The sequence below is a fragment of the Lissotriton helveticus genome, chromosome 1_1, assembly GCF_964261635.1.
Source record: "Lissotriton helveticus chromosome 1_1, aLisHel1.1, whole genome shotgun sequence".
In the NCBI taxonomy this organism is placed as follows: domain Eukaryota; kingdom Metazoa; phylum Chordata; class Amphibia; order Caudata; family Salamandridae; genus Lissotriton; species Lissotriton helveticus.
Window position 1 is genome coordinate 58,035,843 of NC_136057.1, and position 72,089 is coordinate 58,107,931.

The 72,089-nt window shown below is 47.9% G+C and overlaps 1 protein-coding gene across 1 annotated transcript; it reads left to right on the forward strand.

Moving 5' to 3' along the window:
- Positions 1–7,062: 7,062 nt before the first annotated feature.
- On the forward strand, positions 7,063–51,185 carry LOC144823231 (uncharacterized). The gene is made up of 2 exons (XM_078681611.1): positions 7,063–7,154; positions 46,709–51,185. Exon 2 carries the CDS (start codon positions 47,645–47,647, stop codon positions 48,752–48,754), a length of 1,110 nt encoding a protein of 369 aa, XP_078537737.1. The 5' UTR covers positions 7,063–7,154; positions 46,709–47,644; the 3' UTR covers positions 48,755–51,185.
- The last annotated feature ends 20,904 nt before the right edge of the window (positions 51,186–72,089 follow it).

Here is a 72,089-nt window from a genome sequence, read left to right on the forward strand (position 1 = left end):
AACACTCAGGAAAAAGCTTTTACCATCACCAAAATCCATTTCAATCAAATGCTCCCACTAATGCTGCGCAAGAAAATCTCACTCACCGAGTTTCACCGAGCAAATCGCGAGAATTAGCGAGGTGTTGGTAGTGACCCTCTATAGTCAAACTCTATAAGGAGATAAAGCATATACATAATGTTGTTATAAATAGGCGTTGGACTTGGCCCTTTTGGCAGGTTCACCCCTAAACTTTTTGCTTTTAAATGTGACCTGGTACTAGTTGTTTTTGGCTTCTGCACACTTTAACACTGTGTCCCAGTGTAAAGTGCGGGCGCCATCTGAGTGCGTGTGGTGAGATTGGCCTGCCCTCCCATAGGAATGCATTGGGTTATGTGTGTCCATGGTAGTTCTTGATGTGAGAGGAGAGCAGGGGCGAGTTGGTATGTGCGAACTCGTGAGAATAAATGCTGCGCAATGGTGTGCGCAGATTTATTGTGTCTAGTGGAGAAGTGCCACTTTTAGAAGTTGGCACATCTGTGTGCCACCGCACCCTAGTCCAGCGCCTCAGCAACATCGGTATCCAAGAGAAGGCACTGGAGTGGATCATCTCGTTCCCCGCCGGAAGAACACAAAGAGTCCGCCTCCCCCCGTTTCGCTCCGAGGCCACCAAAGTCATCTGCGGCGTCCCGCAAGGATCTTCACTCAGCCCCACCCTCTTCAACATCTACATGAAACCTCTCGCAGCCATCGCACGCCAGCACAACCTCAACATCATCTCTTACGCCGACGACACCCAGCTGATCCTCTCCCTCACCAGAGACCCCGACACTGCCAGAACCTGCCTACACGAAGGGATGAAAGACGTCGCCGAGTGGATGAAGGACAGCCGCCTGAAACTGAACTGGGACAAGACGGAAGCCCTTATCCTGGGATCTTCGCCCTCCGCCTGGGACGACTCCTGGTGGCCCCCAGCCCTGGGCACCGCACCCAAGCCAACCAACCACGCACGCAACCTGGGCTTCATCCTGGACCCCTCCCTCTCGATGACCAGACAAGTCAACGCAGTCTCCTCATCGTGCTTCAACACCCTGCGTATGCTTCGCAAGATCTTCCGCTGGATCCCGACCGAGACCAGGAAGACTGTCACCCAGGCACTCGTCACCAGCCGACTGGACTACGGAAACGCCCTCTACGCCGGAACCACAGCCAAGCTACAGAAAAGACTCCAGCGCATCCAGAACGCTTCCGCCCGACTCATCCTGGATGTCCCCCGACGCAGCCACATCTCCAGCCACCTGAGGAACCTGCACTGGCTCCCCGTCGACAAGAGGATCACGTTCCGGCTCCTCACCCACGCACACAAGTCTCTCCACGACCTGGGCCCCAAGTACCTCAACGACCGCCTGACCTTCTACACGCCCACCCGCCAGCTACGGTCAACCAGCCTCGCCCTCGCAGCCGTACCACGCATCCGAAGAGCCGCCGCCGGAGGAAGATCCTTCTCTTACCTGGCTGCCAAGACTTGGAACTCCCTCCCCATCCACCTTCGGCTGACCCAGGACAATCTCGCCTTCAGGAAACAACTCAAGACCTGGCTGTTCGAGCAGTAGCATACCCCTCCCCCCAAGCGCCTTGAGACCCTCCCGGGTGAGTAGTGCGCTATACAAATGGCATGATTGATTGATTGTGTGCAGTGAATGTGGCTTGACAGGAGCTGGCTGGTGTACCTGGCTCCAGGAGTCAGGATGGGTCTGCCCGGTGGTGAATAGGGAGATCTGCATGTTGATGGGAGGGACCTGAATAGGGCTGTGCCTTCCCTCCACAATTCTAGCTCCAACTCCTGTGGTGCGTCTGATGTCCCTAGCCTGTCCTGTAAATAGGGAGAGGGGCTGAGCACCACAAAGTGCTCCAGAACGAGTTGCATCTGGTTTTCCCCCTGCCCTGCACCCTTGAGACAAAGGGAAGTTGTGTATAAGAAGGGGCTGTGACCCCATGTATGTGTTCTCTCTGATCCTGAGGGGAGCCTGCTGCCGCTGCTGGGCGCCAGGAGGAACCGCCACTGGGGACTGCCTCCCTGCTGGAGGGCCCTGTGAGCTGGCCCCTGGGCCCAGCCTTTGCCCCACCCTTTCTACCAGACTTTACAGGACTTTGCCGTCATCTGGAAGAAGCGATTTATTCTTCATTTACTGAGTAGAGCGCTCCATCTCTTGCCTTGGACTTTTCCTCCCTGGGAGTGCATCTGTGCCTGATTGGCAGCCCTTCCCTTGTCCTGGGGTTGGTGCTCGAGACTTTGCTCGGGCGCTTCCATTTTTATAATTGCAGCACTGAACTGCACCTCCCTGTGAGGGAATTCCTCGGCGTAGGGATTCCCCCATACTCTGTGAGAGACCGGAGCCCACCCCGCATCTGCGCCGGTTCTTGAGCGTACTTGCCTCGCAGGTGCCTACCCCGTGTTTTTGCAAAACCAAGTGGGTGCCTACCCCGCAATCTGCTGATTTCAGCGCGCGTGCCCACCCTGCATATTTGCCTTTGTAATATCCCTAGCAGGTGCCCATCCCACCAGGGACTGTGTCTTGAAGAACCGGAGCCTACCCCGTACTGCCGCCAGAAAGAGCCGCTGAACCCTGAGGGCCGCCGCGTTGCCCGTGGCGACCCAGAAGTTGTATTTTGCAGCCTTAGTCGCGCGGGGGGGAGAGGGGCTTGGGAGCGACCCGGAAGAGGAGCGCCTGTCGGAACACAGGCGGAGCCGTGCCTGTGTTCCCGGAAGCTCTGCGCTCCAAGACCCAGGCAGGAGCCCACCCCACACTGGGATGTGTTGTTGTGTAGGTCTGGAGCTCGGCAGGCTGCACAACCAAGTCCCGGGTCCCAGGAGAGGGCCCAGGGGAAGAGAGCCCCGCGTCATCCGCTCCGTGCTGTGGGAGTCCGCCCGGGAGGCAGAGGAGCAAAGTGCCGGTGGCCCTGTGTCCCGCTGAGACCAGAGGAGCCGATCCCAGCCCGGATGAGTAGGGCCAAGGCCGTCCTTTCTCTGTATTGGAGGGGGTGCCGTACAGAGCACAGAGTCCTGACCTATGGGCTGAGCATCCCTGCCTGCTAGGGGGCTGCTCCAACGTTGGGAAAAGTTGGGATTCTCCTTTTTTTGAGCCCCAGAGCGGACTCCAACGTTGGAGGCCATTTCTTGACCGAGTCCCTGAGTGGGGCTCATGAGCCACGTAGTGCCAGGCCTCGTTCTTTGATACCCAGCTGCCCCACCAGAAAGAGGGCAGCTGCAACATTTCAGGTCCAATCGTTTTCAGGGCACGGTGGTGCCAGTGCTCCCACGTTGGCATTTGTTCTTAGGGTGCATTGAGAGCCCGTGCTCATCATTTGGATTCTACAGCTGCCCAGCAAGTAGTGGGCAGCTGCCACGTTTAGGCCTAAACTCCTGCGCACCTTTGCTTTCGCTGCCTAGGCAGTGCGCCCTGACTATTTGGACAGAGTGCAGTTGAGCCCCCTGGAAGGCCAGTTGGCCTGGGATAAGTACCTACTGTGATTCTTGCGCAAGGTGATTGGTGACTTGTGTTTGTGTTGGTAATTACCTGATGCCTAATGTGATTTTTGCGTAATGTGCAATGCCTTTATGCCTGTTCTATACCTCTAAATGTGTTTTATGGTTAGGAGGTTCTTTTGCCTAGTGTAATTTATGCTAGTCAGTTTATGTGTCCCTGCATAGTCTATGCCTAAAGGGGATTAGTATTGCGTAGTGTGTACCTACCTTACACCAGTGGTTACTGGTTGTGTCCTACAATTGTTATTTTGTGTTACAATTCTACTAAGTGCTATTTCTACTAAGTGCTGATTCTGACAGTGGCCCATGTGGCCCTGTCATGTGTATATAATCCCCTGTAAATACTACCCAGTGCCAGTTGACACAGTGTAATTGTGTGATTCTGATCTAATGTGTTTATGGTAACACAAAGGCTATTTTTATATATAACCTTGTGTGGAGTTCCTTTTTGTGGTGTGCCTCGTGTGTTGCTGCTGTGTGTGTGTGTTGCGCAAACGCTAAACACATTGCCTCCGGGATAAGCCTGACTGCTTGTGCCAAGCTACCAAGGGGGTGAGCAGGAGTTATCTTTGGTGTGTAACTCCCAAGCCCTGACTAGAGTGGTGGTCTCTGCCTGGCTTTGGCGCAAGCCTTAACCAACCAGAGATCCCATGTCTAACAATAGGCATGATTATTTGATGTATAAATGGGGAAAATCAATAAATCTGGAAGCAACTCATAGTGCAACTTCACACAGTCATAAGGGTCATGACCACTGAAAGAATGCTTGGATTACAGTGGAAATGCTCCAGTTCATTATATACTTGCGTATACCACCACACATGGTTATTATTAAAGTAAGCGATCACGTATTTACTTTGTTGGTGTAATTGTACACCCAGTACTGTAATCTATGTCCACATCTTTTAGATGTTCCATCCCAGATCCCCACCCCTAGCGCCTTACTTCGTCGAGGTGGGTACACTTCCTGGACATTCTCCAACTCTCGCCATGTAGGTGGCGAGTTGCGGTCCTCCTCCTACCCTAAGACAGGAGAAGTTCAGGTCACGCGGGGGGATGTAGGAGTCACATGATCTCAACGTCTACGGCATCATGTGTTCGATGTTCAGATCTATACTGTGATTTTTTTTTTACAGGTTATTGGAATGATAATTTTATTGAATGCTTGTCTATTCCTCTAGTTAGCAAGGGAGCCACTAATCAAAACTGGAGTCTATATAGTGGTCAACTTTATATATTCAGGGTGTTCCAAGGAATATCATCAGTCAATCCCAACACGTGGCTTTTTATTCTGTACACCCACTTCTGTTCCCTCATCAGGAGTAATCTATTTTTATCTCCTGTAGATGGTCTGATTCTGGGTTAGTTCCGCACCGTCCAGGATAGGTCATTTACTGTGTGGGGTTCCTCTAGGTAGTGTGTAGTAAACTTTGTATTCGATTTCTGGTTTCTAATGGTACTTCAGTGTTCTAACTCCTAAGGTTCGCATTATCTTGTGTCTCTCCTACGTTTTCCTTCATCAAGTTTTTTCTATAGCTACATAATTGGTTGTATTTCTCGTATATTATTTAGTTTTATTCACAGATAGATGCTCATCGGGCAAGGTGGCATCATGGAACACAGGGTTGTTAGTAAGCAAGCCCAATGATGAAGCATGTCACAATTTTGTGAGTGAGGGCAGTTTTTTCTCACTGAGCATGTGCCAACTTTTATTATCCACTTTCCTACTCCTTTGTGTGTGTTGCGGTGAGAGTACTCATTCTGGCAGGGGGGACAGGCTGCTGACTCGGACTGGCATCAGCTCTATTGCCAGCGCTGGTGGGCTCAGCCTGTGTGTCACATGGTAACTCACGGAATCCATACCGCTGGGCTGGTGAGCATATGGCAATTCTGACCAGCTTCACCAAAATGGCAAGTCAGGCGTGGCCTACTCTAGGTCCGGGAATCGATCCTCATCCACAGTGCCGTGCTGGGAGCGGTGAAGAGGATCTGAGCTACCATTAATTTGCCCAACACACTGACAAGTGTCAGTGAACACTTCCTGAAATACCACGCACTCGCACCGCTGTGGGTAGCGTGGGCCGGCAGCACTGCAATGTTACCCCGTGACTCAACCCCCACTTATTAAAGTGTCTCAAGGCTTCACAATTATATTTTAAGTATCTAAGTAGCCAAGCCATTGGGCAGGGACTCCTCAGTGATGCCTGCGGTGTGTCCAGTCCAAATACATTGTGACAAAGTAGAGAGCTGCGAGGAGCAGATCATGAGCACGCCCCTGAAACCTAACAGGAAAAGCGAGCAACATACATTGCCACTCAGCCATGGTGCATTATAGCAGCTGAGGAGGCGCTATAATGTGTGACTTCGGATTTCAGTGCAGTGATGGGGACCACCACACTGAAATGTGTTAGTCTAACGCCTGATGCATAGTACGTGGCAGGGCTGGCCATACTGATGCAATTAAATTGAAGTCGTGGGCAGGTGGGGTGCCGTCTCACGTAGCAGTCAGAATCTCAGCTATAATGAATGATTTTTATTTTGCTACTGTGAGTTGTCAGTGAGTGTGTTTTGATATACAGCAGCCTGCCAGGGGGTGACCTAGACTACTATTAGCTGACTAGGTGATATTTTAAATAGTTGCAGTAGTTAACAGTAGTGTTGTGTCTCTGACTGTACAAGGGCACTAGGTCCTTTCCCTTTCATTTCTGGTGCTTTGCTGCACTTAACGTTTTAGTTTTTTGTTGCTCAGATGGGTGTAATTTCTGATATTTATATGCTTTCCTCTTCTTCGCTTAATTATGCTGGCCAGAAAGTGTCACTCATAGTCCTTGAAATGTCACTCATAGCAATCTGAAACCTTGGCAGCTATGATAAGGGATAACCTAAAAACACAGGGAGATTAGAAAAAATCTGTTCATTTAATTTTCGCTTTGACATATGACTTATGCCACACTGGAATGGTGTATGAAATTGCATGGCATTTTTCACTATTTACTTAGCTGTGTACCATGATGTGCATCTGAAAAACCCGATAAATAAAGGGTTACAAATATTTAGATGAAAAATGAATAAACTATCCAATTTAATTGCACCACTAACACATATTCTCATATATTTAATGAAATATAAACTGTCACTTCCAGTTGAAAACTTTCTGTAAATACTCTTTAGTCCTCTGCATCAGTGTTTTGAAGATGCTCATGTGAAGTGAAGCTGTAAATACTTACTGATACATCTAAAAATCCAGCATTTCCTGCCACAAAATGCTTGTGTATATTCACTCGAGACTAGATGTGATGGTTCTTTAAATGGCCAGCAGAGGGCGAGCCTCGCCTGCTGAGATGATTCCACTGAGCACATTGAATGAAAGGGAGAAGGGTTTCCTATTCCAGGTCAGCGGTGGCAGAGACAGTACAAGCAGCAGATGGTAACATCACTTCCGGCCTCTCCCTCTGTGTCCAGCCTGCAACAGATTAGGAAGGACGCCCTGTCTGTCTGTGCAGTTGTCTTCATCTTCAGACCCTCACATCCCCCCACCACCTCTCCCAGACCCCAAATCAGCACCTGCCCCACCCCAGCCATAGGACGAGGAGAGAGCCTGGAAATGTCTGCACAGGTTTCTGCTGAGGTAGGAGATTGTCAGCACCTTGTGCTGTGTTTGTAGAAATAGACTGAATAATCCTGGAGGAAATCTTCAGGAGCCGGGCTCTTCTATCCTGGGACCTCTGTGGGTCTTTCCGTCCGGCCCTGGGGGTGTTTGTGGTCATTTGTTTTAAAGAGAGGAACTGTGCACTGCTCTGCATCTTAATTAAGGCTCCCTGTTTTCTGTTTTTACTGATTTTAACAGATAAATGCAGGCAGTAAACCATTTATTTTCTTGTCTGTGTTTATTTTTAAATGTGGAGAAAAACGGAAATTGGGTGCTTTTTGAGTGATTCTAAATACACTTTGCCATGACTGCCAGGCCAATAACTGTGTGAATTGATGGTTAAGGGGGGTAAAAAAGAAAGGAATTTTAGTAAAGAGGCTTAAACAGCAGTACAAGGCTGATACTGAAATGTGCATATTTTCATATAAGTGCATTGATTTATCTTCTGCGGGTGTTTAGATCACCGAAAGCTGGCAGGCATTCAAGCATGACTTCATATTTATTGGTTAAATAAATGTGGAAATATATCCGTTTCAGCTTTAGTTTTTTCACAAAATTCATAATAAATGTGGATAAATACAGATAAAGTTGACAAAAAATAAATATGGATAAATACAGAAGGAAATGTCACAAAAATAAATACCATAAAACCGGGAGCCCTAATCTTAATGCACTGTGAGAAATATGTGCACACTGCACTGCATCTTACTGCACTGTCAGGAATCTGTGCACTGCAACTTACTGCACTATGAGTAATCTGTGCACGCTGCACTGCATCTTAATGCACTGTGACAGATTGTTGCACATTGCACTTTACAGCACTATAAGGAATCTGTGTCACTACATCTTACTTTACTGAGGAATTTGTCCCACTGCATTGCATCTTACTACACTGCGTAAAATGTGTTCACATTGCACTGCATCTTAGCGCTCTATGAGAAATCTGTGCACACTCTTTGCGCGACTCTCGCTGTTAGTTTGTTGACTTGCCCATCTGTACCACTGTGTCAGAAGCATGTCCCTCAGGTAGCTGACCGTCAAGGCTCCCTTGCTGCCCCATGCCCCTTTGCCCCTGTTTTCATATCTCAGTCTAGGTAAAACCACAGTCATTTCAATATTTTCCAGCGACATAGGTTGGCTTATAGTATTATCTGCTGCAGAGGTTGTGTGTGTGCTGCAGGGATTGTGTGTGTGTGCACTGACCTTGGGTCTGCCAGGTAGGAGGCCTTTCAAGTGTGTCTGTTTTAGCAGATGTTGGCGTGACTGTCAGCCATTCTTCTTGGCCTTTCCTCTCTGTACAGGAATCTTTAAGATCACTTGCTGTAAGAAGGTCTGCTCTGTGCAGAATAGTCAGGTACTACTCGGCACACTGTAGACGTCTGAGCAAAGGCACATGTGAAGTTCTAGTTATTCCCCATAGTTTGGAAGAATTAGCCAGCTTTGAGTGAGACTTCAGCACGACTTTCAATTATGTGACTGCCAACAAGCAACCAGGGCTACTTGTATGACAATGCTACAAGGGGTTGCTGCACTCTCTCATCAACGGTGTGTTGATGAGGATTGTGCTATGATATGAAGCCTACATGAAGGATTCCAAGAGACTCTTGAAGTCATTCTGCTCTAGTTGTCACTTCAGCAGGAAGGAGAGAACAAGATGAGCGAGCAGAAAAAGCAAGAAGAGGCCAGAGAAGAGAAATAAGAGGGATACAGAGAGAAATTTCACAAATGGTGGAGAAAAGTCATTAATAGATATCGGCCAAAATGTAAAAGAAAGAAATGTGTAAGGGAGGGAACGAGAGTTCTAAAAGATGGCCAGGAAAAAAAATCGAATGAACATTATTTATAAATTGCCAAAAGTTGAATTATATGTTAGGAGCTAAAAATGTAATTTAAGTGTGACGTGAATGTGAGTCTTCAAGTGTTATAGGTGTAATGTGCTGTTTAGTGGTACCAATACTTGAACCAACTTTATAGCTTTGGATCTGGGATTTAATCCCAATCACCAAACGGTGTAAATGAACCAAAGGGAGGGATCAATGTATTTTCGGGTTACCAATTTCAGCTCAAGTGAGATAGTTAAGAGGTCCCAGGTTCCAACCGTCCTCCTTTATAAATGTGTTTATGCACATACTGCACAGATGTGTGTTACCTTTGTATCAAACATACCAATCCTAATAAATTCTGTTGGAGATGGCCCTTTCTAGGGTGCTTTTATCTTTTTTTTGCTTTTGTCCCTTCTGGTTTTCCGCTGATCTATGTACTGGCCTAAGGACTTTTGTCGCTTTTTACACTGCCACTTAGTGCCAAAGTGATGTGCTTGTCATATACATACTGGTGATTAGTGTATACATGATTGGCTAAATTGAGTTTGCAGTTAGTCCATTGTCTAGAGGTAAGACATATACCTAGGGCATGTAACTCAACACCTCCTCCGACGGCCTGCAGAACTGGTTGTGCCACCCACGGAGGTAGTTCTTCAAATGTGCCACAGATTTTCCATGACTGGGCCTGTGTGTGTAGGTTACTGTTACTAGGTTTGGCATTTAAGAAGATGCTTGCCAAGGTTCTGCATGTCTCTTGCTATATCTGAGTACTCCCTGGGGACAGGGTGCCGTGTCGGTAAAGGGTAGGTCATGTGCGTGTGTCTGCTACATGCACTAGTAGTGAATGGCAATGAGTAGTGTATTGGGTACAGTAGAGCCTTCTCCTCGTATTGGATTGGCTTGAGGGAACTGTGGAAAGGCTATTGAGCTGGATTTCCTGCATGCATATAGTGTTTGATATCGATGAGTTTGTAATGGCGATCCTGCTCCGGTCGTGTGAGTGAATTCGACATTATGACGGTGGAAATACCACTTTGGGAAATTGGTAATGTCTGTACTCATGGCTCTGTATGCCTATCCACCTGTCTCCAATTCACAGCTGGCTGCTGGGGGGGATGGCTACATCTGTGTATTTCTGATAAGACAGCCATAAACTAAGGGCTCAAGGTATACTGTAGACCTCTCACTCTGAGGGGCCTTCCTGTGTTGGTTAAGAGGGGGTGGAATTGGCACCTGCATTCTAAGTGGCAGGGTTGGGGCCCCACTAAAGATACTGATCAAGCCTCCTAGGGTAGGATGTCAGACATGACAACATTTAGAGAGGGCCCGTGCATTTCAAAGTTGGCCTTTTGAGCTGATCTCATCTTCATAGGTCTTTGTGGGTATAACGACTGGGGCTCTGCCTTTAGGAGTTAGAGACGCTTTGGGGATTGGAAACATGCTACGCTGGTTCGATAATGGGTCATCAACAAGAAGAACTATTGGGGTTTGGGGGGGCTGTAACTGGATTATCTGCAGACTAGTGGTGGCCTGGGGCTTGTTATGCTCTAGGAAGAAGACTATCACTTGGTGGATTTTGCCTGGATGTTGCTGGCCTGCAGCTAATTGGCAACTGTTGTGGCCCAGGTCCCCAAGCACTCTCCAAGGGCTGATTGCCTGGCCTCCTGTCCTCGAGTCCCCAAGGACAGAAAAGATCTCCCTGTTTCCACAAGATCGTAAGGACCTCGCAGGGTGAGGCGTAAACATGTGGAAGTGATCGTCGGTTGGGGCGAGGACCATCCCGATGTGTGCAGTCATCAGACTGTGCCGAGGAGTGAGCTGGTAAAGTTCAGTGGCTCACCTGGAGAGGCTATAGCGTCACAAGTTCGACGAGTGCAGGGGACATTTAATGAGTCCGAGAGGCTCGAGCTTACAGCCGGAAACCTCTGCTAGTTAGTATTCCTTAGAGTATGGTTTCTGAGTAGTGTTGAGAGAAGTTTGCAGCGTCTGCGATAGCCAAGCTGGCTGCATAGACTGTGTCCGACCTCCAGATTGGGAGGACAACAGTGCCTGACATTGCAGCCTCAGTCTGAGGTCACTCGTTCCCTCTCCCCAGGCCTATGCCACAAGGTACGATGTTGTTAAGGATAGCGTGACTGAAAGGTCTTGTCATGCCTTGTGTGCACCCACGACTTGCTCCCTGGAGCAACTGTAGCTCCCACCTCTGCCAGAGGCGAAATCATTCTCCAAATTGGGAGCGGGCCAGCTTCTGCTGTTGCAGTCTTTTTCCTGCGGGAAGGATAGTGATCCTGTACTCGTGAAGGTGTCACTGGGTACTTGAGGGGCTATCTGTATCGTTGGCTGGTGTAGTTTGAGTGACTGAGGAGCTAAGTCACAAGATGTAGAGAGAACCTGTGATTTCTTGACCATTACAAGTATACAGAGTACACAATAATGTGAATGTTGTTGTTTATGCAAATGTGTTAGCGGAAAAGTGGAATACCTCTGAACAGCCTGGATATATGTTTCTGTTGCTTTTAGTGTGGAAGGGATTGCTTGTATTGTATGTATGTTGCTTACAAGGCTGAAGGGATAATGGTGCAATTATATATATGTTAATGCCGTTCTCCTGCTAATGGAAGAGTTTGAAAATTTCGTGTAACTGTAAAGCATATACGCAATGTGAATGTCGTTTTGATTTCAATGTGTGTGCAATACAAAGCCCAGTGTTGTATACTTACCGTGTGGGGTCTTTTTGTACCATCCTCAGGGTGTTGCGAGGTTGAGGATTGTACCAACACTTTGACTCTGAGGATCAGCCTGACTGCTCTGTGCCAAGCTATCCAAGGGTGAGCGTAGGTTATCAGACAAGTGTTTCGTACTCATCCTATCTACGACAGTGGATTCTGCCTGGCTTCGATGCATCCCAGCCAGAAACCGCTGGGTCTAACACATTCCTAATAATAAATTAATTGAGAAAAAATTTAGGCTTCACCAATTTTGCACCCAAGATCACCTCAATCTGTCCCAACTCTAGACATGTTTTGAAGAGCCATGTCTTCAGCTTCTTGCTTATCTCAAGAAGTGAGGAGGAGGCTCTGATGTGTTGAGGGAAGTTGTTCCACACTTTAGGAGTGATGTATGAGAAGGGTTGGCCTCTCGATCTGTTTCTGTGTATGCATGAGATGTGTCTGTGTATGAGTCTGGCTGCACGGAGGTGCATAGGGGGTTGATGGAAGGAGATGCAGTGGTTAATGTAGGCAGGGACTTGTTGGGTAGTGCCTTGAATGTGTGGGTGAGGAGTTTTAACTGTGGGCGCTTATGTATCTAGAGCCAGGAAGCTGTTATATGTGTTCTGAGTGGGAAGTTGAGGATACGCCTGACTGCTGCGTTTTGGGTGGTTTGCAGCCCTCTGGTGAGCTGTTTGATGATTCCTGCATAGAGAGAGTTCCCGTAGTCCAAACTACCGTTGATGAGTGTGTGGATGACGGTCTTATGATGACTCTCTGGAGCCATTTGAAAATGTTCTTTAGGGTGTGTAAGCAGTGACGGCATTGACCTGGGTGAACCTGTCCATCTTTTTGTTGATGATGATTCCTGGGTTACTGGTGTGCAAGCTGGAGGTGGGAGTAGGTCGTAGGTTGGACGACCATCCGATGGAGTCCCATGGACAGGGGATGTTTCCAAAGATCAACACTTCTATCTTGTCAGTATCGAGTTTGAGACAGTTAAACTTCATCCTAGTGGCTACTTCCAACATGCAGTAGTGAATTTGTTCCTTTTGTTGTGGATTTTGTCCGAGAGTGACATTATTTGCTGTGTGTCATCAGTGTAGGAAAGGATGTTGATGTAGTGGGTATGGATGCATTGGCCGGTGGGGTTATTTAAGTGTTGAATACTGTTCTGATGAGGAGTGAACCTTGAGGTGCTCTGCAAATGAGATTTCCAGTTTCCAAGGAAAATTATGTCAGGTTAATTGTCAGAGTTCTTTTTATCTGGAAGGAGCAGATCAATTGCATGCAGGTTCTTGAATCTCGATAATGTGATGGCGCCTGATGATAATGGGATGTGGTACCATGTAAAACCAAAGGAAATGATGGACGGAGCGTTTACAATACAAGCACTCACCCCCAGTCAACTGATCTGTGTTTAATCCATCACCATTCTTTAGCCCACTCTGCCACCCCAGTTCAGACATGGCCATATGCAAATCAGTCTGACCATGTGCTTCATGGGAACAGTCCAGCCCGAACTGCCAAGCCATGCCTTCCCTGGACCGGAAAAAAGCTTCCCAGGACCGGTTTCTGGCATTGCAGCCGTATTCAGCCTGGCTTGCTTGAATCCAGTGGCAAAGTGAGCAAGGGACTCACGTCTGAGCATACCCTGCCAACTTATGGCGAACAAAGCAAAACCAAAGGAAATGATGGACAGAGCGTTGACAATACAAGCACTCACCGCCAGTCAACTGATCTGGGTTTAAAACATCACCATTCTTTAGCCCACTCTGCCACCCCAGTTCAGGCATCGCCATATGCAAATTAGTCTGACCCTGTGCCTCATGGGAACAGTCCAGCCCCAACTGCCAAGCCATGCCTTCCCTGGACCGGAAACAAGCTTCCCAGGACCGGTTTCTGGCATTGCAGCCGTCTTCAGCCGGGCTTGCTTGAATCCAGTGGCAAAGTGAGCAAGGGACTCACGTCTGAGCATACCCTGCCAACTTATGGCGAACAAAGCAAAACCAAAGGAAATTATGGACGTAGCGTTGACAATACAAGCACTCACCCCCAGTCAACTGATCTGGGTTTATTCCATCACCATTCTTTAGCTCACTCTGCCACCCCAGTTCAGACATGGCCATATGCAAATCAGTCTGACCCTGTGCCTCATGGGAACACACACACTGCCAAGAGGTTCAATAGGATGATGGTGTGAGAAGTTAGCCTGGCATATGATGTCACTAGTTTTAGTGGCACCTTGCACCTGTCTAAATCGACCGTTATTGATGGTGGTTGTAAAGTCAACCTTCTAGACAAGCTATCCTAGTGGTAGCATGGACCAGCAGTCTTAGGCTAAGACTCCAAAGAGCACGTGAAGCTGTTTGTTTTACCAATTATAATCCCTTGAATACCAAATGAAAGGACACCATACAAGGTATATATCAAATATATATGTATTTATTCTAAACACAACCCCTCTGGACTCTTTATGAGGTCAGAGGTAAAAGTACATCACAAGTTACTCAATTAGCATACGATAAGTTGCACAAATACAGTTTTGCCCTAGGGGCCTCACAAACCATATACTAAAATAGTGGTATAAGAGCCACTACAGGAATAGTGAATAGGCCTAGAGCCTAGGTCTTCGCTGGGGCTACACTAAACAACCAAAGGTTAGGAAGTAGGAGACCCATGGGAGACGCATGCAGTGTGGAAACACAGTCGCGAGTTACCATTGACTTCTAATGGAGAACGAAGAAGTGACAAAGTTACTGTTTAAGGGCACTTCCGGATGGACTACGACAAAATCCCTTTAGACTTGGACACTTCGAGAGTCAAGACCCACGGGAGCACCGGAGTACTTGTGTTACATCACCCAGGGAAGCCTGGTGCATAGGTGCCTTTTGGTGGCAGGTTTCGTCGATGTTTTCTATGGAGATCTTCAAAGAAGTGCTGCAGGCGACCAGAGTAAAAGTGTCCAGGTGGTTCCAAGGGTGGATCGGAGATCTGAAGAACCTGAAAGCAGAGGGGACAGGGCCTGGGTCACTAGCCAGTGACCATGAAGGTATCAGGAAGGAACCAGGCGATGTCGCGATGATGTCAGGTGAAGAGGGGAAGATTGTCTGCAGCCACGAGGACCAGGAGGTGTCGACAATGACCAGGAGCTGGATTCGAGCTGTCCTACGAAGGGTCTGGTTGTCTGCGGCGTCGGTATCCGGATCGGACCCAACAAGCCTTGGCAAATGCAATTCACTGAGGAAGTGAAGATTGGCTTTGAGTCAGACCAGCAAGGTCTGGGGCGTTTCTCCTTTGGAGGGAAGCGGGAGCAACTAGGCCAGCAGTGTAAGTTCAAAAGAAAGTCCTCAGGGGGCTCACTATCCAACGGACTAGGAACTAGGAAGACATGTCAAGCTGAAATGCAGGAGCAGGCCCCATGCGGCACTCATGTAGTGTGGAGGGCTGAGCTTCGGTGCAAATGGCGCTCGGGTCGGGGGATTCTTGTGCCCCAATGCACAACTTCTAGTTACCTCAGGAGGTGATGCAGTTAGCAAAATGCAGGATGTCCAGGGAGTCTGGTCCCACGTCTCTCGTGTCCGCCACGGGTTTCAGCTTTGCTGTGGATGTGCGTCAGAGGCTGAGAAGTCTGGAAGTCCAGTCCTTCTAGTTAGAATAGAATGTCGACGGTCCAAGAGTTCTGTATCAAAGTTTTGTTCCAGGATAATCTAAAGTCCTGGGGACACAGCTCCTATACTTATACTAGGAAAAGGGGCTGGATAACCTGCTAGCTGGCACCTCCCTTGACAGGAAACCTATTGTCCAGGCCTCCCTTGCTGAAGTTTCCCCCAGCAGCAGGAGGTCAGACTTGTGTCTGTGGCAGCAGCATCCATTTTGTGATGCTGAGGCTCTGTTTTACCTTAACCAGGGTTAGCAGTAACTATATGTCTTTACCCCTCTAGAAGGGTGGAATGCTACCCCCGCCACCAGAACTGGTGGCGGTGGTATTCCAAAGTGTTTGACACCTTACATGACATGTTTTGATAAAGCCAAACCAAAGTTAGCATTAACCGAGAGGATTATAATGTACTTATGAGTATATGGTATGGCTATATCATAGAACAGCTATAAGGCGATGGTTCCGAAAGCTGTAGAAGGGCTCAGCTCATGCTAGGGCACCCTCTCACTGAAAACCAAGCACTCTGCCTCCAGGATTGTCGAGGTCTACCATAGGAGTGACTTATAGGTGCATATGTGTCTATATATAAGGTAGATATGGAGGTACTATATCTAAGTAAGGGGTGATTACACCACCTTACCCAAGCTGAGTGATCAGCCTGTGGTGTCAGTTTGGAGGGCCAGCCAAGGGTGGCATAATACATGCTGCAGCCCCTGGTAGGCCTTGGATGCACCTATGCCCAGGGTACCTAGGGTACACTATACAGGGGCTCACAAAGGTGACCCAGTAACCAATTTGGTATGTACCTAAAGTACATGGTAACAATCTAGAGTGAGAACAGCCAGGCTGTGGGCCTGATTAGCAGGGTCAAAGCCAGTCTAAAGTCGAAAAACCAGAAAATCACAGCAAAAAAGTGGGGGTGACCATAGGAAGCAGACCCTACTCTCCTACACAACATCTCCCCCCCACCATAGGGACATTAAATAAACCTTGACCAGTTGAGTCTTCATGTTCTAAGTGGATATATCTAGAGAGTCCATCTGCATTGGCATGGTCAGTCCCAGGTCTATGTTCTACTGTAAAGTCCATCCCCTGTAAGGAAATGGACCACCTACGCAGTTTGGGATTTTCACCCTTCATCTGATTTAGCCACACGAGGGGCTTATGCTCGGTCTGAATCTTGAAGTCAGTACCAAACAAGTATGGCCTCAGCTTTTCAGGGCCCGAACCACAGCAAAGGCCTCCCTCTCAATAGCTGACCAACGTATCTCTCTAGGGGTCAGCCTTCTGCTAATGAAAGCTACTGGCTGGTCTTGACCATCTTTATTCAGTTGTGAAAGAACAGCTCCCACACCCCCTGTTTGAACAATGAATTCTTTGGAGTAATCTGGACTTTGCAGAATAGGTGCAGTGCACATGACCTGCTTCAGGTCATCAAATGCCTTTTGACAGCTTACTGTCCACTGAACTTTCTTAGGCATTTTCTTTGAAGTTGAGTCATTGAGTGGTGTCACAATAGACCCATAACTTCCTGTAGTACCCAATCAGGCCCAAGCAAGCTCTGACCTGTGTCTGGGTTGTGGGAGCAGTCCAGTCCTTTATGGTCTGGATCTTGCTCTCCAATGGTTGAACCTGAGCTCCACCTACTAGGTGACCCAGGTATACAACCTGACTCTGCCCTATCTGGCACTTGGTAGCCTTGATAGTTAGGCCTGCCTTCTGCAGGGCCTCCAAAACATTCTTCAGGTGGATCAGGTGATCTTCCCAAGTGGAGCTAAAGACAGCAATATCATCAAGATAAGCTGCACAGTAGTCATCCAGACCTGAGAGAACTTGGTTCACCAAACTTTGGAATGTGGCAGGTGCATTATCAGACCAAAGGGCCTTACCACAAATTGATAATGACCTCCTGGGGTTGAAAATGCTGTTTTGGCTTTTGCATCATCAGCTAGTCTGTTTTGCCAGTAGCCAGCTGTCAAGTCAGATGTCTGGCTGGAGCTGCCTCCTTTTTGGTGCAATCACTTGTCCAGTGAGAAGCTACTTTACAAACTTTGCAACATGGTTTCTTAGGATTTTTTTTCTTTTTAGATTGTTGGGGACACTCACCAGTAGAAGCTTTTTGGGGACCTTGAGAAGACTTCTGGTCTTTTGCTTTCTCTTCGCCCTTTTGGTCTTGCTTCTTCTGATCACCACCTTGGTTCTGGACCTTCTGCTTCACCCTGGTTCCGACCCATTTGTCTACCTTCTTACCCAATTCTTGGGGAGAGGTCAAATCAGAGTCAATCAGGTGCTGATGCAATAACTGGTTCTGACAATTATTAAGAATCTGTTCTCTCATAATAAGGTTAAACAATCCTGTATAGTCACTTACTTTACCGCCCAGTAACCAGCCTTCCAGAGCCTTAGTGGCACAATCTACAAAGTCAGTCCAGTCCTGAGTCTGTGAATTCCAAAACCAAAGCACACAGCAGCAGACTAAGGTTTAGCACATCAACTTCCTCTGTTTTGTGAGTTTGTTATGGTGCAACCACTCCACTGCCAAGGATGTCTGTTATACAAAGAGTTTACAAAAAGTTTAAGAGGTGCACTCAATGGTGTAGTTAACAAGAAAAGTTCATAGAATGTATAAGTCTTCTGTTCTTTCTTTATTGATTTCTTTTTTTCTTTCTTTTTTAGAATACAGAGGCACAGCCAACGCATTTCATTCCCTTTCGTGGCTTGGGAATTTCGTCAGGTCTGCAAAAGAATTGTTTACATACATAAACATATTTGCCTCGTATGTGGAAACAAACATTAACATACATTGCACATGAATAAAAATGACTAAAGGATATACCAATAGACATAAGAATTTAAAAATATGCCAATCGGCACATGCATCATCTGTCTGAAAACAAGCACGCCCTCACCCGTGCATGGTTTCAAATTTAAAAAAAGGTGTGTATCCCGATTGTACACACCTGATTATTATTTTCAAACCAAATCCGTATATACTGAGGTGCCCAATGGGGAGGAGAGACACCCAAAACCAAGAGCCAAGTAGAATCACAAAGTATAGTGCCAATGAACCAGGACAAAGGAGTAAAAGAGGAGAAGAGGAGAAAAGAAAAGGGGGAATCATGTACAGGTATCATGTACAGGTATTACGACGCACCGAAGTGGAAAAGAAGAGGAAACCGGGAACATTCCTCCCTAACTGTGACCCAAAGTCTTATGAAAAAATGAATCCTACAGCATTCTCACGTAAAATAACATCATCTCAATCCGATAATTCGAAAGAAAGAGTGCACGTTCACCGTAGGCGCAAGATAAATGTATTGCCAAGGACCCAAGTATCCGGTACCTGAAAGCGAGAGTAATAATAAGATCCACTAGTCCAAACCGCGTGTTATTGTCCTATGTGGGTCACAATTAAGGCTCAAACAATATTTCTAAGGACCTAGGTAAATTCACACGAAACATTGTTACATATCAATGTGTGGCAGGTATATACTCTGCAGTGGATCTGTGATCAGAGAATACCATCCATTAAAAAGGAGAATACCATCCATTAAAAAGGAATTTGTTGTCTTCTTGTATATATTTATTATGTGGAACCATCTGGGTATCTGAAACGTCTACCTTCCAAAACAGTCTCCATATGTGCTACTAGTTGATTGTTCCAAAGTGGAAGAAACAATTACCTTTATTCTGAGTAGTTCTCTGGAAGGAAGTCCAAATGCGTTCCTCCATATATAGGGAATATCAATGTTTGCAGAAAAAGCGAAAGGTTGTACTTTCCCCCTGGGTAAAAAATGTACATATACATCATGTTTAGTCGAGCTAGCTAGGGCAGAATTGTGCTAGGTAGCAATGATCTTTGGATATGATTTGTGACATTGCTATTAGAAATAGGTTCTATTTTAGCCAGATGGTGACATAGTACTAAGTATTGTAGGCGTGTTACACATAAGCAGCATGTGAATAGTAGACATGTAGTATAATTCAGTCAACAGTTTTCGGGAGAGGTGTAGACTTCAATAGGTCTATTTCCATATTAAGGGGCGGCATAAAATAAGTAATGTTGGAGTTACTAACCTATGGCCCGTGATACACACAGAGTAAATATCGAACGTCCAAGAAAGCATATTGAACCCAGGAGTCCCTCCCTGTTATCTCTTTTTCTCGCATCCAACACCCGAGAACCCTATGATGAAGATAAGTAATAAATGGTTTACCGGAGGGGGGGGGTTTGTCCGTGGCGCCAACAGTTCCTGTGAATAAGGGTAAACTCGATAACGGGTGGCGTTTCTTCAAGTTACCAAAGCAGTGTAAATCATCTGTTGTAGGACCTGGAACAAAAATAATTGTCCAGTCTCAAAGAATTATACCAGTCGCGTTTCTAAGCGCATAGAGTCTACTCATATTTTCTGGTGATGCATACCTCTGATATGGTCTACGGCACCGTCTGCTCCTCCATCCGTGTGCCTGAAGCAATAATCAGCAAACGCCTGCCATTCCTAAAGTAATTCGTCTGATCGGTATCCCGATCATGTGAGCCCTCCACGTGACTATGCTGGCTCCAATCTGAACAGCGCGGGTCAGCGCGCAGATGGCAGCCATGTTTAAATGATTATATGCCATGCAATATTATGCTATGAGATATAAATAAATTAAAAATAACGAGTTAAAGATTAAATATAACGCCCCTATAGAATGGTATCGTTGCCTAGGTGAAAAAGGCCACTCGCTGACAATCTTAGAAAATAAACGTCGAATACTAATCGAATATAATAAATTCGATATGTATGTTCCCTGGTTCTTGCCTAGGAGGTGGACATCATTTTTTGAATCTAGTCTCATGAGTTCGATATATATGTACTGCCTGTAGGGTCCGGAGTTTCAATCAGTTTAGATGATGATGAAAGTAAATCGTGTTGGCACCAGTTGGAAATTAGTTGTTTAAAGGGAAGAAAAAATAGCGTCAAGAGAGAATGGAAAAAGTCCCCCCATTGTGCTAAGTGAAAAATGAAAGAAAAATGACAAAAATGAAAGAAAAATAATCAGACATAAATTACAAGAGTGCAAAAAGATAAATAGACATAAAGGGAACAGTACATTTCAAAATTGTTGCTCCGCAATCATGATTCTTTTAAAAATATTACTGATAAAGAACTGCATTATTTTCTTGAATAGTGCACGATGCCATCCATCCTGCCACATTCTTAAAGCTATTATGATCTGCACATTATGAATATTCTCGAAGTAGCACATTGAGTATCTAGGAATCATGTGTTTTCTGTGTAACTGATCAATTATACTTTTCCTCTTCTTTTTTAAAAGAATCATGATTGCGGATCAACAATTTAGAAATTTACTGTTCCCTTTATGTCTATTTATCTTTTTGCACTCTTGTAATTTATGTCTGATTATTTTTCTTTCATTTTGTCATTTTTCTTTCATTTTTCACTTAGCACAATGGGGGGACTTTTCCCATTCTCTCTTGACACTATTTTTTCTTCCCTTTAACCCCTTCAGTGCTGCGCGAATTTCGCTGCAGTGCTGAAGGGTCATAAATCATATTGACTCATGACGGAAATGTTCCGTCATCAGCACCGGAGCACCGACGCTGATGACGGAACCGTTCCGTCATGAGCATGCAAGGGGTTAAACAACTAATTTCCAACTGGTGCCAACACGATTTACTTTCATCATCATCTAAACTGATTGGATCTCCGGGCCCTATAGGCAGTACATATATATCGAACTCATGGCACTAGATTCAAAAAATGATGTCCACCTCCTAGGCAAGAACCAGGGAACATACATATCGAATTTATTATATTCGATTAGTATTCGACGTTTATTTTCTAAGATTGTCAGGGAGTGGCCTTTTTCACCTAGGCAACGATACCATTCTATAGGGGCGTTATATTTCATCTTTAACTCGTTATTTTTAATTTATTTATATCTCATAGCAGAATATTGCATGGCATATAATCATTTAAACATGGCTCCCATCTGCGCGCTGACCCGCGCTGTTCAGATTGGAGCCAGCATAGTCACGTGGAGGGCTCACATGATCGGGATACCGATCAGACGAACTACTTTAGGAATGGCGGGCGTTTGCTGATTATTGCTTCCAGCACACGATGGAGGAGCAGACGGTGCCGTAGACCATATCAGAGGTATGCATCACCAGACAATATGAGTAGACTCTATGCGCTTAGAAACACGACTGGTATAATTCTTCGAGACTGGTCAATAATTTTTGTTCCAGGTCCTACAACAGATGATTTACACTGCTTTGGTAACTTGAAGAAACGCCACCCGTTATCGAGTTTACCCTTATTGACAGGAACTGTTGGCTCCACGGACAGTCAACCCCCCCCCTCCCGGTAAACCATTTATTACTTATCTTCATCATAGGGTTCTCGGGGGTATTGGATGCGAGAAAAAGAGATAACAGGGAGGGACTCCTGGGTTCAATATGCTTTCTTGGTCGTTCGATAGTTTCTCTCTGTGTATCTCAGGCCATAGGTTAGTAACTCCAACATTACGTATTTTATGCCGCCCCTTAATGTGAAAATAAACCTATTGAAGTCTACACTTCTCCCGAAAATTGTATACAAATTGTTGACTGAATTATACTACATGGCTACTATTCACATGCTGCTTATGTGTAACACGCCTACAATACTTAGTACTATGTCACCATCTGGCTAAAATAGAACCTATTTCTAATGGCAATGTCACAAATCATATCCAAAAATCATTGCTACCTAGCACAATTCTGCCCTAGCTAGCTCGACTAAACATGATGTATATGTACATTTTTTACCCAGGGGGAAAGTACAACCTTTCGCTTTTTCTGCAAACATTGATATTCCCTATATACGGAGGAACGCATTTGGACTTCCTTCCAGAGAACTACTCAGAATAAAGGTAATTGTTTCACTATGAAAGAATCAACTAGTAGCACATTTGGAGACTGTTTTGGAAGGTAGACGTTTCAGATACCCAGATGGTTCCACATAATAAATATATACAAGAAGACAACGAATTCCTTTTTAATGGATGGTATTCTCCTTTTTAATGGATGGTATTCTCTGATCACAGATCCACTGCAGAGTATATACCTGCCACACATTGATATGTAACAATGTTTCGTGTGAATTTACCTAGGTCCTTAGAAATATTGTTTGAGCCTTAATTGTGACCCACATAGGACAATAACACGCGGTTTGGACTAGTGGATCTTATTATTACTCTCGCTTTCAGGTACCGGATACTTGGGTCCTTGGCAATACATTTATCTTGCGCCTACGGTGAACGTGCACTCTTTCTTTCGAATTATCGGATTGAGATGATGTTATTTTACGTGAGAATGCTGTAGGATTCATTTTTTCATAAGACTTTGGGTCACAGTTAGGGAGGAATGTTCCCGGTTTCCTCTTCTTTTCCACTTCGGTGCGTCGTAATACCTGTACATGATACCTGTACATGATTCCCCCTTTTCTTTTCTCCTCTTCTCCTCTTTTACTCCTTTGTCCTGGTTCATTGGCACTATACTTTGTGATTCTACTTGGCTCTTGGTTTTGGGTGTCTCTCCTCCCCATTGGGCACCTCAGTATATACGGATTTGGTTTGAAAATAATAATCAGGTGTGTACAATCGGGATACACACCTTTTTTTAAATTTGAAACCATGCACGGGTGAGGGCGTGCTTGTTTTTAGACAGATGATGCATGTGCCGATTGGCATATTTTTAAATTCTTATGTCTATTGGTATATCCTTTAGTCATTTTTATTCATGTGCAATGTATGTTAATGTTTGTTTCCACATACGAGGCAAATATGTTTATGTATGTAAACAATTCTTTTGCAGACCTGACGAAATTCCCAAGCCACGAAAGGGAATGAAATGCGTTGGCTGTGCCTCTGTATTCTAAAAAAGAAAGAAAAAAAGAAATCAATAAAGAAAGAACAGAAGACTTATAAATTCTATGAACTTTTCTTGTTAACTACACCATTGAGTGCACCTCTTAAACTTTTTGTAAACAGTCCTGAGTCTGTGTCTTCTGGGTATCTCTTAACAGCAACCTGTACTGCTAAGTGGTTAAGCCAAACCCATATATCAGAGCACTCTTCATGACAGTGTAGTTGTCAGCATCCTGTTCATTAACCGTTAGGAGCTTATCTCTACCTTTGTCTGCAAAGGAGAGCCATACAATTGCTGCCCACTGACTCTGGGGTACCTGCTGTACTTTGCAGGCCCTCTCTAAAGCAGTGATCCACTTGTGGATGTCATCCCCTACCTCATAGGGGGCACAATTTTATTCAGGTTTCTATGGTCATGAGACCTTTCCCTATCTCTAGGTACTATGCTGCTACCAGTGGACTCTAGTCCACACAATTTTCTCTCCCTCAAGAGCCACGGTCTCTTTCTCAAGGGCAATTTCTTGCCTCTTGATTCTAAGCTTGGATTCCCTCATCCTAGCCTTATGCTCTCTTCTATGAGGGGGACGTCATTCTCCCTAGAGCTGAGGCATGGGACCCTACTGAGTCATCAGAGTGGTTGGAATCACTGGAGAGTGACCTTCTTCTCCTGTGCCCAGTGTTAGGCCTACTTGGGGATCTGGTTTGGATTCTTCCATTCTCTGTTCCATGCAGGTCTAGGTTAGCCTTGTTCAGTTCCCTGACTTCTACCTGGCTGGCATCTACATCAGCATCAGAGTCCACGTGATTTTCATCAGTGGGTTCCTCTGTTGAAGGATGGCCCCCCTCTACATTACCTTGCTTACCTGGGTTTGATGCTTTTTCTTCATCTTAAGCCACTAGGAGGTTAAAGGCTGGACTCTGCCCTTGTCTCATTTTCCTGACTGAACATAGGCTTCTCAGCTCTTGAAAAGCAAATGTATCATATTTAGAAGGTGCCCTGGGAGGGTCAGCTTCTTGCAGAGGCACACTAAGCCCTGCATCCAAGGACATTTTCTAGTGAGGTGTGGTGTGTGCACCTACCTACACTAAATGTTTCCTACTAAGACCTCGCTAGAGTTGTAGTCAGGGTATGCTAAGCCCTGACCACCCTCAACTGCTAAGTTCAGTAGAACTTAAAGTATTATAAGACTTGATTCATATGTACCTACTGGTACCTTAATGTAATCTTTTAAATGATATTACAAGATTATATGGTAAAACAACAGCAAGCTCTTATCCCATCCACTGCACACCAATGTGAGTAGTTAGCCTGGCATATGATGTCACTAGTTCTAATGGCACCTTGCACCAGTCTAAATCGACCCTTATTGGTGGTGGTTGTAAAGTCAACTGTATAGACAAGCTATCCTAGTGGTAACATGGACCAGCAGTCTTAGGGTAAGACTCCAAAGAGCATGTGAAGCTGTTTGTTTTACCAATTATAATCCCTTGAATACCAAATGAAAGGACACCACACAAGTTATATATCAAATATATATGTATTTATTCTAAACACAACCCCTCTGGACTCTTTATGAGGTCAGAGGTAAAAGTACATCACAAGTTACTCAATTAGCATACGATAAGTTGCACAAATACAGTTTTGCCCTAGGGGCCTCACAAACCATATACTAAAATAGTGGTATAAGAGCCACTACAGGAATAGTGAATAGGCCTAGGGCCGAGGGAATCGCTGGGGCTACACTAAACAACCAAAGTTTAGGAAGTAGGAGACCCATGGGAGACGCGTGCAGTGTGGAAACACAGTCGCGAGTTACCATTGACTTTTAATGGAGCACAAAGAAGTTACAAAGTTACTGTTTAAGGGCACTTCTGGATGGACTATGACAAAACCCCTTTATACTAGGACACTTCGAGAGTCAAGACCCACGGGAGCACCGGAGTACGCGAGTTACCTCACCCAGGGAAGCCGGGTGCATAGGTGCCTTTTGGTGGTGGGTTTCGTCGATGTTTTCTATGGAGATCTGCAAAGAAGTGCTGCAGGCGACCAGAGGAAAAGTGTCCAGGTGGATCCAAGGGTGGATCAAAGATCTGAAGAACCTGAAAGCAGAGGGGATAGAGTCTGGGTCACGAGCCAGTGACCAGGAAGGTACCAGGAAGGAACCAGGCGATGTTGTGATGATCTCAGGTGAAGAGGTGAAGCTTGTCTCTGCAGCCACGAGGACCAGGAGTTGTCGACAATGACCAGGAGCTCGATTCAAGCTGTCCCACGAAGGATCTGACTGTCTGCGGCGTCGGTATCCGGATCGGACCCAACAAGCCTTGGCAAACGCAACCCACGCAGGAAGTGAAGATTGGCTTCGAGTGAGACCAGCAAGGTCTGGGGCGCTTCTCCTTTGAAGGGAAGCAGGAGCAACCAGGCCAGCAGTGTAAGTTCAAAAGAAAGTCTTCAGAGGGCTCACTAGCCAACGGACTAGGAACCAGGAAGACGTGTTAAGCTGAAATGCAGGAGCTGGCCCCACGCGGCACTCGTGGATTGAGGAGGGCTGAGCTTCGGTGCAAATGGCGCTCGGGTCTGGGGCTTCTCGTGCCCAATGCACAACTTCGAGTTACCTCAGGAGTCGATGCAGTTAGCAAAATGCAGGATGTCCAGGGAGTCTGGTCCCACGTCTCTCGTGTCCGCCATGGCTCTCATCTTTGCTGTAGATGTGGGTCGGAGTCTGAGAAGTCTGGAAGTCCAGTTCTGAGCCGCTGAGTCTTTGGGTTCCGTTGGTGGTGCCTGTTTGCACAGGGTGGTCACTCCTTGACCACAAGGGAGATGTCTTCGTCGAAGGTCCAAGAGTTCTGTATCAAAGTTTCGTGCCAGGATAATCTAAAGTTCTGGGGACGCAGCTCCTACACTTATACTAAGAAAAGGGGCTGGATTATCTGCTTGGTCCCTCCTATGGGTGGACCTGGGAAGGGGGAGGTTACACCTCTTTCCCTTTGTCCAGTTTTGCACCAGAGCGGGGCTGGAACGCCCCAGCAACTGGTTTGAACCGGGCTATGCATGGAGCATCTTGTGTGCCCCAGGCAGTGTCTGTAAAAGCATCTGTGAATGCAGCCCACCCAGCCCCAATACACTACAGGCTGTCGGGGGAGGTGCCAGGAAACCTATTGTCCAGGCCTCCCTTGCTGGAGTTTCCCCCCAGCAGCAGGAGGTCAGACTCGTGTCTGTGGCAGCAGCATCCATTTTGTGATGCTGAGGCTCTGTTTTACTTTAACCGGGGTTAGCAGTAACTACATGTCTTCTCCCTCTAGAAGGGTGGAATGCTACCCCCGCCGCCAGAACTGGTGGGGGGGGTAGTATTCCAAAGTGTTTGACACCTTACACGACATGTTTTGATAAAGCCAAACCAAAGTTAGCATTAACCGCGAGGATTATAATGCACTTAAGAGTATATGGTATGGCTATATCATAGAACCGCTATAAAGAGATGGTTCCGAAAGCTGTAGAAGGGCTCAGCTCATGCTAGGGCACCCTCTCACTGAAAACCAAGCACTCTGCCTCCAGGATTGTCGAGGCCTTCCATAGGAGTGACTTATAGGTGCATATGTGTCTATATATAAGGTAGATATAGATATACTATATCTAAGTAAGGGGTGATTACACCACCTTACCCAAGCTGAGTGATCAGCCTGTGGTGTCAGTTTGGAGGGCCAGCCAGGGGTGGCATAATGCATGCTGCAGCCCCTGGTAGGCCTTGGATGCACCTATGCCCTGGGTACCTAGGGTACACTATACAGGGGCTCACAAAGGTGACCCAGTAACCAATCTGGTATGTACCTAAAGTACATGATATCAATTTAGAGAGAGAACAGCTAGGCTGTGGGTCTGATTAGCAGGGCCACAGCAAGTCTAAAGTGGAAAAACCAGAGAAACACAGCAAAAAGTGGGGATGACCATAGGAAGCAGACCCTACTCTCATACAGACGGCCGTACTCTCGCCTCTGTGTAGGATCATGCACATGGCGTAGGTAGGTTCAATGAGCTCTGTTTCCATACTCTGCTTGGGCAGGATCCAGACTGGGTGGCCTTGAGAAGCTGGTGGTTCACGAAGTAGCCGGTCAGACACTTCTTGATGGTTTTCTCTTGGACGTTTGCCATGTATGATAGGAGGGTGATTAGTCAGTAGTTGGATAGTTTGGTGAGGTACACAGAGGGTTTTCTCAGCAGGGCTGTGACTTCTGCCTGCTTCCAGGTTTCTGGGAAGAGGGCCGCATTGATGGAGTCATTCAGGATGGGAGTGAGGACTTCACTGATGGTGGTTAGACATTTTTTGAAAGTTTGGTGGGGGCATGGGTCTAACGGGGCCCCGGAGTGGATGGTCTTCATGGTTGCGGCAGTCTCGCTTGTGGTGATGGTATTCTACATAGTCAAGGTCCATTCTTTAGCTGAGATTGGAAGACTAGCTGCAAGGTTGCTGGAGTCAGGTTGAAGGTTGAAGTTGGCGTATGTGGATGTGATAGCCTTCCAAAAGAAGTTACAGAGATTGTTGCAATGGGTCCTGTAAGGGGAGATGTTGCTGGTGGTGGCTGCAGCACTGTGAATTTTCTGATCATGAAGAAGATTTATTTGTTGCTGTTGTTGCTGGCTTTAATGCTTTGGGTGGGGGCTGTTCACTTGGCATTTCAGACATGCTGGTGGAAGCATATCAGGGCAGATTAGAAGACGTCATTGTCTGCGGTGTCTTGGATCATTCTCCACTTGCTTTCCAGGTGCTTACAGTGCTGCATTGTCATCCTGAGTTCTTCTGTGTACCAGCTGGCTTGCTGATCTTAATTTTTTTTCTGTGCTTAAGGGGGGCCAGGTTGTTGGTGCAGGTGGTGATCCATTCATTGAAGTTTTGGATATCTTCCACTAGGTTCATGGTGTGCTTTGAGAGGTGTATGGAGAGTGCAGAAGCCCAGTCCTTCTCCGAGATGTTCTTCCAGCAGGAGCAAGCCTGTCCAGAGGTGGTGGATCTCCTGTGATCCAGGAGGGTGAGCTTGAAACTCAAAAGGGTGCTATCAGTTTGGGTGATAGGCTTTTGTTTGTAGACTCTGATGTTGTTTAGTGTGGAAAAGAGAGGGGCCAGGAAGTGTTTGGCGGTGTGGGTGGATCTGGTGATGTGCTGAGTAAGGTTGGGGTTCGTAAGGCTTTTGAGGAGGGTTTTTGAATTTCAGTCATTACGGCCCTCTCAGTGAAAGTTCGGGTCTCAAAGGAGGATGAAAGTTCTGGAGTTGATGGCAATATCAGAACTAGATTGATTCAAATTTCCAGTCTTTCAGTTACACAAAACTATATCTCTATATTATGAAAGTCAAGACAAGCCTTTTCCCATTTTTCTTCTGTATTGTACTTTGGGACTGCTGACTTTTGATAATTCACTTTGTTGTTAACCTAGAAAGACATAAGTTGGCTAGTTCACTTTAATTCTTCCAAACAGTTTGAGGACACTGAATGCTTCAATTTTTGACCCAAAGAGAACCTCATTTAGTTTGTGAACATCTGAGGGGAAAAAAGAAAGTGGTGGTTTTTCCCACATCGGGTTAGGTCCGTGTGAAGGTCACCTTCTTCAGATAGCAACCGTTGTATCCTTCCGGTTAATTACTTGATGTCTGGAATACTATGTGTAATACACATTCAGTCTCCTGTGATCCCATACTCTTTACCAAGAGACTAAAAACTGCCAAAATGTTCCCCAGTCACACTGAGGGTGGATAATTCCCCTTCTAACAATGCTGTGATGTGACTAGCTGTGATGGTAGCAGATTATTCGTCAGGGTACCACTGTGTTCTTCCCCCCCCCCCAAGGGGAATGCTTCTGGTTGAGGGTGGGAAGGGCAGGTGTGTGTCTGTCTGTCTGTGTCTGGCTGGCTGTTTGCTGTTACATGCTGGTTGTCCTGTGTTCTTGATGTGCCTGACAACCTGACCATTTCTATTGCTTTGGCTCCCCTACCTGATACTGGAAGTAGGTGGGGAATGCGGGGGGGGGGATCTTGAAATCCCTCTCATTGTAGGAGTAGTTTTCCTCTGAGCTCAGTGAAATCCAGATTCTTTTTTCAGACAATTTGAGCTCTGTGACTTTATCAGTCAAACGCCATTTAAGATGAAGGTGACCTAGAGCAGGTCTGACTCACATGATCTTTGAACTACTCAGCCAAGAAAGGAGCAACATCTAACTGGAAGAAAGCTCTGGAACATCTGCATGAGGCACCTCCTGCCTGGAGGTGGCTTCAAACAGGTGAGCCACCACAAACCACAGGCTCCTTCCAGACCAGCTGGCCACAGAGCAACAACAAGCATCATCCAGGTAAATGGTGCTGTAGAAAGACATTTTCTGGCGGTCGTCTGTGACCACAGGTGTCATGGCACCTACCATCGCAAAAACGGCGATCCCAACGCCGCAGCCCCCCTCAAGAAAAACAACAACACCCACGCCAAGAAAGCTAGATGATTTACCACCGAACTTCGAGAGTCCAGACGTACCTGCCTCCGCCTAGAAAAGGACTGGAGGTACACCAAATCCACAGAAGCTCACAACAACTTCAGAGACGCCACCAAAGTCCACCACCAACTCATCAGAAAAACGAGGAAAAAAGCACTCGAAGACAGAATCTCCACCCACACACACAACAGCAAAGAACTCTTCAACATCATCAAGGAGTTCACCCAACCTACCAGCGAGTCCAACCATGTTCGGAGCCCTTCCAACCGAATCGGTCAGTCCCGGCCGGATTCCTTCCCGACCAAGCCATTCCGATGGGCTAGGTCGGGATGGAATCCGACTCGGATTTCCGGATTTCGGACGACAGGTTTGGAGAACCTGTCCGCAGTCCAGAAATCTTCCAGTACTCCTCCGGTCGCCTCTGTGCGACCGAGGGAGTACGAAGGCAGCTTTTTACTGCCTTTTCGTGCCGGTCCTTCCGGCACGAAAAGGCAGTTGGAAGCTGTCTCTGGGGGCCCCCAGCAGGGCCCCCATAGGTGTGAGGCCGCCGGATGGCAGCCTGGTGGCACCTATGGTGCCCCTCCGTTGATCCCTGCACCCGGTGGCAGGCACCTTGTGGATGAACTGCACCCCTGCTTTCAGCAATGCAAGCATGCTTTCCGATCGGAAAGCATGCTTGCATTGTAAAGTATAAGAATGCAACCGTACCCTGTTTGGGCGCATCATACTACCAGGGCTGTAACCGACAACAGCAGGTTGGTCGGTTACAGCTCCTGTCGGAAGTCCGTCCGACATCGGAATAGGCCCCTAAATGTAGAGGCAGGCTGTGAATGTTCGGGGGTTGGTGCAGAGACTTGAAGCAACTCGTTTTTCCCTTGTTTTTTGTGCCTTTCTGCCCTCTGTTCCACTTGTTTTTCCCTCTTTTTTTTGTTTTTCCCTCGTTTTTTGTGCCTTTCTGCCCTCTGTTCCACTCCTTTTCACCTCGTTTTTTGGTGCCCTTCTGCCCTCTGTTCCACTCGTTTTTTGTGCCCCTTTTGCCTTCTGTTCCACTCTTTTTTGTGCCCTTCTGCACTCTGTGCCACTCATTTTTCCCTCGTTTCTGTGCCCCTTTTTGCCTTCTGTTCCACTAGTTTTTTGTGCCCTTTTGCCTTCTGTGCCACTCGTTTTACCCTCGATTTTGTGCCGCTTTTCCTTCTGTTACCTTCGTTGTCCCTCACCACCCTCGCCGCTGCGTTCCCTGCGGCCCCGCCCCCTGACTGCCCACTGCCCATTCGCTGCCTCTCGCCTCCCAGCTGCTCCTCCCTCCCGCCTCCCAGCTGCTCCTCCCTCCCACCTCCCCATATATGCCAGCCGCTGTGCGGTCGCGCCTAAGGCGAGCCCATCCGCGCCTAGACTGCACCCAGCACAAGAACCCATGGCCCCTGCACCAGCCACAACGACCGCCGCCACTACGACGCCAGCACTCTGCACGCTCTCATCTCCAGACGGAGCCACACCTGCTTCAAGGCCGCCCCGAAACGTGCACACGGCCCCTTCATCTGCCGGAACTGCAGCTACACCAGCCTCAGAACCGACGAACCACCCGCTAAGAAAGACCCCAACCACCTCGGATGCATACTACTGAACACCTGCTCCGCACCCAAGCATGCCATCGAGCTCTGGGACCTGCTCGACACAACATCTCCGGACGTCGCCTTCCTGACAGAGACCTGGTTTAACGACTCCTCCGCACCCGACATTGCCATAGCCATCCCAGACGGCTACAAGATCACCCGCAGAGACCGCACCAACGGAGTCGGAGGAGGAATCGCCATTGTCCACAAGCAAGAACAGCATCAGGGTCTCGACTAGAAACGATGACGCACTCAGCACCGCTGAACACATGCATTTCCAGATCCACACAGACCCTAATTCCACCCTCAGAGGCACCCTCGTCTACCGACCCCCAGGACCCTGCCCCCAGTTCAGCGACTCCATTGCCGACTTGATCAGCACGCACGCCCTGACCTCCACCGACTACATCCTCCTCGGAGACCTGAACTTTCACCTTGAGAACAACAACGACAACAACTCCACAACCCTGATCGATAACCTCGCCAACCTCGATCAAAACCCCCGCCCACTCCGCCGGCCACATGCTCGACCCCGTCTTCTCATCAAGCCTGTAAGTCTCCATCATCCACACCACCGAGCTCCTCTGGACCGACCACCGCTGCATCCACTTCGCCTTCCAGAAACCCACCACACACCACTGCACCCAACAGATTCCCCACCGCTGCTGGAGCAAAATCACCGAAGACCAACTACACGCAAACCTCGCTCTCAGCCCACCCACCGAACCCTCCAACACCGACGACGCTGCCCACAGCCTTAGAGACTGGATCGAGGACTGCGCCAACACCCACGCCCCGCTGAAGAAACCCCCCCACAGAGACACCAGCAAGAGGGCCAGCTGGTTCACCCCAGAACTCCTAGCCTCCAAGCAAGCCTGCCGGAAACTAGAGAAGAAATGGCACAGTGAACAAACTCCGGACAGCCACGCAGCACACAAGTACGCCATCCGCAATCACCACCGCCTCATCAGGGCGGCCAAGAAGACCTCCTTCAAAGACTGCCTCGACAACAACGCACACAGTTGCAAGGAGCTCTTCAACATCGTGAAGGAACTCTCCAACCTCAGCTCCAACACCAACGACATCCCGCCGTTGCAAGCCCTGTGCGACTCCCTTGCCACCTTCTTCCACTGCAAGATAGCAGACACCCAGACAGCCCCAACAGACAGCAACACAGCAGACCCTCCGTACACCATCGACCACGACCCCTGCTAGCCTGGGACAGCGTGAGCATCGATGACACCATCAAGACCATGCGATCAATCCACTCTGGCTCTCTGTCAGACCCATTCCCGCACCACGTGTTCAACAGAGCAAGCAGCTCCATTGCACCCCACCTGCGCAACGTCAACAATCTCTCCCTCGAGACCGCGACCTTTCCAGAGATCTGGAAACTCTCCGAGATCAACGCCCTACTCAAAAAACCTAAGGCAGACCCAAGAGACCTCAAGAACTTCCGGCCCATCTCTCTGCTCCCCTTCCCGGCCAAGGTCATCGAGAAAACCGTCAACAGATAGCTAACCCGATACCTCGAGGAAAACAGAATCCTGGACCCATCCCAGTCAGTATTCCGCAGCAACCACAGCACCGAGACTGCCCTCAGCGCCGCCACCGACGACATCAGGACCCTACTGAACAACGGCGAGACCGCAGCACTCATCCTCCTAGACCTCTCTGCCGCCTTCGACACCATCTGCCACCACACACTACGCGCACGCCTCCACGCCGCAGGGATCTGAGACAAGGCTCTGGATTGGACCACCTCCTTCCTCTCCGACAGAACCCAGAGCGTCCGCCTCCCCCCATTCTGTTCCAAAGCCTCCGAGAACATCTGGGGCGTACCCCAGGGATCCTCCCTCAGCCCGACGCTGTTTAACATTTACATGGCTCCGCTCGCACACGTAGCCCGACAGCACAACCTCAACATAATCTCCTACGCCGAAGACACTCAGCTGATCCTCTTCCTCACCAAGGACCCCATCATTGCCAAAGCCAACCTCCACGAAGGAATGAAGGCTGTCGCCGACTGGCTGAAGACCAGCCGTCTGACGCTGAACTCGGACAAGACGGAGGTCCTCATCCTCGGCTCCAACCCTTCAGCCTAGAACGACTCCTGGCGGCTGAACGGCACTGGGGGCAGCCCCGACACCCACCCACCGACCACGCACGCAACCTGGGAATCATGCTCGACTCAACGCTCTCAATGACCAAGCAAGTCAACACTGTCTTCTCCTCCTGCTTCAACACCCTCCAAAGGCTCTGCAAGATCTACAGATGGATCCCGAAAGATACAGGAGAGACAGTCACCCAGGCCCTCGTCAGCAGCAGACTCGACTACGGAAACGCCCTCTACGCGGGATCCCTGACCAAGCTCATCAAACGACTACAACGCTTCCAAAATGCCTCGGCACGACTGATCCTCGACGTACCACGCCATGGCCACATCACCCCCCACTTGAGAAACCTGCACTGGCTCACTGCCAAGAAGAGGATATCCTTCAAGCTCCTCACCCACACACACAAGGCACTCCACAAGACTGGCCCCAGCCTACCTCAACAGACGGCTCTCCTTCTACATCCCCAACCGCCAGCTCCATTCCGCCGACCTCTCACTCATCACCATCTCGCGCATCTGAAGAACAAGCACCGGTGAGAGATCCTTCTCCCACCTCGCCGCCAAGACATGGAACACCCTCCCACTGAGCCTACGACAGACCCAAGACATGCTGATTTTCAGGAGGATTCTCAAGACCTGGCTGTTCGATGAATAGCGCCCCCCCCAGCGCCTTGAGACCCTCGCGGGTATGTAGAGCGCTTTACAAATGATTGATTGATTGATTGATTGATTGATTGATTCAAGGTCGGTTGCAGGAGAGCTCTTGCCCATTGTTTTCAACAACCTTTATTAAAAAACGATAGCTTTCTAATTAGGCTTGTATGTCTAACTTGGAAGTGTTTTAGTAAAGCAAAATCATATGTCCTAATCCTCTGTTCCACAGTAACACTTTCAGCAGTAGGATGCATTTTGGAGAACTAACATGTACATGCAGTGTAGACGGCATAAGTGTACCATTTGCGAGTCTATGCAAGTAAGTACTCTGATATTTTAAATTTAACAAAATCAGTACTCGCATGCATCGGGTTCCTGGTAGCCACATGGGCTGCTGGTCAGCTGTTGCAGAGGAGTCGGGGAGGCGGGCCGGTCGGAGCCCAGCTCAGCGGCTGATCACTATAGCCGTTAGAGTCTTTTGCCGTTGATGAAGACATGGGAGGGGCTGGAGAGGGAGCAAATGCTGCTTTGAAGCTGCAAATAAAATTAAAGTGTGGCGCTTGGAAAATCAGTGGCGCCATTGTCCCAGGTGGGCACGTCGTTATGCCTGCTGTAGGCCTAATTCATTACAGAAAATAGAGCACGCACCATGTAACAACCAAGTAAAGTGATAGCAGACACTTTCAGACAGCTTTATAAAGCCCTATATGCAACACACAGAACACAGCCCGTAGACTTCACCCCTTTTTTCGAGGACACCGCAATAGCCTGGCTGGGAGATAACCAAAGAGAACTCTTCCGTGCGCACCACGAGGACAAGGAGATCATATCTGCTATAATGCATCTACAATCTGTCAAAGCCCCGGGGCCGGATGGCCTCCCGGCCGAGTTCTATGAAACATATCGCCATTTACTCATCCCTGTGCTGCGACATGTCTTCGAAGAGGCACGAGATTCGGGCATACTGCCTCAGACAACGCGAAAAGCGCTCATAGTCTCCCTGCCGAAACCGCGCAAACCGACCTCGTGGTGCGACTCATACAGACCCCTCTCCCTCATCAACATTGACTCTAAGATCTTAGCGAAGTTGATCTCCAATTGCACCAACCCCCTCATGACTGTCCTGGTCCTCCCTGACCAATCTGGGTTTGTACCAAGCAGAGGCACATCTCATAACCAGTGCACCCTGTTAGCTATCCTCCAAGCTATCGACCCTGACATGAATGCCGCAGCCGTCTTCCTTGATGCCACTAAGGCGTTTGATTCACTAGAATTGGATTATCTAGCCTTTGTCCTACAACGTATGGGGCTCCCCGCTCCTTTTGTAGCCTGGATTAGCCTGCTATATACTGGCCTATGGGCTACCGTCAGGGTCAACAGCGTTCGATCCTCTCCCTTCACAATAGCCAGGGGCACCCGTCAAGGGTGCCCCCTCTCACCCCTACTTTTTGCCCTGGCTGTTGAGCCCCTGGCTGCCAAAATCCAACAGGACTATCGTGACCATGCTCTTATCTATCCAGAGAGACAAATACTAATCTTATACGCCGATGACCTCCGCAATCCAGGCGAAAGTCTCAATCCCATTCTCCACCTACTTATTCTCTTTGGGCACCTTTCTGGGGTTATCATTAATTGGGGGAAATACCAGATTTACCCTCTCACTGACGCCACCACGTGCTTCATGCCCGATTTTCCCATGACATGGTGTGACGACACCCTCACTTTTCTCGGCATTGGTATCTCCTGAAACTGGAGTGAACTGAAAAAGGCCAACTACGGACGGGCGCTTGATACACTAAGTGAGAAAATCGCCAGGTGGATAGCGTTATCCCTCTATATGGCTTGGAGAGTCTCCCTTATAAAAATGGTGGTCCTACCCAAACTACTATACCTCTTCATTAACATCCCCTACGCCCCCAGTCGTCATTTTTTTAACGCCATTAAAAGCCAACTCATTCACCTAGTTTGAGGTGGGAAGCAAGCCAGACTCTGCTGTGACACCCTCTAGCGACCTTTTAGCGCCGGAGGCTTTGAGGTACCAGACATGGAGTTATACTTTAGCTGCGCGCAGTCCAGTTTCACATCCTTCTGGATTAACCCTCCTCCTACATGCCCCACCTGGCGATAGAAGACGGTTACATGGCCCCAACACCATGCTCCGCCTATCTGAGCTCTCCCGCCGTCCTGCGACGCTCAGCCTTCACCAACGTACAATGCACCACCAGCGCTTGACACGACCTAGCTAGATGGCTACACTGCACTTTACTCCCCCCTACTCACCCTTCGTGACAGACACGAACTCCCAGTCACAAAGGAAGGGGATTGCCGTCGACTCCTCCGCAAACTATTCATCCAGACCTGGGGAAACTCTACGTCAATGGCAGGTTTGGCACCAGCAAGGAATTTTTGGGCACTTCACCCCCCCCACCCCACTTGAGCGATTATTCTATGTCAGACTGCGACAGGATGTGCAATCCCTAACCCCATGTTTTCCGCAGGAACCTCCCATTATGTCCCCCTTCACGACCTTTTCCAACAAACTACCCCTACGCACGTGGTGTCACTCCTATACCACACAATCCAAAGCGACCATCACTACGGCCTACCCCCAGCCAAGGGTTACTGGGAGGAAGAATTAGGGTCACCCCTCACTGAAGAACAATGGTCCTTCTGCTGCCACCAAACTGGAACTATCTCCGCCAGCAGCAGATTGCGCATCATTCACTACAAATAAATTCACTGCCTTTATTACACACCGGCGCGATTACACCGGCTGCACCTTCGAGATAACGATCAATGTGATTGTTGCGGCTGCGCCGGAGCAGACTTGAGACACCTTGCCTGGGATTGCCCGCCCATACAAAGTTATTGGACGGAGGTCTTGCTGGCACTGGACCAAATGACTGGTCTACATATTCCTGCTGAACCCCTAACCACACTACTAGGGTACACTGAGCCGCTCGCCGCTAAGATGCAGCGCTATACTTCTCTGACGCTCCTCCTGGCCAAACAACGGATTGCCTGCCGGTAGGGAAGGGGGAGAGCCCCCAGGTTCAAAATTTGGCTACACGATCTTATCTATTGTCAAGAGCAATTAATCGTCTACTCCGAACTCCTACCACCTTCCTCCTGCCCACGCGATGAATGGGCTCCCCTGCAAACCTACTTCCTGGAGCACACCACCACCACAGACATGGCTACTGAGCCTTGTACTGGTGATGCCAGGTAGAGATGTGAATCAATACATGTGGGATCTTGCTTAGGCCAGAGTATAGCGGCCAATTTGGCTCCAGGGCGCAGGATAACATCATGTACTAGATTGTATGTTCAACATGAATCAGCGTAAATGGGCACCTTCTCCTCTCAAACATGGGTAAAGTGGCAATGTTGCTTATCTTCATGTTCTAGAGAAAAAAAATGTTTATGACCTTTTAATGCTCCTAATTGAACCCGTCCCACCTAACATGGCCAGCCCAAAGTAATTGTAGGCGGCTTGCTGTGTACACCCTCACCGCCTATAATGCTTTGCAGAATACTACATCCTACTGCCGCCCCGCCAAGGGATGTAGGCATCATGCTGTGACCAACAACTTTCAACATCAACAAATGTCTTTAAAAAAACTGATAAAACAAGTAAAGGTGCTAGTAGCCCTGAGAGGATACACAAGGCTACTTGCCCATACTAAGGAGGGACTAATAAGCCTCATAATGAATCAGACTGCAGCATTTACGAAGGAAAAAGACACAAGCCAATCAAAAATAAGGTCGGTGGAGTGAGCGAAGCTTCTCTCCATACCGTACAGCACTACCACAGATCTTCGCAGAGCAGCAACTGCACGCTGGCCCAGGCTCGACCTAATAAAGGACTCTACCCGTTCCAGAGAAATACAACTTTTTCCTTCTCAGTCCGGCTATCATAACAAAGGTTTATGATTTGTTAACAAGCAGACCCAGTTCAGCCTTGAAAATTGAACAAGAGCCAATCAAGCGATGTAGGGCCAGCGGTGTCCTGGCCATCAAAACGGCATCACCTTCATAGAAGAGAGCAGGCAGCGATAAGCCACCTGCTGATGGAACATCTCTGCACTGCGCGGTCGTAACTTCATTACAGTTATTGGTGTACAAGGAAAAAAAGAAAGAGGGCAAGGACACACCCCTGTCGCACCCTCTTTTCAATTTTAAATATTTCCAAAAATTCCCTCTGTTTACCAAACCTGACTACTGCCCCTGCCTCTCTATACTTCTCCCTAATAAAAAGAATTATGGAGTTGTCCACGCCCTGCGACTCCAAAAGAACTCACAATTTTGAGTGGTTCACGTAGTCGAAGGCCGCGGACAAGTCCGCAAAAGCCATATAAAACTAACCCTTTTTGGCACAAACATATTTTGCTGCAAGTAAGGGTGAATTTTGTCCGTGGTCGATCGTACCCCTCCTATTTCTAAACCCGTATTGTGTCTCAGCTAAAACATTATTAACAAATGCCCACTCCTCCAGTCTATTTAGGAGCAATCTCCCCATTAGCTTGGCAGCGCTATCCAGCAGGGCGATTGGGCGGTAATTTGCTGGATTCAAGGGATCCCCCTTCTGATCTATGGGGATAATCATGGATTGTTTCCAAGATACCAGGGGTCCCACTTTGGAAACAGTATTAAAACTTGGGTCAAGAGAGCAGGCAGCGATAAGCCACCTGCTGATGGAACATCTCTGCACTGCGCGGTCGTAACTTCATTACAGTTATTGGTGTACAAGGAAAAAAAGAAAGAGGGCAAGGACACACCCCTGTCGCACCCTCTTTTCAATTTTAAATATTTCCAAAAATTCCTTCTGTTTACCAAACCTGACTACTGCCCCTGCCTCTCTATACTTCTCCCTAATAAAAAGAATTATGGAGTTGTCCACGCCCTGCGACTCCAAAATAACTCACAATTTTGAGTGGTTCACGTAGTCGAAGGCCGCGGACAAGTCCGCAAAAGCCATATAAAACTAACCCTTTTTGGCACAAACATATTTTGCTGCAAGTAAGGGTGAATTTTGTCCGTGGTCGATCGTACCCCTCCTATTTCTAAACCCGTATTGTGTCTCAGCTAAAACATTATTAACAAATGCCCACTCCTCCAGTCTATTTAGGAGCAATCTCCCCATTAGCTTGGCAGCGCTATCCAGCAGGGCGATTGGGCGGTAATTTGCTGGATTCAAGGGATCCCCCTTCTGATCTATGGGGATAATCATGGATTGTTTCCAAGATACCAGGGGTCCCACTTTGGAAACAGTATTAAAACTTGGGTCAAGAGTGGAGCCCATAAATTCTTATGTACAAAGAAAATATCCAGAGGAACCCCATCTAACCCTGCTGCTTTTAGGGCAGGCGATTGAGAGAGTGCAAGCTCAATTTCCTCTAATGAGAATTCCATCCCCACATGGGCAGTCATCAAGTCCTAAGGTTTTTTGTAGCGCTATCCATCTCTACATTAATAATGCTCTGGAAGTGAGACACCCAGGTCTATTGATCTATATGAATCTCAAGAGAGGGGCCGCCCTGATCCTGCCAAAAAAGGGCATTTACCATCCTCCAAAATGTCCTTGCTATCTTTACTCCTCGAAGCCTCACACAAATTTACCCATGCTTCATCCCTTAAATCCTTTTTTCTCACCGCCCTCCCTGTCTTATAGTCAGCTCGTAGCTTCCTTATCAAGTCTCGGACTTGTTGTAAGAGCAGTGTGAAGTTCTTTGGAGGCCTTTGAGCAATTTGTCTCAAACCCCCTTATCGTCAAAGGAGTATTTCTTGTAGTTGGATGTAAAAGATTTGAATTTATAGATATTAACATTTTACTAAATGCTATTACTATCAGTGTTGGTGTCTAAGCAGGATTCAATGTCAGGTAACACCTCCTTTGTAACCTTTGGGAGGAAGGAGATAGGATTAGTTTTCTCTAATTTAAGAGTAGATCCATTTTTACTACTCAGATACGGTTTTGGGGCAAATATAGAGCTTGACTTAGCAGAAAGAGGCCAAACAAAACAAAAAAAGAAGGAAAGCATGTTCACTGAACTCTGTCAACTCGACTATGGAGGACTTAATACATCTCTTAAAAGTAGTCTGAATAATTGTAAAATCAGATGTCGAGGTAACTCCAGTAATTTGAAAGGTGGGGAGCGGTTGACCAGTCCTGGGGTGACACAAGTTTATTATAACTAGATCCCAAGTTAATGAAAAATGTTTGAAAGGTTTCCGTAGTTATGATGCATAAAATGGACTAGCAACGAATGATGTGTGTCAATTACCCCACAAATACATTGGTTCGAATTGGGGCTACAGTACACGTGAAAATCCCCAGCTCAAATAAAACAAATTGAAAGTGTGTGGTATGTTAACAGAGATTCCAATATTCCCTCCAACACAGCAGTCACCTGTGTAGGATTGTTAAAATTATTATAATAAAAATGATTCCATAACAAATCAATTTTCCTAGTATGTTCAGCCAAGATAACATGAAAACGGGGTGAGTTATTGATAAAAGTCACCTTACCTAGGGTGATCGTGTTTGCTATAATTCTGAGTAAGCCCCCTTAGATTTACCAGTTACTGATGGAACTGCTGGCGTAACAAAGGAGCTGTAGCCATTTACATAGACAGACTGCTCTGCCCAATTTTCCTGAAAGCAGATAAAATCAGAATTCGTAAACACTTTATACCAATTTTGATTATCCTTTTTGTTTTCATAGCCCGCTATATTCCTAGAGAGAAACTTTATATCACTTAGGGACTCCTGCGACCAAATTGCTGTTGGTACTGGTGAGAAGGATGATGGAGGGTCAATTGGTAAGGATGTAATACTGCTTAGTGAATCTAAAATGACCAACTGAACCCTCTTCACGGGTACCAAACCAGAAACCGTTTAAAAATCGTTATAAAGAACAGACTGAGGAGGCAAATAATTAAGTGGAAAGATCAGTCAATCACATGCCTCCATATCTTCCAACAATGAGTACCTATTTGATAGAGCAAGGGCATCAAAAGCCACCTGGGCAGGCTTATGACCAGTTCTCACTAAAGAACGGACCTGAGTGAGTACGGTGGAACTACATACCTGTGCGGACCTATAAAAAAAAGCCCAACGAGACTGCATAAATCTGAGAATGGAGTGAAGGGGCAACCGGTAAACTCCCTAATGGGTTTCTCACTAGCCATTCATTATCAAAGGTTAAAATAACCTGTCATTGTTGGTTGTTTTTACATCAGACCCAATTCACTGCGTTATTCTGGCCATTATCAAATGATTTTGGATGAGATGACCGTGATTAGAGTTTTGAGTCATCCAGTGTCTTGCCTTGGCCATCAGCTGAAGTGAAGATTTTCTAAGATTGGGACGTAATAAAGGCATGTTGACTAAAATTTAAACATAGTGACAAGCTGCAGGAGGGAAGTTCATGTATTGTTGATTTGGTTTGCTATGGGCCTGAGTAGACGGGAGATTTACCATAACCTATGGTCTTGATAAGTCGTGTGATTGCCCCTTACGCATAGAATCTTATATGGTCACCTGCGGTGGGCAACACCTAGGGACCAAATCTACATGGTCTGGACCTATAGGATCCCTGCTGGTGGCCAACTGATTTTCAACACAAGGATGACCAATAGAAGTAGAGGGTGATTTAGCTAACTCAGGATCATGTTTTCACAATTAAAACGCAAATTATGACTTTCACAATTATAGTTTTTTAAGAGTTTTAAAGACATCAGAGGGAATGACCTTTAGTGCGATCTATAGAATCTAAACGGGCATAGATTGGTTGCAAAAGTTGTTTAAAATTATCAAGAAGATCACACCAATATGAGGGAAATGTAGTCTCTGAATGTTTCTGGCCATTCATACATGTGGAACTCGCTGGCATAGCGGCCTTTCTGATCTTCTTGGCAGGTCACTTGGAGGGCAGTATCGCATAACCTCTTTTTCATTTACCATTTACGGAGGTAGCGTCAGTTGGTTTCTCACTAAATGTAGAGGCAGGCTGCCAATGTTCGGGGTTGGTACAGAGACTGCCGGCAATTCTGGAAGAGAAACCCCATATAGTTTCTTTACAACGCCCTTAGTTGGAGAAACAACTTGATTAGATGACTGCCCTGTCCCTGACCCCAACAAAATTCTCTTTTCTGTAAGTACGATGTATTTTTCTAATGCCGATGTTGCCTTGGCCAGAAAGGTATCTAAAGAGGTAACAGTTGCCTCCTCTGTTGCTCTCAGCTTTTTCTTGCCCAAGGTGGGCTTGTAACGGGGGAGTGTATAAGTTAGAGGGGGGGCCCAGCCCAGCCCAGCCTCCACCGGGCTCCGACGGGCATGGATGGGTCCGCCCTTGGCCCGGGAGAGGCCCATGCAGAGGTACCACGCTGCTGCCTATAAGCATCTCCGGGTGCCGGAAGAGTGATGCTTTGTGCAGTGGAGCCTGGGGCTGTAGTTCGTGTCCTGGCTCTGCTCCGATGCGGCCCCCACAGCGGGACCTAACTGCTGCCTTTAAGCGGCTCCAGGTTGTGGTAAGAGTGATGCATTGTGTGGTGGAGCCTTGGGGCTGTAGTCACTGCCATGGCTCTGCTCCAATGCGTCCCCCACAGCGGGACCTCACTGCTGCCTTTAAGCGCCTCCGCACACGGGAAGAGTGATGCAGCGTGCGGTGGAGCCTCTGAGCTGTAGTCCGTGCCCCGGCCCTGCTCTGATGCATCCCCAGGGAATCTCTAATAGAATGCTCTACCTTGCACTCACTTCAATTGTCCAACTTAAGCATAATTGAAGACTTGAATCTTCATCTTGATTTAATCAACAATAAAGAAATCCAGGACTTTACTAATGACCTGGCCACTTTCCAATTAGCTCAGTTAGTAGAACATTCAGCTATGAGGCAAGCCATCTGCTGGACCCTTTTCTTTTCAACCTGGCCACCCTTCAAACTGCTCCCCCTAGTCCAGTGACCTGATCAAACCATTATATGGTGCCTATGACCATTGATACACCTAGCGTTGAAAACAACATTACCGGTAACCCCACAATGAGAAAGCAGTAGCATAAACTGGACCCTTCTGCCTTTTCAAGGTGTATCGAAAGGAGTGTGCCTCTAGTGGACTCCAATAGAGAACGGGCGGAGACTTCCACCAAAGCATGGAAATATTCTCTATTGTGAACAACCTGATTAAACCCACCTCCACTCCTGGATTAGCAGAAGCTTCTAACAGCCACTGCAGCAAGCTTGGTCAATGATCTTTATCTTTACTTTAACAGGGGTGAGAAAACAGTCAAACCTGTCTCTCTTGACACAGGGACCTACCACTCGCAATGGTTTCCCTTGGACCAATTGGCTCTACTTGACGCAGATTCTATTTCTACCTTAATGCGTCAAGTGAAATCTGGATCTCCGGATGACCCATTTAAACCTGAATATATTTAAAAATTTCAAGAGAGTGTCACACCCATATTTATAGAATTAGCCAAACTTGCTGAGCACTGAAGAAGTATCAATATCATGGGAACACGCCAAGGTTATCCGTCTTCTAAAAAAGCCTTCGCTAAATGCCACTCAGCCAGAAAACTATTAACCCATTTCTCTTCCGTCGTTTCTGTCCAAGGATGAGGAGAAACATGTAAACAATCTCCTAACCAAAATATAAGAACAATATAAAATATTAGATTGTTCCCAAAATGGATTTAGAACATACAGCACCAAAACTGCTCTTTTAACAGTTACTGAATCCCTTTGCAGTACTGCAGATGCTGGCAAATCCTAGGCTCTGATACTCCTGGATTTAAGTGTGACCTTCAACCCTGTCTCACATGCAAATATATTAACTCGCCTCACTGCCCGGGAGCTACAGGGCATAGGTCTGGCCTGGTGTACCTTCTTTTTAAAGGAGTGGTCTTTTAAAGTTATACCCCCCTTTCGTCTCGTCACAAAGAGGACTGGCTCCTGGCATCCCTCGGGGTTCGGAGCTCAGTCCTATCCTTTTTATTATTCATATCAGACCTCTGGCGGAGGTAGTGAAATATTTTGGAATATGGCCAAATGGATGCGGGACAACTGTTTAAACTGAACTAAAAAAACAGAGATCCAAGGAGTACCCAGCCTAGCTGCCTGTATGCAATTTTACATGCCCTCTAGAACACTACACTCCACCAATCTATACCTGTCCCACATCCCTCGTCACAGCAGAGCCAGAATGGGAGGTTTCTCCTTCCATGTCTTAGCTCCGACCCAATGGAATTCTATGCCTCCTAACCTTAGAAAGCTTTTCCGGAAACAGTGGAGGACACAGCTCTTCTCCATGTGGACTGACGATTTTGCCTCTCTGCCGCTGTGTTTCTTAGGATCCTTTTATGTCCCTTGATGATATTGTCTGACACCTGGACCCTCACCTTCCCCTCAGGCCAGGCAGCCTTCAGGTGTTGTGCTTTCTAAGGCTCTGCTCCCCTCTTGTAAAGGGTCAAAGTGGTAACACCCTTGCAACAAGTGCCTTTATCAGCCGCAGTATTAAGATATAGTGCACACCAAGTAAAGGCCTGAAACAGACCCAAAATGGAGCATGCACCTACATGATCGCCTCCCCTGTTTGTGCCTCATATGTATCTACCTGTGCACTTCCTCCGTTTTTATGTCCCGCGCGAGCTTCTCTAAAGACTCTTTTGATCCTTCTACTGCCAACCATGGCGTTTATCTATCAGATCATTACCTGATGTCTGCTGTGTTCATCGAGTCACTCCGCTGCTTTAGCTGTCAATGAACCCTGCTGAGCGAGTACACAGGCATAAGGGAGTATGGAAGGTGATGAACAGGGAGTAAGGTAAAGCTGATTTTAAGAAATTCCCAATGTTGTAAAATGCTATACTCACCTGAAAGCAATGGACATCTTGTTCCACTCTGCCAATGCTCCTTCCCGACCTAGCACCAAATGAAAGACATTAAGTCAGATACCATGGTAAGGTAGAAAAAGACAAAAAGCAGACATGTATTGGCAGCAGAGATATCGCAGGTATATTACTGGTTGTGATGGAATCTCTATAATAAATGCTGCAATCTTCCAACAAATGCTTGAACCATCCCTAGGAATGTGGCAAAGATAACTTAACAAACAGAAAAGTAAAGACAGGCGTTGGAACTTAAGCTTCTCCAGTGTAAATTGGAAAGTACTGTCAAGAGGAGTGTGAATGGAGCTACATTTGTTATATACTTCCTGAAGCGTTACCTTTATTATATACTTCCTGGACCGTTACCATTATTATATACTCCTTTATTATATACTTGCTGGAGCGTTACCTTTATTATATACTCCTTTATTATATACTTCCTGGAGTGTTACATTTATTATATACTTCTGGGGCATTACCTTTATTATATACTTCTTGGATTGTTACCTTTATTATATACTTCCTGGAGCGTTACCATTATTATATTCTTCCTGGAGCGTTACCTTTAATATATACTTCCTGGAACGTTACCTTTTTTATATACTTCCTAGAGCGTTACCTTTATTATATACTTCCTGGAGCGTTACATTTATTATGTACTTCCTGGAGCGTTACCTTTATTATATACTTCTTGGATTGTTACCTTTATTATATACTTCCTGGAGCGTTACCATTATTATATTCTTCCTGGAGCGTTACCTTTAATATATACTTCCTGGAACGTTACCTTTTTTATATACTTCCTAGAGCGTTACCTTTTTTATATACTTCCTAGAGCGTTACCTTTATTATATACTTCCTGGAGCGTTACATTTATTATGTACTTCCTGAAGCGTCACCTTTATTATATACTTCCTAGAGCGTTACCTTTATTATATACTTCCTGAAGCGTTATATTTATTATATACTTCATGAAGAGTTTTCTTTGTCATGTAGCCTTGAAAGTGTTACTGCTGTTATACAATTCCTAAAACTGAAGTGACAGCAACACATCCTGATCCATCTCTTCTTACACAATCCCTTCTTCTTTAACCCCTTCGCCGCGGGGTTAATTCCCCCACGGCGCTGGGGGAGGTAGGGTGCATGAGCACCACGGTGCTTGTGACGAGCTCGGCTTGTCACGCTGCACGGTGGTGCTGTGCTCATGACGAGCTAAGCTCGTCATGGCCACACCCGTTTCTGTGGAACGCTAAGCACAGCAGGGGAATTATCCCCAAGTGTGAGCGCCGCGCGGGTCATGACAAGCTCAGCTCGTCATGAGCACAGCGCAACCGTGCCTCATGACGAGCTGAGCTCGTCATGAGCACGGGAGGGGTTAAATGAAATCTTAGCCATGTGCGTCTTCGTAAAGCTGTACCTCTAGCAAGTGGGCACTCCATGTGTGCTCTTTCTGTACTGAGTTACTGTGTGAACACCGAAAAATCACCTCCTTTTCTGAATTAAGTAAAATCTGACATGTTCTATAGAACATTTAGTTAAATATCTGTGTATGGTGAAATATCTCTTGGTAACTTTCGTTAATGCGAATGACCAGATGTCTTTTACAACTAGTTAAGTATTGTGTATTCACATGCTCTTACATTTCCATTTAGTGATTTTAAATCTCTTTACATCCAATAGGAAACCAGCCTTGAATGCACAAATGATCGTGAATAATGACAGTAATCGTGAACATCTGAAAAATGGTGGTTAGAAAAAAGAGCTCCAATATTTAGGAAAAGATCTGCATAAAGACTGAGGAACATGAACATAAACTGATAGATCCTGGAAGAGGCATTCAAGAGCAACGCTGTGGATGTAAGAGTCTGAGCAGTGCACCTCCACTCAACAGGATAAGAAATGACCTCTAGAAAATTAAGGCAACAACACTGACAAACCACTTCCTGTATAAACAGGCCTCTACCACCAGCTTTGATCATGTGTTCGGTATGAGGTAGATACAGCATTTCTCTGCTTCCTGTAATGATGGCAGACCACCATTGAGCACGCTAGGTGTATTGTAAACGTTTTCTGGCCAAACCACAGGAACAAGATAAAAGCACAAGGGAGTGGAGCCAGACAACTGAAGGGTAAAGGAAAGAGAGGGTCTCTGATCTACAACAGACTGTCCCAATTTGCTTCGACCAGAAGGAAGACTGATCTTCACTCATAAACATGCAAAACCATTCCGCAATCTAAAAACATAACCACCTACAAAGAAGCTTTACTTGCCACAATTATAATATATGTAGTTGGTGAGTCTTGTATTTCATTGTGAAATCTGAACAACCATTCAAAATACCACAGACATACATGGAATATGAGAATAACACAAGTGCTTTATCAACTATGTTAGCTCCTCAGGAAACGCAGTCATGGGATGCAGACAAATATAAACCCGACCCAGAGACACTAACCAAGAAAGAAAAATCATACACAAGCAGCAAGAGCTTTAGTTTGTGATCACTACTAAAGAGCCATCAGCAAACACGCACAGGAGCAGCAACGTGCAATTGCAATGAATATGTGAAGAACTTTAGTCAGTTAGCACTCCTAAAAGATCATCAGCGGACACACATGGAGGAAAAACCGTACCATTGCACTGAATGTGTGAAGACCTTCAGTCATTTATCACAACTCCAAGTTCATCAGCGAACACACACTGGGGAAAAACCATACCATTGCACTGAATGTGTGAAGAGCTTCAGTCATTTATCACAACTCCAAGTTCATCAGCGAACCCACACTGGGGAAAAACCATACCGTTGCACTGAATGTGTGAAGGGCTTCAGTCATTTATCACAACTCCAAGTTCATCAGCGAACACACACTGGGGAAAAACCATACCATTGCACTGAATGTGTGAAGAGCTTCAGTCAGGTATCACAACTCCAAGTTCATCAGCGAACACACACAGGAGAAAAACCATACCATTGCAATGAATGTGTGAAAAGCTATAGTCAGTTATCACACCTCCGAAGACATCAGCAAACACACACTGGGGAAAAACCGTACCATTGCACTGAATGTGTGAAGAGCTTCAGTCATTTATCACAACTCCAAGTTCATCAGCGAACACACACAGGAGAAAAACCATGCCATTGCAATGAATGTGTGAATAGCTATAGTCAGTTATCACACCTCCGAAGACATCAGCAAACACACACTGGGGAAAAACCGTACCATTGCACTGAATGTGTGAAGAGCTTCAGTCGGTTATCACAACTCCAAAGACATCAGCGAATACACACTGGGGAAAAACCATACCATTGCAATGAATGTCTGAAGAGATTCAGTCAGTTATCAATTCTTCAAGTTCATCAGCGAACACACACAGGGGAAAAACCATACCATTGCACTGAATGTGTGAAGAGCTTCTGTCGGTTATCACACCTACAAAGACATCAGCGAACACATACTGGAGAAAAACCATACCATTGCAGTGAATGTGGAAGTAGTTTTAGTGATTCCTCAAATCTCAAGATTCATCAGCGAACACACACAGGGGAAAAGCCATTACAGTGCTGTGAATGTGTGAAGAGCTTCAGTGGGTCATCAGACCTACGAAAACATATTCGAACACACACTGGGGAAAAACCATACCATTGCAATGAATGTGTGAAGAGATTTAGTATGTTATCAAATCTTCGAAGACATCAACGAACACACACAGGAGAAAAACCATAGCATTGCAGTGAATGTGTGAAGAGCTTCTTTCAGTTATTGGCCTACAAAAACATAAATGAACACACACTGGGGAAAAGCCATTCCAATGCAGTGAATGTGTAAAGAGCTGTAGTGGGTCATCAGACCTACAAAAATCAATCAGTCAATCAATCAATCAATCAATCATTTGTTAAGCGCCCTTCATACCCGAGAGGGTCTCAAGGCACTGGGGATGGGGAGGTGGGAGCCGCTACTGATCGAACAGCCAGGTCTTTAGTATCCTCCTGAAGGTCAGCAGGTCTTGGGTCTGTCGTAGGCTCAGTGGGAGGGTGTTCCATGTCTTGGCGGCGAGGTGGAAGAAGGATCTCCCGCCGGTGGTTGTTCTTCGGATGTGCGGGACGGTGGCGAGTGAGAGTTCGGCGGAGCGGAGCCGGCAGTTGGGGGTGTAGAAGGAGAACCGTCTGTTGAGGTAGGCTGGGCCAGTCTTGTGGAGTGCCTTGTGTGCGTGGATGAGGAGCTTTAAATATATCCTCTTGTTGACGGGAAGCCAGTGGGGGGTGATGTGGCCGTGTCGTAGTACATCGAGGATCAGTCGTGCCGAGGTGTTTTGGATGCGTTGTAGTCAATTGATGAGCTTGGTCGGGGCTCCTGCGTAGAGGGCGTTTCCGTAGTCGAGTCTGCTGATGACGAGGGCCTGGGTGACTGTCTTTTTTGTATCTGTCAGGATCCATCTGTAGATCTTGCGGAGCATGCGGAGGGTGTTGAAGCAGAAGGAGGAGACGGCGTTGACTTGCTTGGTCATTGAGAGTGTTGAGTCGAGGATGTGCGTGGTCGGTGCCCCCAGTGCCATTGGCCACTAGGAGTCATCCCAGGCTGACGGGTTGGAGCCGAGGATGAGGACCTCCGTCTTGTCCGGGTTAGCTGTCTGTTAACGATTTTCTCGATGACCTTGGCCGGTAAGGGGAGTAGAGAGATGGGTCTGAAGTTCTTGAGGTCTCTTGGTTCTGCCTTGGGTTTTTTGAGTAGGGCGTTGATCTCGGCGAGTTTCCAGCTCTCTGGGAAGGTCGCAATCTCAAGGGAGAGATTGATGACGTTGCGTAGGTGGGGTGCGATGGAGCTGCTTGCTTTGTTGAAGATGTGGTGCTAGAATGGGTCTGACGGAGAGCCGGAGTGGATTGTGCTCATGGTCTTGATGGTGTCATCGACGCTCACGCTGGTCCAGGCTAGCAAGGGGACATTGTCGATGGTGTGCGGATTGTCTGTTGTGTTGCTGTTGGGGCTGTCTCGATGTTGAAGCTGTCGTGCATGTCTGCTATCTTGCGGTGGAAGAAGGTAGCGAGGGAGTCGCACAGGGCTTGTGACGGCAAGATGTGTTGGTGTTGGAGCTGGCGTTCGAAAGTTCCTTCACGATGTTGAAGAGCTCCTTGCTGTCGTGTGCGTTGTTGTCAAGGTGGTCTTTGAAAGAGGTCTTCTTGGCAGCCCTGATGAGGTGGTGGTGGTTGCGGACGGCGTCCTTGTGTGCTGCGTGGCTGTCCGGAGTTTGTTCACTGTGACATTTCTTCTCTAGTTTCCGGCAGGCTTGCTTAGAATCTAGGAGTTCTGGGGTGAACCAGCTGGCCCTCTTGCTGGTGTCTCTTTGGGGGGGGGGCTTCTTCAGCGGGGGGAGTGTGTTGGCACAGACCTCAATCCAGCGTCTGAGGTTGTGGCCAGCGACGTCGGTGTTGGAGGGTTCGGTGGGTGGGCTGAGAGCGAGGTTTGCATGTCTTCGGTGATTTTGCTCCAGCAGTGGCGGGGGATGCAGCGTTGGTCGGTCCAGAGGAGTTTGGTGGTGTGGCTGATGGAGACGTGCGGGCTTGAAGAGAAGACGGGGTCGAGCGTGTGGCTGGCGGAGTGGGTGGGCGTTGTGACGAGTTGTCTCAGTCTGAGGTTGGCGAGGTTATCGATCAGGGTTGTGGAGTTGTTGGTGTTGTTCTCAAGGTGAAAGTTCAGGTCTCTGAGGAGGATGTAGTCGGTGGAGGTCAGGGCGTGCGTGCTGATGAAGTCGGCGATGAAGTCGCTGAACTGGGGGTGGGGTCCTGGGGGTCGGTAGACGAGGGTGCCTGGAAATTCATGTGTTCGGCGGTGCTGAGCGCGTCGTCTGTGCTAGTTGAGACCCTGATGCTGTCCTTGTGACGTCTGGGGAGGTTGTGTTGAGCAGGTCCCAGAGCTCGACGGCGTGTTTATGTGCAGAGCGGGTGTTCAGTAGTATGCATCGGATGTGGTCAAGGATTTTCTTGGTGGGTGGTACGTCGGCTCTGTGGCTGGTGTAGCTGCAGTTCCGGCAGGTGAAGGGACTGTGTGTGCGTTTCGGGGCGATCTTGAAGCAGTTGTCGGTCCGTCCAGGATTGAGAGCGTGCAGAGTGCTGACGTCGGAGTGCTGGCGTCGTAGTGGCGGCGGTCGTCGTGGCGGGGGCCAGGGGTTCTGGCGCTGGGTGCGGTCCAGATGCGGGCGGGCGCAGACGGGCTTGCCGCGCACCAGCGGCGCGACCGCGCAGAGGCCGCCATGTGTAGGGAGGTGGGAGTGAGGAGCAGCTGGGAGGCGGGAGGCGGGGGCAGCAAATGGGCAGTCAAGGGGCAGAGCCGCAGGGGACGCAGCGGCGGGGCGGTGAGGGGCGACGAAGGAAACAGAAAGCAAAAGGGCACAACAATTGAGGGGGAAACGAGTGGCACAGAGGGTAGAAAGGTCACAGAAAGTGCAAAAAGGTCACAAGAATACAGGGGGAAACAAGTGGCACAGAAGGCAAAAAGTTCACAAAAAGGGCAAAAAGGTCACAGAAAACTGGGAAATGAGTGGCACAGAGGGCAAAAGGTCTCAAGAAAGGGCAGAAGGTCACAATAAACGGGGGAAATGAGTGGCACAGAAGACAGAAAGGTCACAGAAATGCAGGGGCAGCTAAGCAACAGAAGGCAAAAACGGGCAGAGAGACATGTGGGCCGCGAGGGGAGCAGAAGGAAAAACCGTGCTGAGAGATACGGGGGCAGCGAGGGGGGCAGAAGGGAAACCGGGCAGAGAGACACGGGGGCATCGAGGGAGAGAACCGGCACAGGCGGTGCTGTGCGGAGGGGGAGCGATCTACCTGGAAGGGTCAAGGGTCGCTCTCCTCACCGCGCAGCGGCCGGCCTATATGGGGAGGTGGGAGGGAGGAGCAGCTGGGAGGCGGGAGGTGGGGGCAGCGTATGGGCAGTCAGGGGGGCGGGGCTGCAGGGGACACAGCGGCGAGGGGCGACAAAGGAAACAGTAGGCAAAAAGGCACAACAATTGAGGGGGAAATGAGTGACACAGAGGCAGAAAGGTCCCAGGAAAGGGCAGATGAGGTCACAAAAAATGTAGGGAAACGAGTGGCACAGAGGCAGCAAGGTCACAAGAAAGGGCAGAAAAGGTCACAAAAAATGGGGGGAAATGAGTGGCACAGAGGCAGAAACGTCACAAGAAAGGATAGAAAAAGGTCACATAAAAAACAGAGGGAAACGAGTGGCACAGAGGCTGAAAGGTCACAAGAAATGGCAGAAAAGGTTACAAAAATGGGGGGAAACGAGTGGCACAGAGGCAGAAAAGTCCCAAGAAAAGGCAGAAAAGGTCACAAAAAATGGGAGGAAACGAGTGGCACAGAAGGCAGAAAGGTCACAGAAATGCAGGGGCAACTAAGCAACAGAAGGCAGAAACGGGCAGAGAGACACGGGGGCCGCAAGGGGGCAGAAGGAGAAACTGGGCAGAGAGACACAGGGGCCGCAAGGGGGCAGAAGGAAAAACCGGGCAGAGAGACACTGGGGCAGCGAAGGGGGCAGAAGGGAAACCGGGCAGAGAGACACGGAGGCAGCGAGGGATAGAACGGGCACAGGCGGTGCTGTGCGGAGGGGGAGCGACCTACCTGGACATATTCAAACACACACTGGGTGATAGAAATGGGATCACTGGCTGGCCAGGTCTTGCGCCAAAGTCAGTCAGAGACCACCACTTCCACGTCAGGGCAAGGGAGTTACATGCCAAGATAACCCCTGCTCACCCCCTTGGTAACGTAGCACGAGCAGTAAGGCTAAACTTGGAGGCGATGTGAGTTAAGTGTTTGCGCACGCACCACCCAGCAACAACACCCAAGGCCCACCACAAAGGAAATTCCACACAAGGTTATGTATAAAAATAGCCTTTGTATTACACCAAAACACATTAGATAAAAACACACACAACAGGCACGGGCAGAATTTACAGGGGATATGTACAAGACAGGGCCACATGGACCACTGTCAGGAATCAACACTTTTAGAACTTAGCACTTGGTATATCACTTAGAACATAGAATATAAAATCACTGTAGCACACAACCAGTAACTACTGGTAACAGTTAAGTACCTCCTACGCAACCCTAACCACCTTAGGAGAATATTGCGCAGTGAACCAGGACCTCACTAGCACCACCTGTACTAGCAAGAACAACCACCTAAGTATCACAATACCTGTAGGGGTATAAGCATAGGAACATTACACATGATGCATAAACATTCAGAGGTGTAGGGAAGGAAAACACATGATGCATCAACAACACATTCAGAGGTGTAGGGAACACAATTGCGCCAAATTCACTTAAGTCACCACTTGTGGCAGTCCCTAGACCAACTGGCCTCTCTAGGGCTAGGACGCCCTGTGTCCCAATGTCAGGGGCCTAAACTTAGCAGCTGCCCACAAAGTGCTGGGCAGCTGTGTAGATACTGAAGGCCAACGTTGGAGCCTCGTGGACTCAAGAACAACAATGGGACCAAGCACAGCGTGGGAGCCTCGGGGCTCTGACCAACTAACTGTGGGCTGGGGGCCCCGTGGCCCTAAACAAATACAATGTTACCCAAGAGCCTCTCAGGGCTCATAACCGATGTGGGCTGTGAGCCTCTCTCAGGGATCTAGAACAAAGAAATGGCACCTCGAGCCTCGCAGGCTCGTAACTACAACGGGGCGCACTGAGCCTCTCGGGGCTCTCAAGACAAATGTGGCGCCATGAACTTCTCGGGGCTCAAACAATGCTGTGCCCCCGCGAGCCTCTCGGGGCTCGAGCACACTGGGGCTTTTGCTCTGGAGGGGAGGGGCGGGCACCGACAGTGTGTCCCGACGTCCCCTCCACCACACGGGAAACAGCTGCCCCACTCACCGGCTTCTCTTGGGCCTGGAGGCAGTCTCCGGTTTTGGGGCGGCTCTTCACTCTTGGGCGGCGGGGCTCTCCTGACAACGGAGCCCCGCCTGCACCCTCCGTCGCCTCTTTGCCCGCTGCCCGGCTGCGGGCGGAATTCCCGGTCGGGCCGCGCTACGATTGGCCGGCCGGCCAAACACTTCTGGGTCGTCGTAGGCAGAGTGGTGGCCCGGCGGTGGACAAAGCAGCAAATGCCGGGTGGGCACCGGCTTTCCTTGTAAAGTAATAGATCGAGGTGGGCACTCGTAATAAAATAAAGAACACAGCCAAAGAGGGGCAATAAGTGCCGAAAATCGGCAATTCAATAATCGGGTCGAACGCCGGGTGGGCATCGGCTTTTACAAATAAAGTGCTCCCCAAGCGCTACAAGCAAAAATAAAGCGCTCTTAAGCGCTAGAAGCAGAACAAGGCGCTCCCAGGCGCCAGGGGCAAGGATAAAGCTCCAGCAAGGTTCTGGAGGCAGGCAGGGGGGCAAGGCTGGGCCCAGAGCCAGCTCACTGGGCCTCCATGCAGGGAGGCAATCCAAGTGGCGGTCCTCCTGCCCAGCAACAGCAGCAGCCCCCTCAGCTAGGATCCTGGAAGAGAACAAATTGTAAGGGGACACAGCCCCTTCTTATACATGAAATCCCTTTGTCTCAGGGTGCAGGGTGGGGGAGAAACCAGTTGCAGCTGGTTTTGGAGCACTCTTGAAGTGCTCAGTCCCGCACTCTATTCACTAGGGAGGCTAGGGTCATTGGACGCACCACAGGGGGCGGAGCCAGCATTGTGTGGGGAAAGCCCAGCCCTATTCAGGATCCAGGTGCACTCCTCCCCAGCCATCAGCATGCTAATCTCCACACTCACCACCGGGCAGACCCATCATGACTCATGGAGCCTGGCATCCCAGCCAGCTCCAGCCAATCACACGCCAGCATCTTTACAGCACACACACAGCCATGTCTAGAAGTGGCACTTCCACACTAGACACATACACGCCGCATACATCATTTTGCAGCATTCAATCACACGAGTCCGCACATACCAGATTCGAGCCTGTACACCCCACGCACCAGGAACTACCAGGGACACATACCTTCCCCATGCATTCCTATGGGAGGGCAGGCCAACCTTACTCTACGCACTTAGCGTGCACGCACTTTCCACTGGGACACCGTGAAAGTGCGCAGAACCCAAAAATCACCATCACCAGGTCACCATTAAAAGCAAAAAGTTTAGGGGTGAACCTGCCAGAAGGGCCAAGTCCAACACTGGGGAAAAACCATAGAATTGCAATGAATGTGGAAGTAGTTTTAGTGTTTCCTCAAATTTCAGAAGTCATCAGCGAACACAGACAGGGGAAAAGCCATTACAGTGCCATGAATGTATGAAGAGCATTAGTCTGTTATAAATTCTGCAAAGACATCAGCGAACACACACAGGGGAAAAAACATCTGATTGCAATGAATGTGGAAATAGTTTTAGTCGTTCCTCAAAATTAAGGAATCATCAGCGAACACACATAGGGGAAAAAACATTCAAGTGCAGTGAGTGTGTTAAGTGCTTTAGTCAATTATCAGAAATACAAAGACAACAACGAACACACACAGGTGATAAACCTCTACCACTGCAGTGAATGGGAAAGTAGTTTTAGTCGTTACTCAGCATTAAGGAAACATCAGCATACACACACAGGTGATAAAACCCTACCTTTGCAGTGAATGTGGAAGTAGTTTTAGTGCCCCTTCAACATTAAGAAATCTCCAGCGAACCCACTTAGGGGAAATTCCATTCAAGTGCACCACACAAACACAAACAGGAGAGGACCCATACCATTGTAGTGGATTTGGAAGTGTTATCGGAAGAATTTACAGCTAACTACAGAGATTAGTGGTAAAATCTATCAACACAGCACACATGAATAAGTTTAACAAGCACAGACTGGAGAATATTTCTAGCTGATTTTGGTGTTTAGTCATTTTGTGCAATAACTCGTTCAATGACAGCTGCTAGAGATCAACGTCCAAAGGCACAAGAAGTCAAAGTAGGAAATTGTGACCTGTAACTGAGAGTTAATGCTTGCAGTGCACAACATTTACCTCCGAAGCACTGACTTGGGAGACATTATGCTCATTTCACTCATCAAATGCATCTGTTAATGCACCCACCATAGTGGCACTTCCCCAGAGGTGTCCAATATCAAGCTGGACCCTTGGGAAATGTGCTGGCTTACCACTAACTATGTAAATGATTCACAGTGAGATTAATTTTATATGAATATATTTTAGACCTTTCTTATTTACAGAGAATCAACCAACCAACTCCTAACTGGTGAAAGGACAGAATTTGTGCATGATGGTGAAAGTATTGATTGGAGAGAGAGCTGACGAAAAGTTTAGTTCTTAATACGTTTCTGAAAGCTTGACAGTTAAGTAAAGAATCTTGAGCAGTAAAGAATTCCAGCACTTACAGTCCAGATCTATCAACTCCCTACTTTACATTTCTTAATCCTTGTCACTGGAAAAACAATCTGGATTTAGAAGTAAAGGAACACAAAAGATACTGATTTTTGATACAAATGATATTCAGGTTTGTTTTTACAAGTAAAAAGAAACTCTTGTTTTATAAACTGCCGGTGAATGAATGGGCATACAAAGTATGTGCTGCCTCGTGAGCAAGCAGTGAAACTTTGCGATGCAGTTGGGACGTCCTCCGACCACAAATAAGATGGATCGTAACATTCTGAAACATCTGTAAGGTGCTCTTGTGTTGCAGTAGCGTCAAATAAACGGTGTTCTCATAGCCCAACCTTGCCTAGAGGAAGGAGTTCACCGATATAATATGCACATCAGAAGAACGGATACATCTTCAGTAGCCAAAGATAGTAGAAACGAATGCTTTCCACCAAGTTCATTTGAACAAATTGTTGAGTCTAGGATGTTCTTCCTGCTGTCGACCATCATCATCATCACCACACTACCACACAGCCAGTCAGGAACAGGAACAAGACTGCTCTTCAGCACACCCATCCTTATACATAACACACTACAGGGGTTTGCTCCAGGGCCAAACTCACTTTACTTTCACGTTATCAGCAACAAGTTCTAAACTGAACAAGTGGTTTGTATGGCCATTAGTGGCATAAGCAATTTGAAACCCAATACTTTAGAAATCTGTATTAGTGATACATAACCAAACATCCAAACACCACCCATGTATGAACATCCAAAAGCCTTTAAAAACCACACTACAGAGGTGTGTACCTGGATCAAACTCAGTTTACTTTGAAATTAACATGAACGAAATTATGATACAGCAAGAACAATCATGAGGCTATGAAATGTACACAATGATGACTAGATTTTACATATTAATACGAAATGTATGTTTTTAGATGTGTAATAAAAGTAAAACAACAAATTTATTTGAATTCATGGTATTTGACTGTTGATTGTATAGGAGATCTTAAATGTGATTTCTTCCCTAAACTATAAAGATCATTTGTGATGTCAGCAAGGAGTCTAGTTTATTTGGAAATAGAGGGATCAAATCTCAATAGCATGACTGCTTTCAGCTGTGAGTCTGGCGCAGGTGGAATCATAGGGAACTATTCTCGCCAGTATGCCTTCTCTCAGAGTGCGAGTTGTTTTTTTGCTTGAGATGGTACTACCTCTCCTTCTGTGTTAATGAAGAGAGAAATGCTACCTGTAATACTGAGGTCTGGGCTTCACTCCTGTGAGAACATAATTCAGTCGTTTCTACCCAATTCATACCTGATTTGTTTAGTAAACATAAAAATATGTCTTTATCCTGGCACTACTCTTGTTAATAATCCGTAAAAAATACCATAGAATGTTGAGTATGTGAAAGCAGCGTGCCACACAAGGGATTTAAACATGAATTTGTCAAATACAAAATGTACTTTTTTATTTTTTTAAGGTTCTTATATAGCGCTGCTTTATCTAATAATATCTGATGGGTTTTCTTCGAGAGCCCTTTCTCCTTCAGAAGAAGTTCTCCATCGACAGACCCAGGGGGAATTCCTATGAAAGGCTGACAATCTGTCCAACTATAAACAGAGTTGCATTTTTTATAGAGTTGTAGCGTGCGTCCACCACACCCTCAATCCAGCCCGTCTTTCTTGAGTGATTTTTCTATTTTGGGTTACATTTGAAGACTGTACCTAACCTTTATAGTTTGACAGGTGGTCCACGGTCTGCCTGAGGAGCACGCGTAACAACTTCCACTACCCCATTGGACTACCGTCCACCATATTTAGCGATCTCCACCAACCTGGCTATCCCTGTGTCGTCAGAGGAGCAACAGGAGCTCCTCTAAAAGCACCCAGGGCCCGATTCACAGAATGAACTTAAGTCTCAATCCTAAACTTACTACTATTTTGGTATTCACAGAATGCACTTACTACTTTTGGCATTCACAGAATGCACTTACTACTTTTGGTATTCACAGAATTAACTTACTACTTTTGGTATTCACAGAAGTTAGTATTTTGTCTTAAGTTTGTCTTAAGACAGACTTAGGACAGACTTAAGACAAACTTAAGACAAAATCCTAAGTTCTGTGAATACCAAAAGTAGTAAGTTCATTCTGTGAATACCAGAAGTAGTAAGTGCATTCTGTGAATGCCAAAAGCAGTAAGTGCATTCTGTGAATACCAAAATAGTAGTAAGTTTAGGATTGAATCTTAAGTTCATTCTGTGAATCGGGCCCCAAACGTTTGCTGAGTGGTCGCCATGTTTCACACAGGTGCCCAACAGACTTTTTTGTTTTACTCCTAAAGTGAGAGTTTACTTTTGCTTTTTGTAAAACCAATAAATAATGTACTTGACACACTTAGAGCTTTCTACCAGGGAGTTTAGGTCTGCGCTATATCATCAAGAGATGCTGTTTGCAGTATAGCGGGGGAAGCTTTCCGCCAATCTTTTTCATTGGCCGAAATTCTAATTGCTGATTGGTTTTGCCCAATTTAATCCGGCCTCCTGACAGCCATGTCGTTATTGTTGTCTTTCCACGGCTATCGGCCCCTTTACTTTTAAAGCTGTTTTGTTCCCCTGCCTCCCCCGTTCCCTCCCATAGTCTGTGCCTCCCTTTACCACCACCAACCCTCCACCTCCTCCCGTTCGTGACTTTTTTAACACACGTCCCTCCGTTTAAAATGCAATAGGTCTCGCGTAAATACGAGTCCTATTGCATTTTAAATGCTTGTTTGTCTCTGATTGGTGGGTAAACTTGTACTTGTTTTTTGTTTCGCATGCACGCGATACCTCTGGGGCTGCGCCTGCGCCAAACATACCGTATGCCTTCATTTGTAAGGAGACCCTGGAGGAGAGCGTTATCAGCGTATTAGCACAACTTAGCGTAATGCCAGGAGGTGTCGAAAAACTGAGAGCGGCCAACCTGTTTAGTTTCAGTGTTCCACCATTCATGCCTCGTCGCCGTGGGAACCTCTTGCTGACCCCGCCCCAAGCCTGAGCCACGGGAGCTGCTCATGAGCCAGCCTCTACCACCCGGTAGAGGCAGAAGCGGCGAGGGCTAGAGGGCAAGAGACCGGAATACAAACCAGTCTGCCAGCAGGACCCAAAACCAAACGAGACCGGGCGAGTTAGCCCACCGCTCACTTCGCAGCTCTGAAGATCAGCCTTGCCACCGGAGCTGCCGGTCCGCAGCCAGCATCAATGTGGTACGGACCGAGGATGATGCCGGTAAGTGCTGGTCTACTGTTAAAACGTACTAACTCTCAGCAGCACGGCCAAGTCAACAGAGATGTATGCAGGTGTCCAAACCAGCAACAAATCCGATTCCAGCTGGGCCGCCCAATATGTATCGGTAAATAATCACTTGTAGTAGGGCTTTAAGTAGGATGAAAAAACTGAGGGGTGTTTCCCATAGAGTGTGTCCAATGTAATTGAGGGCATGGCTTAAGACACTTATGCTAAAAATCTGTAGTGTGTGCCTGACTGGTGTTTTGCTGTTTCTGTCCATTCATCCTTATATAGAACAGAACAAGTAACATTACATGTACAAATGAGCACCACCTGTGATTTCGTTATATATAATATTAAACATGCTTCAGTTCTTGTAGATGAGAATGTGGCATAAGTTTAGAGCTACCGACCTTCGAGCTGAGCGCGCAGGTTTGAGCCTCACATCTGCTCAACATCCTGGCATTCAACAAATGACCACGTCCTTGCGTGATGTCACTGGTGCTCATGTCTGCCATATAGAAAACTGACAAACAAATCACTGCAAAGTTGCATCAAAAGCAGTGCTGGGTGCTATATTGACGAGTTAAGTTTCTTTCCCCTACCAATAGGGTAAAAATGGAGAGCCAAATTGAGACCCGTTTCAGCACCTGCTTTTCAAAGCTGACAGTTCTGAGCATCGGCAGGACCCGGCCCACTTAAAGCCCTGACTTGCAGTTACTTCCACCCGATAGTAGATTCATGCTGCTTACTTGATACATTGAAGCATAAACAGGCTCTCTGTTTGCTCTCTCCTCAGTCCCGTCACCAATCTGTTACTTCTGGCGTTCGTGAATTGCTGCATAATCTTGCCTCATGCTTGGGTTGAAATCTGGAGTCTAAAAGATATTTTGACAACATATATGCACAAAATGCCCTCACCCCCAAGTGCTTCGAGCCTCACCTGGTATTGCTCAGTGTATGTTTATTTTCTTACATATTGACTGATTGAAGGTTCTTTGTAAGGTGACAACCTTTGTGGTAGGCCCTTAATCAAAACCTTTTGCAAAACATTGGCGTTAATAGCAAAAATATTCAGATCAGTTACAGAGCGTTCAGCCTCTGTCATGGTGCACTTTGAACCTGGCCATGCCCTCCCAGACTGCAGTTGGATCTCAGCCCGTAGGGGGCTGCAAATGAAGCCTTGAAATCACTGTAACTGCTGCCATTGTTGACAATCGTCACAAATTCCCAACAATCACTGTTTTCCATTTCATGAGGATGAGTCACTCTCACGTTTTTCTTGTCGCCCACCAACGGCAGGAGATCCGGGCTCTGATAAAATGTTTTGATAGCTGAACTTTTGTTCTCTGGTCAATTTGTATTTTTTAATCAATGTCCTCATCCTGAAGCCGTTTAAAGTTGTTATATTTGGGCGCCTCTGTGAACAAATAGCATTCTGCTGCATGATTATCAGCTTTTCGTGGATAGATTATACTGCTCGGAGGGTGTTTTGCTGAACTCTGCTTTTACAACGACCTGATTTTTGATACTCCTTTCACGCACTTTACTACATCGGAGTATGGTTGTATCCCGAGCTTTCAGCCTCTCTGTGCTGTGCAACCAGACACAGTTTGTAAGTAGTAGGCACTGTTTCTTTTTCAGCTGTCTGTTCCTCCGTTTACTTCATAGTACAGGAGACAACAATCTTCCATTTCAGCCTAGGGCAACTCAAGGTCGCACAAACCGGTCAAGAATGGCTGTTACCTAATAAAACTCATAGGAACTGCTTTGGGGAAATTGTAAAACACCATTTCAGTAAGATTGGTTCTCATGTATAAATATATTTTGCAAGTACATTTATATCTGCTAAATCACTTTTACTAGTCAGGAAAGCTTTACCGACTTGTCAAAGGGGTAATGCTTCTTATTTCAAATCGCAAATAGAAAGGGCTTTAAAAATGGCCCATTTGTGTTTAACGGCTATTCCTTTCTGGTCAGGTCCGATGTGTATAAGGCTACAGAACAGAAGCAATGGGAGCTAGGTGGAAAAATGGAGGAGCTCCGAAGGTTTTGAGCAAAAGTGCAGTTAAAACTCCCCGCTATGCTCCGTATAATCCGGAACAATAAAATGTATAATTACCGCTCAGTAGAGGATGTTGAACCATTAATAACTAAAATGAGTAGTGTGAACTTGCCAAAGTAATAGGCTTGCGTAGTTCTTTAGCTCTCCAGTACTTTAACAATGTATAAATAAATTGTGTGTTAGTAAATCCCCCTAGGATTGCACGCCTATAGGCATTATTATGCCTAATAATGTAGGTAGGGTTCCTCAGGGGAGGCTTCCTCGGGGGGGGCACAGTAGAAGGGGGAGGTGGTGGGGGAGCACGGGGGGGAGCAGTGGAGGAAAATATTAAAAAGAATCCTCAATACTTTTATGCAGGAATGTCTTCTTGGAGTAACATTAAAATTCTCACTTAGAATGTGAATGGCATGAGGTCTAAACCTAGGCAGAGGAAAATACTTGAGTACTTAGGAAATAGTCAGGCCCAGGTAATGCTGCTACAGGAGACGCATCTTATGGCAAATGAGAGTAAGGAGTTGTTTGCGAGGTGTGGCTGGGTCCAAAATTATATTGCCTCAGATCAATTATTTTGCTGTAAGGGAGTAGCTATTGATTAGGAATGTTTGTGGAGTAGAAATGAAAGAGTGAAGCACAGACAGTTCAGGTAGATGGGCCGGGTAAGATGGGCTGATATGGAGTTTCTATGCATCGGATATTACGGTCCCAATGAGGATAATCCTCAATATATATCATAGATCTAGAATTGAGGATGGCAGCAGCTTCAGTTCCTGTAGTTGTAGGTGGTGATTTCAATGTCCTTTTAGACCCTGTGTTAGATTGGTCTACAAGAAGGGAGAGTATTTATGTCCCCAGAACGAGGAACACTCTGAAAAGCATGATAAGTGATTTTAACTTAGTGGATGTATGGAGACACTTGAAAGGTAAGACAAGGGGGTATACGTACCATAGTAAAAAACATAATCACTTTCCCAAACTCGATATTTCCTAGCAGATAGAGCCTTTTCAGCAAATATTAAGAAAATTAAGCATCTCCCTGCTCATATTTCAGATCATTCACCTGTAACGGTAACTATACAAGCTCTGGGGCCACAACTGCCTAGGAGATGGACCTTAAGGTGTGCACTGCTTTTGGAAGAGGGGGTGGAGACAGCTCTACAGAAATTAACGGCAGAATACTTCATTAATAACATAGGTTCTGCTCCCCTGGGCATAGATTGGGATGCCTTAAAGGCCCCTGAGAAGTTTATCCGACCTAACAGAATATCTCCGTCGGCGGTTTGGTACACTGAAGAGCTTAGGCTTCACCGAAAACACTGTAGGAACTTAGAAAGGCGTTGGAGAAAATCCTACAGCCCTATAGCTAAGCAATCCTACAAAGATGCCCTGACAATATACAAAAAGGCTATTATTGCCCGAAAAACTATCTTTTTCTCGGCTCAAATAGAAAATGCCAGGAACTCTGCCAGAGAACTGTTCTCAGTGGTCACCACTCTGTCCACTCCTTCTTCGGGTCCCGGGGCTGAACCTTCTCAGTCTCTTTGCAACGCCCTGTCCAGCTTTTTCACTACTAAGGTGGCAGATATCTACTCATCCTTTGCAGGGGATGTAGGGACAAAATCTAGAGTTTGCAGTGGGGAAGAACTAGTTATTGATCACGACCCCCTCTCCTTTTTTGTCCCCATAACGCAAGATCAAATCAGCAGACTTATATCTACTATCAAGTCTGGCTCCCCTTTGGACCCCTGTCCCCCCTCAGTGATGGCCAACTTAAGTGAGGTGATCTCTCGCCCACTTATGGAGATTTGCAATACTGTATTTCAAACTGGTCACTATCCAGTCCTGTGGAAGAAGGCAGTGATTAAACCTCTTCTGAAAAAACCCTCCCTGGATCCTACACTTCTGGCCAGCTATAGACCTATTGCGTGTCTCCCCTTTCCCGCCAAAATTTGCGAAGCTCTGATGAATAAACAACTTTCAGAGTTCGTCGATACTTACCAACTTCTCGACGAAACGCAGTTTGGCTTCAGGAAAGGGCATGGAACAGAGACCGCCTTAATAAAGGCCTCAGATGAGATCAGAGCCATTATGGACCAGGGAGGTGTGGCCGTCCTGATCCTTCTGGACCTGTCCGCAGCCTTTGACACGGTCGACCATGCTATTTTGGTCGACTGTGTCACAGCTCTGGGGATAAACGGTATGGCTAGAGATCTTATTTCATCTTTTCTGACTAACCGTACCCAGACAGTGAAGTTGGGCAATTTCTACTCTCCTGTCTCTGCACTCCCACAAGGTTCCTCGCCAAGTCCTACGCTATTTAATATCTATGTAGCGGACTTAGCGAGGGTAATAAAGGCCCATGGGGTGCGACTAACATCTTACGCAGACGACACCCAACTGGTTCTGGCGATCCATAAGGACGGTCCAGTGGTGGCAGCTAATTTCCAAAGGACCATGCTCGCTGTCAGTACCTGGATGTCCTCCCATTGTCTGAGGCTTAACTCAGACAAAACCGAGGTCATGACTTTTGGTAAACTCTCCCCGGAATGGTCCTCCATCTGGTGGCCCAATCAGCTGGGCTCTCCACCTGTCCCAGTTGAAAAGGCTAGAAACCTGGGAGTTATTTTTGACAGCAAGTTGTCATTTAACCTTCACGTCAACAAGGTTGTGTCATCTGCGTTCTTTATTTTAAAAATAATCAGGAAACTGCTGCCTTACCTCCCTACCTCAGCCGGGAAGACCTTGGTCTCTACCTTAGTATTTTCCAAAATTGATTATGGCAATGCCCTTTTTCTCAACTCTCAGAAACTTGTTTTATCTAAGCTGCAGTCCATACAGAACGCGGCTGCTAGAATTCTTCTTGACATCCCCCGCCGCCAGCCTACTACTCCCGCCATTCGTCATCTACATTGGCTAAGAGTAGAGGGCTGCATCAAATTCAAGGCCCTCTGCATTGCCTATAAGGCAGTGCATGGCGTTGGACCCAAGTTTCTAACTGAAGCATTTCAGCTGTACACTCCTAAAAGGCAGCTGAGATCTGCCAACACCTGCCTCCTGCCGGTACCTCGCACGAGAACAGTAACCTGGGGAGACAGACGTTTCCTGGTTGCTGCGCCCAAGCTTTGGAACCTTTTGCCACTCACGATTAAAACTGCCCCCAATCTGATGAGCTTTCGTAGGCTCCTAAAGACATGGTTGTTTAACCAGTAAGCTTGTTGTTTGGTCTTTCTGGCCTCCATATGCGCCGAGACACCTTCGGGTATTTGTTTGCGCAATAAAAATATCGAAATAAATAAATAAATATATTCGGGTAAGCTTAAAAAACCTAAATTCGTTAGAAACTAGGAAAGCATGTATGGAATTAGAGATTAGTGAAAAAGAGATAGAGATCCTGGAGGAGGCCTTACATTCCATGAGTCTAGAGGGAGAAAAAGTGAGGTTGGAAGAGAGGTTGCAAGAGACGCAATTAGAATTTAAAATGAAACTAGAGCGAAAGTGTAAAGCAAGATGGCAAGCGGGGAATATAAAAGAATTTGAATATGCTGAAAAAGCAGGTGCTTTGCTTGCCTGGAAAGCGAGAGTGGAAAGGTCAAGGAACGATATAAAAGAGTTAGAAAATGAAATGGGGGAGAAGTTGGACAGTTGGGATTCGATGCAGGACCACATAGTTACAATATTCTCACAGCTTTATACGGAAAATATTGTCGCTGACAATGCAAATACTAGATGCTGGCATAATACATTAGATCTTCTGTCATTAAGTGAAGAAGGAAAGGATATTCTAGAAGCCCCAATTACACAAGGAGAGATAAGGGAGCAATAAAAAAGACTAAAAACGGGAAGGCGGCAGGGCTCAATGCTCTTCCGGCAGAAGTATATAAAATAATAGCAGATGAAATATTATCTATCTGGGAACTGCTGTTTAATTTGATATATAGAGGGGAAGCGCAGGCTCCGGATTCGTGGCATGAAGCTTCTGTAGTTTTAATTTTGAAGCCTGCTAAAGACCCCTTTAAAGCAGAATCATATAGGCCGATCTCCCTGCTAAATACGGACTATAAAATCTTTGTCAGCATATTGGCAGGGAGGCTGTCCAGAGTAATACCTCAACTTATACATGAATATCAGAAGGGGTTTATCCCTGGAAGGCAGATGTCTGAGCTAACCCAGCAACTAATTGGATGTATTGACATAGCGTCAGAAAGATCTGTTCCCTTGGCGGTGGTCACATTAGACGCTGCTAAGGCATTCAACCAAGTTTGTTGGGAGTACCTATGGGCAGTTCTAGAACATATGGGGTTTGGGACTCACTTTATAACTACAATGAAAATCTTATACAATAGTTCTACAGCTAGGATTCTTTTAAATGGAGTCCTCACTAAGAGTTTTAAGATCACGAGAGGGACACAACAGGGGTGTCCAATTTCCCCCCTGTTATTCCACCTATATATCGAACCTTTTGCCCAGGTGCTCAGCCAAGATATGCAGGTGTAGGCCTTCCGTATTGGAATGTTTGAAAAAAAAATTCTCTTTACGCGGATGACTTAATTATTTATACAACAGACCCGGTTATTACGATCCCAAGGGTAGAGCAATTGGCAGATGATTATGAAGCTTTGTCTGGATATTTGGTAAACAAAGAAAAAACAGGGAGTATGTTCTGGAATGTCCCGGACTGGAGAGGGAGTGTACAGAGAGAGATCATATCTCTAGGTATCAATAGTCTTAATTCAGTGTAGGACCTTCCACAGCACAATTTGGAAAGAATTATAAAGGAAATGGGAAAATATTAACTAGGTGGAGGAATCTTCCACTGACGGTATATGGAAGGGTGAACCTGATAAAAATGGTCATTATGCCAAAGCTCACATTCCTTTTTAATTGCATACCATTATCACTTCCAAATAAACTAATAGATAATGTAAAGAGTAAACTGGGTAGTTTTGTCTGGGCAGATAGGGGAGCACGTATGTCGTGGAAGAAACTTAGGGGTAGATTGGCAGAAGGAGGGCTTGCACTACCAGGTGTGAAATTATATTGCATGGCATTCCAGTTCAAAAATTGTAGGGTTTTGTTTAATACAACAGCGCACAGGGTGTGGGGAGGGCTTTGCGAGGAGATGATTAAGATTGAGGGGGAGGATTTCTGTTTAAGTTTGGCACTAAGAAATTTTTCTGAAAAAGTAAAATTAAAAATATTGAAGGCAGCTCTGATTTTGTGGGTCAAGATCAGGATCATGTTAAGGATTGGATATTATTCAGGAGAGGCTCCAATATGGGACTCACCAGGTACGCCTGAATGGCTACTGGATCAACTGAGTGTCCCACTTAGGAGGGCAGGCACAGTGGTCTGGGGGGATTTGATAGTGATGGGCGAAGTGGTCCCATGGGAAGGATTATGGAGTAAAACAGGGGGATCCCTGTCTAGATTTAAATTTCTCCAGTTAAAGTATTGGGGGAAGCGAATAGACGTGAGATTAAGAGCCTTTGGGAGTTCGAAAAAAAGGGAAGAGCGAAACAATAATAAAGAAAGAAATAAGTGGATGGTATCACAGATTACTGACTTCCGAGGAAGAAAAAATGAAAGCCCCCTATGAAATATGGGACGAGGTGATGCAGACCTGTTGGAAGGGGTGATCTCAGAGGGTCAGGTTGTGCTCACCCGACCACCCCAGGACCCACCTCTCCCACAGAACTTGCCGAGTCTTGATTGTGAGGTCCTCACCGGGGAGGACTTCGGGTCTAGGATCGTACACACTGAGCTCACACCACACTACGAACAGACACCACACCAGTGGGTTTTAGTAACACGATTTTTATATAAGCAAATAACGAAGGAAGCACTCTTATATACACAGAGGTCAAGGGACCACAAAGTCTTGGAGGGTTCAGGAAGGAGGAAGCGGGACAGTCTTTTAGTCTCTTGGTCAGTACGAGGCGTACCCTGCGCACAGCTCTCAATCCTCAAGCCGGGGGGTATGGGATGATGGTTGTACTGGCTGCCTCACCTCCGTCGAGTTGGCTCGGTCGTGATGGTAGTCTCGATGGTCCAGCCGGACCAGAGTACTCCTCGAGCCGCGCCGAGGTCAGCAGGGCTCGGAGGGTGCAAGTTCAGCTCGAGCCGCGACAGCGTCAGCAGGGCTCGGATGGTCTGAGAGGTCGAGCCGCAACAGCGTCAGCAGGGATCCGATGGTTCACTTCAGCTGGAGCCGCGACAGGGTCAGCAGGGCTCCGATGGTTACAGTTCAGCTTGAGCCGCGACAACGTCAGCAGGGCTCCGATGGTTACAGTTCAGCTTGAGCCGCGACAGCGTCAGCAGGGCTCCGATGGTTGCAAGTTCAGCTTGAGCCGCGACAGCGTCAGCAGGGCTCCGAGGTTCCAGATGAGTTCTTCTTAGGGTCAGCCGCGATCAGATCAGCAGGGCTTCAGGTCCAAGATAGAACTGCCCGCTAGTTGTCGGGCGGGCCCAGTTATAGTCCTTCTGCTCTTTGATCTCCGGACCCTCGCAGGCGGAGGTCTCAGGCCCTGGGGGCTGGTCGTTGGCGAGGTCCGGCGGTTGGCTCTTTGATCCCTTTGGAAGATGGGTCCGGGGATTCCCAGACGCCCAGCGGGTCTGGAGCCAGCCCTCGGGGAGGCCAGAAGGGTGATCAAAACTGGCCCACAGGGGAGGGCCAAAGGTGTGACAGAAACCAGCCCCTCAGGGGAGGCCGGAGGTGCCATCGAAACTCCCTGGCTTATCTCACTCGGGAGCTCTTTACCCCCCAGCCGGGACTGGCGCGCCTTTGGAGTCTGGGTTTTGCTGGGGCCGGGGTCACGCTAGGCCCAGGGAGACAGGGATGTCGGGAAGGGAAGATGGCGTCCGGGCCTTGTGGGGCATGCAAGGTTAGGCGCTCGGAGCCGGGAGTGGAGCGGGGAAGGCAGGCCTGGTCGAGGTTCCAGGGGAATCTAGGCTTAACTGGGGTAGGACGACCAGGCTCGGGTTGCAGGTTACACTAACGGGGAGGCTGCGCAGGGGACTCGGGGTACAGGCCTACGCTCACAGGGTGTGGAAGGACAGAGGCGAACCACGCCACGAGGCCGGGTCCAACACGCGTCCCCCCCAGCAGAAGGCGGGGAGAACTACCCATCCTCTTGAGGGTTCTCGTCGCTGAGGCGGAAGAATCGGGTCAGAGCCAGGCCGGTGCTCAACAGTGAAGTCCATCCCCTGGAGGGAGATGGACCAGCGCAGCAATTTGGGATTCTCCCCTCTCATCTGCATTAGCCACCGGAGGGGTCGGTGGTCGGTCTGGACCCGGAAGTGAGTACCGAACAGGTAGGGCCTCAGCTTCTTCAGGGCCCAAACCACCGCGAAGGCCTCCCGCTCGATGGTGCTCCACCTTTGTTCTCGAGGGAGTAGCCTCCGGCTAATGAATGCCACTGGTTGGTCTAGGCCGTTGTCGTTCACCTGGGACAGGACCGCTCCGATGCCATGCTCGGACGCGTCCGTCTGGACTACAAACTCTCGTGAGTAGTCGGGGGCCTGTAGGATGGGGGCGGTCCACATAGCGTGTTTCAATGCTTCGAACGCCTCTTGGCAGGCGGAGGTCCAGCCGACTTTCTTCGGCTGGTTTTTGGAGGTTAACTCAGTGAGGGGGGCTACGATGCTGCCATACCCTTTGATAAATCTCCGGTAGTACCCCGTGAGCCCTAGGAACGCCCGCATTTCCGTCTGGGTCGTGGGGGCCTCCCAGGCCACGACGGCATCGATCTTGGGCTGGAGGGGGGCTACGAGGCCGCTTCCGACCTGGTGCCCGAGGTAGATTACGGACCCTTGTCTTATCTGGCATTTGCTTGCCTTAATGGTGAGACCAGCCTTTCTCAGGGCGGTCAGCACCTCCCAGAGGTGTTGGAGGTGCTCGGGCCAGTGGGAACTGTACACAGCGATATCGTCCAGATATGCCGCGCTGAACTCTTCCAACCCCGCCAGGACCTGGTTCACCAGCCTCTGGAAGGTGGCGGGGGCGTTCTTAATCCCGAAGGGCATCACCCGGAAATGGTAGTGACCATCCGGGGTGGAAAAAGCAGACCTTTCCTTAGCTCCCTCGGTGAGGGCGATCTGCCAGTACCCACTGGTCAGGTCGAATGTGCTAAGGAAGCGAGCAGCCCCGAGGCGATCGATAAGCTCGTCGGCTCGGGGGATGGGATGAGCATCGGTTCTGGTGACTGCGTTGAGCCCGCGGTAGTCAACGCAGAACCTCAGCTCGGGAACAGCACCGGGGGCGGCTGCCTTCGGAACCAGGACCACAGGGCTAGCCCATGGGCTGTCAGAGGCTTCGACCACTCCTAGGGCTATCATCTTTGATACCTCGGCCTTGATGCGGGCCAGGACTCGGTCAGGGACGCGGTAGGCTCTGTGCCTTACCGGTGGGCTGTCTCCGGTGTCCACGTCGTGGACGCACCAGTTGGTGACGCCGGGGGTGAGGGAGAAAAGGTCCGAGAACTGTCCCAGTAACTGGCGACAGTCCTCGCGCTGCTCGGGAGAGAGGGAGGAGGAGAGACTCACCCCCTCTACGGAGCCATCTTTTTCTTTTGTGGACAGGAGATCGGGGAGAAGCTCCGTTTCTTCTTCCTCCCCATCATCCGTGGCGAGGAGTAAACTCAACTCAGACCGGGCGAAGTGGGGCTTGAGGCGGTTCACGTGGAGGACCCTCAAGGGGTTCCTGGAGGACTCTACATCAATGAGGTAGGTCACCTGGCTCTTACGTTCCACCACCTTGAAGGGCCCTGTCCACTTGTCTTGCAGGGCACAGGGCTCCACCGGGGCCATCACCCAGACCCGCTGTCCGGGCTGAAACTCGACCAGAGTGGCATTCTGGTCATACCACCGTTTCATTTCTTCTTGACTGGCCTCGAGGTTTGCCTCGGCCAGTTCTCGGAACTTTCTTGTCTGGTTCCGGAGGGCCAGGATGTATCGAAACACATCGGGAGGGGGCTCTGGGGCCGCCGTCTCCCACCCTTCCTTGACCAGGGTGAGGGGTCCCCGGACGGGGTGCCCGTAGAGCAGCTCGAAGGGGCTGAACCCCAGGGACTTCTGGGGGACCTCGCGGTACGCAAAGAGGAGACAGGGAAGGAGGACGTCCCACTTACGCCTCAGGGGCTCTTCAAGACCCATGATCATTCCCTTGAGGGTCCGGTTGAATCGTTCCACCAGACCGTTACCCTGGGGGTGATATGGGGTGGTGAATTTGTACGTCACCCCACATTGTTGCCACAAGGACTTCATGTATTTGGAGATGAAGTTTGTCCCTCGGTCACTGACGACTTCTCGGGGGAATCCCACCCGGGAGAAGATGGCCATGAGGGCCCGCCCCACTACGGGGGCGGTCACCGTTCGGAGGGGAATGGCTTCGGGGTATCGGGTGGCATGGTCCACCAGCACCAAGATAAAGCGGTGACCCAAGGAGGTCTGGGGGTCGAGGGGGCCCACGATGTCGATTCCTACCCTCTCAAAGGGGGTACTGACCACGGGGAAGGGTTGGAGGGGAGCCTTGCGCTTCCCTCCGCTCTTTCCGCTGGACTGACACGTGGGGCAGGACTTGCAGTGGGCTTCCACATCGGAGCGCATGCCCGGCCAGTAGAAGTGAGTTACCAGGCGATGGTACGTTTTGTCTTGTCCCAGGTGTCCCGCCAGGGGCACGTCATGGGCCAGGTTCAGGAGGAAGCCGCGGAAGCGTAGGGGGACCACCAGCACTCGACCGGACCCTAGTTCGGCGGACTTTTGCTCGCTGTAGAGGAGGCCGTTTTCCCAATAGACAAAGTGGGAGCCGGACTGGTCACCGGCGGCCGCGGCCCAACCAAGGATGGACAGGAGGTCTGCTCTAGGCAGAATTCTTCTCGGGACGGTCCCCCTTCCTGGCGCCATTGGGCCAGCTCAGGAAGGTCGTCCAGGCTCGGGGTTGGTTCGACACCAGGGCCGAGGGGACCTGCGTCGGGGGGGGAAGCTCTCTCCGGGGAACAACTCAGTGGTCTCGGAGGGTTCAGGGACCTCGGGGTCCTCAGGGGTCGCCGGTGCCGCCTCTAAGGTCGCCCCCTCGGGGGGGACCCTTCGGGCGGTCATCGACCGGGTGCTCACACAGGCCCACTCGGGCAGGCCCACCATCTCCAAGTGGGTCCTTTTCTCAACCCGCTGCCATGGGGAGCTCTCTAGATCGTTGCCGAGCAGGCAGTCCACCGGCATGTCGGAGCGGACCGCCACTCGTAACTCTCCAGAGACGCCCCCCCCATTCGAACGGGACTTGAGCGATCCGGCAGGTGCGGACGGAGTTGTCTGCTGCGATCACCCTGCAGGAGATGTGGGGGACAATCTGGTCCTCGGTGACGAGGTGCCGTTTGACGGCGGTGATG

What these genes read in the sequence shown, in the direction of transcription:
- LOC144823231 (XM_078681611.1), top strand. Translation starts at nt 47,645, where the DNA reads ATGGAGGAAAAACCGTACCATTGCACTGAATGTGTGAAGACCTTCAGT.